The sequence below is a fragment of the Eucalyptus grandis genome, chromosome 5 (assembly GCF_016545825.1).
Source record: "Eucalyptus grandis isolate ANBG69807.140 chromosome 5, ASM1654582v1, whole genome shotgun sequence".
Taxonomy (NCBI): Eukaryota; Viridiplantae; Streptophyta; class Magnoliopsida; order Myrtales; family Myrtaceae; genus Eucalyptus; species Eucalyptus grandis.
In genome coordinates, this window is record NC_052616.1 from 51,997,704 (window position 1) to 52,069,792 (window position 72,089).

Here is a 72,089-nt window from a genome sequence, read left to right on the forward strand (position 1 = left end):
GGGAGAGTATCACGCTTTGTGGGTCGATTTGACTGTGTGTCCATGCACAATTATTTTACCGGGTGTTTTTAATATGAAGAAAATAGGCCAAGTACATTATTTAAAATTAAGGCATTTAAGTGCAAAGCACAATGTCCTTGGCCGAGATTGAATGTGCGTGAGATCGCTATTGGAAACCGTCACGATGCGTTTACGCCGGACGATGCTCCTTCGGGAATGCCCCATGTCAATGGATGACGGTCGCAGTGGAGGCTAGGCCGATGCTCCTTCGGGAATGCCGTATAGATGTAGACGTTGCCGTGCCCGACGAAGCAGGACGACGCCCGGTTATGCTGGATGACCGCCGACTGTTGAGTTGGTTGTGGCCGTTGGGTCGTAACTAACTGGAACACGCTTGGGTGATTGATATAACCGCGCCTGATTATGAGACGAAATTGTGTGACACGGAATGGGACGTGTCATAACGATTTGGCCTTATAATCGGGACCTTGTGATTGATTGATATATGAAATTGAAGTGTTCTAATTACTGAGTGCATTTACTGCCTACGTATGTTATATGAGCTGTATTGACATGCATGGAGGTGCTGAGGCGAGGTAAGTCTTATATAGTGTATGTTTAGGCTACCTCTAGGTGAATTATCGTCATTAGCGGGGTTTAGGGTGTAGACTCGCTGAAACATTATCTCACCCCGTCGTGGTTTAAAACTTTTCAGGTCCTAGATGGAGGTACGACATGTACATTATGGGGTCCCACGTAGGTGATGGACTTTCAACACTCCTATTTCCCTATTCTCGAGACTAACCTGACCCGTGAGTTGGTTGAGTCAACGGTCTGGGTCGAAGAGGGCCTACCTCAGTTGGTACCTCACCGATACAGAGCGTGGTTCATTAAGGGCCTGTTTGGTAACCATCCAAACAATGCCAAATTCTGATTCTTTGTTCCCGGAATCAGTTTCGGCCTAGAATCGCGTTTGGTAAAATTTTTGTTCCCGGAGCAGTTGGGAACGAGAATCAAGAATAAAAAAAAGTTGATTCTTGTTCCTAACGAATTTGAGAATCAAAATCAATAAATTTTCTTCTTCCCTTCGGCCATCTCACGACCGCCGTCCACCGCCGCCCGCCACCGTCCGCCATCCGCCACCGCCGTCCACCGCCGCCGCCGTCCGCCGTCCGCCGCCGGTCCGGCGAGCTCGCCCGCACCGGGCGAGGTCCGGCGAGCTCGCCGAGGCAAGCCCGGCCACCGGCGAGGCTCGGCCTCCCGATCCGGGCGAGGCCGAGCCTCGCCGGTGGGCGCGGGCCTCGCGGGCCGGGCGAGGCCTCGCCGGAGCTGAGGCGGGCCGGGCGAGCCTCGCGACGCCCAGCCCCACCGGGGCCGGGCGAGGCTCGCTCGGCCCGCCGGTGGCTTTGGCAGCCTCGCCCAACCCCGACGAGGTCGGCCCGGCCACCGGCGGGGGCTCGCCGAGCCTCGGCGGGGCTAGGGGGCGAGCCTCGCCCGTCGGCCGCGAGGGCTGCCGGCGAGGCTCGGCCGACGAGGGGGGCCTCGCCGGGCCGGCGACGCTCCGGTGAGGTCGCCGCCCTCGTCTCCCGGTCGCCGGTCCGGCGGCCGAGCCGAAGAAGAAGGAGAAGGTGAGAAAAAGAAAAGAAAAAAGGAAAAAAAAGAAAAAGAAAAGAAAAAAAAGGAAAATGAAAAGAAAAAAATGAAAAAAAGAAAAGAAAACAAAGGAAAAAAGTAAAAAAAAAATATTTAAAAATTAAAAGAAATTGATTTGGAACGTAATTAATGAATACAAGTACCAAACGCAATTCTATTCCGAATCGAAATTTTGGACAAGTTACCAAACGGCTTAAAATGCTTAGAATCGGTTCCTGAACAGAATAAAAATAATCGGTTCCCTGGAACGACAATAAAAAATAATCGGTTCGATCGGGCACGGCTCCGAGAATGAATCGTTACAAACACGCCCTAACTTTCCTCAAGGGGATCGAGAGGGTCCCATACAGGGTTTTGATGGGCCTCTCGTTAGGATCAGGGAGTGGAAAATAGGGCATCCTATGGATATTGACATCCTTGATGGTGTCGTGGTGGACCCGGAACCCATGACCGAAGAGTCCGGAGCTTAGGTGGCTCAGTACCCTTTTTGAGTTAGACTCTTACATATAGACTGGTAGGATTGACTGGTTTTGTGTATAAACTCGGCATGTTTATAAAGTATGTTCTATGTTAATTGGTTGTCCTGCTTTTCTATCCCATGTTTGTTTGTTGTCTTGAGATTATTTAATTCGCTTCCGCATGTTTATAAAATGAATGGGTCGGCGACGCGTCTTGGGAACGTCACAATTATATCGACCACCGAGGGATGTTCGCACGCTCGAGGTTCGGGGCGTGAAAATGTTGGTCAACAAGTCAAAAGGGAAAAAGCCCCCCCCCCCAAAGTTGACTCGGTCAACAAGCAGAAAACAGTGACCGTTTTGCTTTTAAAGGAACCGAGAGCTCCCTTGACCAAAAAACAGAGGAAGAAAAGAAGAGAGGAAGGGAAAAGAAGAAAAAGGGAAAACAAATTGTCACGCTCAACCGATCTAGACACCTCACCAAGCCAATTCTACTATGTAATGCACCACCTAATAAGTGCTCGCGCCCCTCGTTCATCTAATCGGAATAGATTTCGGGTTTAGAGCTCAAATTTGAAGTTTAGTGAAAATCGAGCCACGAAGTCTGATTGTTGAGTTGTGGAACTTTGGGATTTCATCAAAATGGTGTTTATTGTGTCGGGAGCCGTGGGGTTGAGCAACAGTTTGGTTGAAGCGAAATTTTTGGGTTGTGTGGGTGAGTTTTGCATTGCCTTTAGGTGTGAATAATTGTTTCAAATGATTGATTTGTTGGCACATTTGAGTTACTTTGTCAGCATTTAGATGTAGTTTAGCCATTCCATTGTTGATGTAGAGTTTTATTTGGTTTTTTAATGTCAATTCTCATTTAATTGTTAGGATTACAAGATCGTTGGCTTGTTGAGTTTCACGTTCTTTGGTTTTGGGCATTCCAAATGAGTAGTACAATCTTTCCTAGAATTTGTAATTTCATGTTTTCAAAATGATAATAATTTGATATATTGTGAGTTATGAATAAGCCTTTTGTTGTATAAAATTTGAATTGGATATTTACTACATTTTGGTATTTGTAAATGATGTGAGAACTATTTGGTGAAAATATATATTTTGTTTAATGAACAAAGTTGAGAAATATTATATATTTTGGGTTTGCGAAACCTTTTTTATGAAAAGCTCGACTTTAAGTATGGTTTATAATATGTTATATATAGATTTGTGAAATACTTTGTGTCGTGCATTTGATTTGATTTAACTTGTAAAACCGATTTATAAGACAAGTCTTGAAATGATTTTAGATATATTTTATGAAAAATATTTCTGGTGGATGAGTTCAATGGTAAAAGGTTATGTGATTGATTTATGAAATTTATTATGATATATGAGATCATTTATGGATTGACTTTATGGAGATTGGAGGATGTAGGTTTGGTGGTCAATATCACTATAAGCTCATTAAGGGGCTTGTGAGTATACATATTATTTTAAAATATCTTTTTGGGACTAGTCACCGGCTTTGTAGGTGGAGACCTTGCTAAGAGAGGAATTTTGATCTCCTTATTATCAGGCGTTGTTTTGTGACCATGATTTGATACTGAATAAAAGATTGGTCAATGAATGGACCATCAATGTGTAGTTTTATATGAGATGGAACGATGGAATAGACCATTGATGTGTAGCATGAGATTAATAGATGGAATGGACCATTGACATGTGAAATAATGAGATTAATCAATAGATTGGACTATCGATGTTTATTATGATATTATTAATTTAACAAGTGTTTTCTCATATTTATATGATTATGTTAAAGCGATATAACTCATTTATATTTTGTATGTATGTTATATACTGAAATTGAGATAAAAGAGTTATGATATTATTTTGTAAAGTGCATAGTGGGTGCTCGATCTGTTTAGAAGAGATATGCATTACTTGTTGGGTTATTATTGTTCATTACATTCATATTTCGCCTTTTTTAGATCATTAGAGTGAAAGCACTATTGATGGGGATTTCAGGAGTTAAATTTGGATGTTTAGAAGGTGCGTCCTTCGGATGGAATGATGGCCATATCATTACCCCAATCCCTATAGGATTTCGAGTGTGACATGTTATGCACTTTACAAAACAATATTCAAAACTCACTTATTTCAATTTTGGTATAATACACATACAAGATATCAATGAATTATTTTGTTGTAATGCAATCATATACATATTAGAAAACATTCGTTAAATCAATAATATCATAACAAACATCAATGGTCCACTCCATTGATCAATCTCATTAATTCGCATATCGGTAGTCTATTTAATTAATTAATTTCATCAAAATCACACGCCAATGATCCAATCCATTAGCCAATTTCATGCTTAGATCAATCATCACAATGCGTAACGTCTTGTGACAAGGTGACCAAGGTCCCTCTTTGGCATGATCTTCATTATATTGCCAGTAGCTGGGCCCTAAATTAGTATGCGCATAGCCACAAACCCTCAACCGGGTTCACAACAATATTGAGAATCAAACTCACATCCTCCAATACCCACAAGGTCAATCCACAATATATAATATGAATTGGTTTCATAAACTAAAATATATAATTTTTCGCAACTCAACTCATACACCAAAAATACTTTTCGAAAAGAATTTCTCTAATCATTTCATAACTAATTTCTTAAACAAGAATACATTTCACATACCATTTCTCAACCCATTTCATTAACCAAGTTCACAAATCAATATACTGTGTGTGTGTGTATTTAATGTTTCACAACACCTTTCCTTAAAATTTTCTCAAATTATTCACAAATATTAAAATGTAGTAAATGTTTGATCCAGATTTTTATACAACAAACATATTCTTTCATAACTTATATAATATCAAATCTCTATATTTTTCAAGACATGAGTTTAAAATTTCACAAAAGATATAGCACCACTTACTTGTGAATGCCCGTGACATAACTACAAGTGTTGACGATATTGTAATCATAGCAAATAAACAAGAATCGTCATCAAAACATGGTAAAATACTACAACAATTATTAACCTGCTCGCAACATTGAACTCATAAGCAAAACCCTAAAATTTCACCCTGACAAAATTGTTGCTCCAAATCAATTCCCGTCAAAACCCATAGCTTTACAATGCCAAAATCCACATTTCCGTGAAATTCCATAACTTAATAACTCGGAAATTGGATTTCTTGGCTAGAATTTCTTGAAACTTAGAATTTCAAGTAATAAGTCTAAATCAAGTTCCGTAAAATCTTACAACTCCACAATACCCTAAACTATCATTTCAATATATATTTGCAGCTCCACGACTCCTCAATCGAACCTCGTGATTGAAAATCCACAAAGCTCCAAATTTGTGCTCTAATACCAAGTATTACTCCGATTAAATGAATGAAAGGCGTGAGCACCTACCGGGTATTGCAATTAGCAACTAATTCAGCTTCGTGAACACGTGAAAATTTCTTTCTTTTCACCCTATTTCCTTCCCGCGGACGAGTTCCCTCTCCTCTTCTTTTTCTTATTTTTTCTACTGCCTCCCTCACGTGAATCATCTAGAGAAGAGAAGAAAGAAGATGGGCTGAGTTTGTCTATTAAAGACATGGGCCTGGGCTTGATGGGCCCCATGTATTTAGATAAAAACATATAGCCACCGTAAGATTGACTAACATCCTTGGAATAGTCATGTTCAGTTCGAGAGCATTTACGATAAACAATTGGAGGAGGAATGAACCAGCATGGAGAATTTGACGGGACAAAGAACAATAATGAGGGGAGGAAGAGTTTATTTTAGTTCCTGATGATTGACGTGATAAACTTGTTTTACATGATTGATGTGAAAAAATTGGCAGGTTTTCAAACTTTGCTATAGTTAGAAAGTTGACCTAGCAGTAGTTCCTTTGTGGCAACGCAATTCTTGTTCCCTGCACGTTCACATAAGTTGAAAAGTCAAATTCACCCAAAATATCTTAGACCATTTTCCCCCTTCCAATTTGGCTGGCGCAATTCTTGTCTAGCTTCTACAGGTCCAAATGATGAGTCCTTCACGTGTGAAAAGGGACGCTAAAACAGATTCAAAGTCTCAGAAAGTCTGTTAGGTATGTGGTAGGCTGCTAGTGGCAAATGCTCATCAACTATTGAATCATCGAATCAAAAAATCAAGAGAACTTTTCTACCTCTCTATCCTTTCAACTAACCCTGGATTTTCATGGAAATGAACTTTTATTTGCAAGCACAAAAGACCGAAATAGATAGTCCATTACACGATTTCTCTAGTAAATGGATATCTGCATTTTCCCGTTCTCTATTGCATTTCAATTTCTTTTTTTTCACTAGCAGAAGTATGCTGAGCCTATTTGCGATGGCGACACTCTAGTATCGCCAAAAGAAAATTTTCAGCTGGATTCTTCGGCACTGGAAGCTCCAGCAGTAGATACCTCGCAATATGGTACCACAAATTTCCCAGATAAGACCATTGTTTGGGTAGCAAATAGAGATAATCCTTTGAATGATCCATTGGGTGTTTTGATGATAGGAAACAAAGGGAAACTAGTCCTTGTCGACCGAGCAGAAGGAGTCTTGTGGTCGTCGAACCACATGAATACTTCTTTGCAGAGCATAGTTGCTCAGCTCCTGGATTCTGGAAACCTGGTTTTGAAAGATAGCAGCAAATATGTCTCCGGAAACTATATTTGGCAGAGTTTTGACCATCCCTCCGACACATTATTGGCAGGCATGAAATTTGGGTGGGACCTGAGAATGGGTTTGGACCGGCACATGACATCCTGGAAGAGCACAGAGGATCCATCAACCGGAGACTTCACCTATGGTGTCGATCTCAGAGGCATAATTCCCCAATTCATTGTTCATAAGGGACATGCCAAGTACTACCGAACTGGGCCTTGGAACAGAATTCAGTTCAGCGGGGTTCAGATGACTCCTAATTTGATATTCACCCCAAAATTCGTCGACAATTCTTGGGAGGTCTACTACACGTTCAAAGCTTTCAATGAATCCACCATCATGAGATTGGAATTAAACAGTTACGGGAACGTCCAAAGGTACCTGTAGAATGAGAAAATTCAGGAATGGACCCTGATCTATATGTCACCACAAGACGCCTGTGATGTCTATGCAAATTGCGGACCCAATAGCATGTGCACGATCAGCAATCCTCAAATATGCAGCTGCATGACTGGTTATCAACCGAAGTCACAGGCAAGGTGGTATACGCTTGTGTGGACTAGCGGGTATGTCAGTAAGAACCCATTTAATTGTTCTAAAGGAGAAGGGTTTAAGAGGCTCAAAGGTGTGAAAGTGCCTGATTTGTTGCAGTTCACGATGAACACTAGCACGAGCCTCAAGGAATGAGATTTAGAGTGCTTCAAGAACTGCTCATGCAGGGCCTATGCGAACATAGATGCCATGGGAGGTGGAAGTGGCTGTCTCCTGTGGTTTGTAGATCTTCTTGATGTCAGAAAACTCAGCGAATATGCGAACATTAATTGCTGTGTGTTCTGGTTCGCTTGTCAAGAGTCCCGGTCTGGATTTGAGTCTCAGTCGAGCCGGAATCTCTCGTTCCTCTAGCGTTTTGCACTTGTTCGATAGAATGCCACAACGAGCTCTAGTCTCCGTGCCTTCATCTTTGGCTGAAATCGAGTTGTCCGGGCACGTCGCGCTCTATTGTGATGTTCCGGTGGTGTTTGGTGACCTTGGGCATCAATCGTGTGGTCATTCACTATGTTCCCATCGTCACCGTTGTTTGTTCGGTGTTTGGCCAAGGAAGGTATGTTGGATGCAAAACGTGCAATCCTAAGATGTCCATAACCAGAACAAGAGCATAGATGATTGAGTAGAAAGATGAACGCATTTTGGAATCCATGGTTCTTGATGTGGAAGTGGAAAAGCGATGATCCATGCACGAGTTCTTTTCTTTATTACCCTCCGTATCACTAGCTCAATGAGACGGCCCCCTGATGCAAGCCTGGGGGAGGCTTTCTCAAACAGTAGGATCGGGAGAGTGACTTGCACACGGAAACAGGACAAACAGGAATTTCAGCACTGCACGAGCTCAGGAGAATGGTCGTATCTTTGTCGATACAAATCGGATTGACCTGATTCCAAAGCCAAATGAACAAAGACTTCTGGATCTACAATTTCTATGTTTTGGGTTTTCTGAAATAATCACTGTAAGATAGTCGAAATTGGGTTGGAAGTAACGAACAGAACAGGAAAAGACAGAGACTCCGTTGGTTGCTCTTCTAGGCCTCCAAGGAAGTTGAGGGGCACCGATTCTTCTAGATCGATGACTGCAACTCTTCAAGGATGCAGATTTCAAAGCTCCGACTCTTCAGGACGGAGTGAAAACTCTTCTAGGTTTTCAAGGTATGAACTCTACAAGGTTCATGATACTTGCTTCAAGCAAAGTTTTTTCATTTATCAAAAGTCATCTTTCTTCTACAAGAGATTGGATGGCTTATATCATCAAGAAAATAAAAACAGAGCGTTGAAACTAGGAGAAATAGTAAAGAGCATGGAAACTATAAACTAGTAAAAGCATTATGCGAGCTTCCAAGGTGTTTTATGTCGATATAGCTTCTCGGTTTCGTCGAGCTTGAATGCGGCCCGACCTTCTTGGTCGGGAAAGCTGGTCTTCAGTGCGGGCTGCATCATCCTCCCCATCTTTAAAAGAATTCGTCCTCGAATTCTCGCCATCATCATCAGAAGAATCTCCCACATAAGGTGTTAAATGTCGAACGTTGAAGACGTCGTGAGTCTTCATATGAGAAGGAAGATTTAATCGATACGCATTAGGATTAATGCACTCAAGAACTTCGAGAGGTCCAAGCTTTCGATCACTAAGCTTGTTATAAGTTCCAACGGGATGCCGTTCCGGTGGTAGATAAGCCCAAACAAAGTCTCCAGGTTCAAAGATAACTTCACACCGCTGCTTGTCGATGTCTGTTTTATAGGATTCAGTTTTGCTCTCTAGTCTTTGGCGCACATCTTCATGAATTGTCTTCATTTGAGAAACAATATCATCGACTTTGCTGCTGGACTTCTCAGCAAAAGGAATTGGTGCAAGATCAAGAGCAGTGTTTGGTTGTCGACCATATATGATCATAAATGGACTATATCCAGTGCTACGGTTCTCAGCACAATTATATGCAAATTCTCCAAGTGATAACTGTGTCTCCCAAGAACGGGGATTATTATCAATCAAAGTCCTTAATAGATTTCCCAATGTTCGATTGACGACCTCAGTTTGTCCATCCGTTTGGGGATGAAACACAGTACTATATTGCAATTTAGTACCGACATTCTTCCACAGTTGTCGCCAAAAATGACTAAGAAATTTTGTATCTCAATCCGAAGTAATGGTCTTCGGAATGCCATGCAACTTATAGACTTCTTTGAAAAATAAGTCAGCAATACGCGAAGCATCCATAGTTTTTCGACATGGAATAAAATGTGCCATTTTGGAAAATCGATCGACAACAACAAAGATCGAATCCATACCTCTGTTTGTGCGTGGTAATCCAAGGACAAAGTCCATAGAGATATCCTCCCATGGGGCATGTGGAATCGGCAAAGGCAAATAAAGGCCAGCATTAGTAGCTTGTCCCTTTCCAATTTGGCAACGTCGACACCTCATCACATGTCGATGTACATCACGTTTCAAATGAGGCCAAAAGTATTTGGCTGAGACGAGTTGTACAGTTTTGTCGCGCCCAAAATGTCCTTCATGGTGAACTTCATCGATCACCCGCCCGAAGAGAACAGTCCGGCACACATAAACGGTTTCCTTTGAAAAGAAAACCATCACATACAGTAAAATCAGCAAGCTTCTTTTCATGTGCATCGGGAATGATCTTGGAAAAGTAGGGGTCTTCTTGATATAACTCCTTAAAGGAATCAAATCCAAGAACAGTAGAATGCATTGTAGAGAGCAAACTCTTCTTTCGACTAAGGGCATCGGCAACCTGATTCTGAGCTCCAACCTTATGCTTAATAATGAAAGCAAACTCTTGGATGTATTCAGCCCATTTTGCACGCCTGGAGTTAAGTTTTTGCTGTCCGGAAATATACTTTAGAGCTTCATGATCAGTATATAAAATAAACTCTCGATGAATAAGATATGGCCGCCAATACTCAAGTGTGCGAAATAAGGCGTAGAATTCCAGATCATAGGTGCTGTAACGAAGTTTGGCACCATTCAATTTTTCACTAAAGAAGGCGATGGGTCGACCTCCTTGACTTAGAACTCCTCCTATGCCGCACGATGCATCACAATGCACTTCAAAAACAAGATCAAAATTAGGCAATGCAAGTACCGGGGCTATGCTCAATTTTTCTTTGAGCTGTTCAAAACTTTTATGAGCTGCATTCGTCCATTCGAAAAATCCCTTCTTCATGCAAGAAGTGAGTGGGGCCGCAATGGTGCTAAAATGCGCAATAAATCGTCGATAGAACGAAGCGAGGCCATGAAAACTTCGCACTTCATGCACATTTGTTGGAGTTGGCCATTCTCGAATCACCTTGATCTTAGAATCATCCACCGAAATGCCATTCTTCGAAATATGAAACCCCAAGAAAAGGATTTGTGGTACCATAAAATAGCACTTGTCGAGAGCCGCATACAATTGTTCCTGCCTCAGCACACATAATACTTCTTGAAGATGCTGCAAGTGTTCATCAGTAGACTTGCTAAAAATCAAGATATCATCAAAATAAACAACAACAAACCTTCCCAGAAAAGGCTTCAACACCTGAGTCATAAACCTCATGAATGTCGATGGTGCATTCGATAATCCGAATGGCATGACTAGCCATTCATATAGCCCATCTTTCGTTTTGAATGCTGTCTTCCATTCATCTCCGGGTTTGATTCTAATTTGATGATATCCACTCTTCAAATCCAGCTTTGAGAATATATTTGCACCAGAAAGTTGATCTAAGAGATCATCAAGGCGAGGAATAGGAAATCGATATTTGATGGTGATCTTGTTGATCGCTTTACTGTCGACACACATCCTCCAAGTACCATTTTTCTTAGGCACTAAAAGAGCTGGAACAGCACACGGACTAAGGCTCTCCCTTATAAAACCCTTATTCAATAGCTCCATAACTTGTCGATGCAATTCCTCATGTTCAGTCGGACTCATCCGGTAATGAGCGAGATTCAGCAAAGAGGCTCCGGGCAACAAGTCAATTTGATGCTGAATATCTCTCATAGGAGGGAGACCATTGGGTAAGTCCATCGGGAAGACATCCTTGAATTCTTCCAAAAGAGGTTGAACTCGATGAGGTACAACAGAGGCAACTTCATTCTTCCCACCTGTTTTATTGAGCAAAATATACAAGATACGAACTCCTTTCAAAGCATCCTTCATATCCTTCATTGTAAGCAACGTAGGGAGAAGGAATTCTCAACTACAGGAGTTTTCAAAGGTTCCCTACTAGGTGTCAACGTAATTTTCTTGCCTCCAAATTCAAAAGAATATGTATTTCGATAACCGTCATGTGTAGTCCTCCTATCGAATTGCCATGGTCGACCAAGAATAATGTGACTAGCATCCATCGGCAGAACATCACACCATATCTTGTCATTATAAACAGAGCCAATGGACAAATTAACAAGGCATCGTTTCGAAACAATTACCTCGGCGCCTTTCTTCAACCATGACATTTTATAAGGCGTAGGGTGTGTTTTTTAATTCCAACTTCAGCTTGTTTGCTGCTACTTCAGAAATTATATTCTCACAACAACCAGAGTCAATAATTAATTGACATACCTTTCCCATGATTGTGCAAGCAGAATGGAAAATATTGGTACGCAGCCACCTATCTCCAGTGTCATCTCGAGGAGTAAGAAAGATTTTCCTCACCATAAGAAGTTCGCCAGTGTCAGCATGCACTATTTGTTCATCATCTGCAGCTTCTTCATCATTATTCAACTCCTCTTCAAGTGGATCCTCAGCGTTCTCATCGGAATTATTATCCACCAAGAAGGCTTTACCGGCTGGTCGATTCTTATTGATTCGACAATTGCTAGCACGATGACCCAACTCCCCACAAGAATAGCAACGTATTTCGGATGTAGCAGGTTGCTTCAAAATATGGGGCTGAGTAGAAGACTTACTAGCAGATTGCGTTGTAGCCTCAGCAACTTTAGCAGTGCTAGTGGTGCTTTTAGTGGCTCGACTCGCCATGGTAGTTGATTGCTGTCTCCGAGAACGAGAGCGCTCCATTTTGAGTGCTCGTTGGTGTGCATCTCCTAAGTCCCAAATGTCGAGGACTTCCAAGGCGTCTTGAATGTAAAATTGAAGACCGTTCAAGTATTTGTTCACAAGCACCTCCTCCGGATCTTGGATATTGTTACGAATCACCAACTCATTGAATTCATTGGTGTATTGGTCCACCGTTCGCGTACCTTGTTTTAGATTTTGGTACCGTTGGTAGAGCTCTCTCTTATATCCTTTGGGAAGAAAATATTTTTGAATCTTGCCCTCCATCTTTCTCCACGAAGTGACTGGTGCTTTGCCAACGGCTTGGCGAGTTTGTTTTTCACGTCTCCACCAAGCAATCGCCTTGCCTCGGAATCGCATAGCAATGATCCCAACGCGACGATTCTCCGGAACATTTCGATGCTCAAACACCTCATTCACAAGTGTTAGCCAATCAACAATTTCATCAGGAGACTCATTACCTGTAAATTCTGGGACATCTTTCTTGACTTCCTTTTCCCAATCTGGCTCACGAATATGTTGTAAACGATGTCGAACATGCCTCCGACCGTGAATAGATTGAACACTCTCCGAAGAGGAAGAGTCACCATGGGAATCTTCAGTCCTGGAATGGGGTGGAGAATTATTTGCTTCAGCCCTCAAACGCTGAACTTCTTGCGTCAATTCATCAATTTGTTGTTGCATATTCTCAGCGAGTGTATGCAATTCATTGAGGGGAACGGTTCTGCCGCCACGACGCCTAGCTTGTCTTGGAGGCATTGTCCTCTCCTCCAAAGCTCCGATACCAAATGATGCAAGCCTAGGGGAGGCTTTCTCAAACAGTAGGATCGGGAGAGTGACTTGCACACGGAAACAGGACAAACAGGAATTTCAGCACTGCACGAGCTCAGGAGAATGGTCGTATCTTTGTCGATACAAATCGGATTGACCTGATTCCAAAGCCAAATGAACAAAGACTTCTGGATCTACAATTTCTCTGTTTTGGGTTTTCTGAAATAATCACTGTAGGATAGTCGAAATTGGGTTGGAAGTAACGAACAGAACAGGAAAAGACAGAGACTCCGTTGGTTGCTCTTCTAGGCCTCCAAGGAAGTTGAGGGGCACCGATTCTTCTAGATCGATGACTGCAACTCTTCAAGGATGCAGATTTCGAAAGCTCCGACTCTTCAAGGACGGAGTGAAAACTCTTCTAGGTTTTCAAGGTATGAACTCTACAAGGTTCATGATACTTGCTTCAAGCAAAGTTTTTTCATTTATCAAAAGTCATCTTTCTTCTACAAGAGATTGGATGGCTTATATCATCAAGAAAATAAAAACAGAGCATTGAAACTAGGAGAAATAAAGACAAAGCGTTGAAACTAGGAGAAATAAAAACGGAGCATTGAAAATAGGAGAAATAGTAAAGAGCATGGAAACTATAAACTAGTAAAAGCGTTATGCGAGCTTCCAAGGTGTTTTATGTCGATATAGCTTCTCGGTTTCGTCGAGCTTGAATGCGGCCCGACCTTCCTGGTCGGGAAAGCTGGTCTTCAATGCGGGCTGCATCACCCCCTCACCATTTAGCGCTAGGTAAATGCTCCTTATGTGAGGATACTTATGAGAATTAGAGTTAGAGGAAAGACTTGAGCAATATTTATAGAGTTTCCAACCAAGTCCTCTCATTACGGGCCAGGCTCAACTCGGCTCATACTAGCCAGCCCCATATTAGATTAATTAAGAAACCTTCTATCTCACCTTAGACCAACCCCGTAAAACGGTAAATTAAAATATTAATTAATGTAGTCCACATTATAAAAACTCTTACATGCTCCCACTTGGACTATATTAATTGAAATTGTACTGTATGTGCGCACATTGGTCTAAAGATAATTCTTAATAATAATCATGGTTGTAATTGCATGTATACACACAGAGCTTTCCATGGTCACGAGTGCTTTCAACTTTATTGATATGGATTCAATATGATAGTGTGGCAAATGGATAACATCTCTCATAAAGAGATCACATTTGTCAGTCACCATTCTCTTAGTTGTCACAAAAAACTTGTACCACTAGAGAATGTCTTTATGATTTCAATGAACCCACATATATGCCTTGTCTTTATGATTAACATTTCTTTATGTATAACAAGATATATGTACAATGATAAAAACCGGATACCCCTAGCTTTCACTCAAGATTTATACAATACATTGAGATTTTTATCAATATGTATTCAACATAATAACAACACATTCAAAAATATTTTATTGAATACAAAAGTTGATACATATCAAACCGTTACTAAGTGTAACGAACATAGATGTACACTCTATTAGAATAAAACTAAAATAACTCCCACTAAACAACAGCATCTCATGATGTTCTTAAGCCCATATTAATGACATGTCAGAGCGAAGTCCTTTAGTTAGTGGATCTGCAACTATATCATCTGTGGAAATATGTTATATTATAACGTCACATTTCTGTATCGTTTCTTTATGGTAAAAAAATTGACTGCCATATATTTAGACCCCTTAAGAACTCCGTTATTAACAAATAATACTACAAATTTATTATCTTAATATAACCGTATGGGTCTATCCGTAAAGTAAAAAACAATCAACTCCTTAATGAGGTTCCAGAGCCTATTAGCCCAAGTAACAGCTTAAAAGAATGTTACAAAACTCTACTTACATAGCAAAATATAACATGGAACTTTATTTACTGCACTTCCTACTAACATAAATATACAATCCGTTATTGATCTCATATCATCTTAACAGCCAGCAAAGTTTATATCTAAATACCTTACTAGCTACAAGACTTGAACATGTATGTAAATCAGCATACATTATACTTTTAAGTGCATTGACATAAAGTACACCCTTTAAACAAGATTTTCTCAATATCTAAACAAGGACAATGTAATGGATTCGGTTCATCACCCTTAATGACAAGAGCAATTCCTGACTTATAGTGATGTATATTGAATATTTTCAAAATACGATCAGCAAATTTCCTCTGAGATAAATCTGAAATATATGGCGAGAACAATCCTTACAAACCTCAGTACAAAGGACAAAAGATGCCTCGAGATCACTACTTGTAAGCAAAAAAGCGTGTACATAGAGTATGAGAAAAATAAATTTCCTCACACTGACCTTACAGTATATATCTACTGAATTACTTTGTTCCCAACTGAACGAAATGACAACATTATAAAACTTTAATAATATTATCTGGAAACTTGATTAAGACCATAAATAAGACTTTTCAGTCTGCACACAAGTTTACTTGAATCACTTGCTGCAAAATCCTCCGGTTGCACTATATAGATTTTGTTATCAACGTGTCCATTTGAAAAGATAGTATCTATTTGGCATAACTCTATATCAAAAATAAACTATTAATGCCACATTCACTCTGAAAGAATCTTTAAAAATACTAGAAAGAAATAATTATTTCTTCACTATTAACTATCCACTTCTCTTCCAGAGTGAAAACTTTAGCTACCAGTTTAGCTTTAAACTCCACAATCTTTCTTTGAAATCCTTTTAGTTTTGTACACCTATTTGTAACTAATGAGCTTGTGATATTTAGGTAAATCAGTAAGTTTCCAAACACTATAATATTTCCTAGATTGCATATAATCTTTTATGGCATCTAATCGCATACTTGATTGATGATAAGAAACAACATTTATATAAGTCGCTAAATCAACTATGCAGTAGATATTGCAATCATGCTCTCACAAATAGATTATATAATCTAATAATATAACTGACTGTTTTTCCCTAACAGATCTCCTAATACAACCACTTCAGCTAGCACTTGAGAGGTTTAAGAAATTTCATTATAAACTATATCAAGAATAGTATCTTGAACCTCAACAATAATTTATGGTATATGAGATTCCATAATTGTCTGTATAGGCAAAGACAAAAACACAGTAATCCTCATTGTATTATTATTCTTAGGCTCTGTTCGTTTCGTGGAAAATGATTTTCGAAAAATGTTTTCCGCATTTTCCAGCGTTCGTTTCACAGAAAATGAATTCCTTGAGGAAGATGTTTTCCATGAAAGGAAAAAAGTCTTCTGAATTAAGGGAAAATGTTTTCCACTTTTGGAAAGTGAAAAACATTTTCCTCATTTGATCTCTCCTATCTCACACCTCTACAAATTCTTACTTTCTCCTCCCATTTCTTTTTCTTCTTTTCTTTTTTTGCTCGAATTATTTTTAAATTTTCTTTTTCTTTTTTTATTCGAATTATTTTTAATTTCCTTTTCCTTTTCTATTTCTTTTTTTTTTCTTGTTTTTTCTTTTTCTTTTCTTTGTTTCTCATCTTCTTCTTTCTTGGCTAGTCGTCGGCCGTTGCCAGGCGAACCTCGAGCTCGTCGATCTCAAGCTCGCACCTGCACTCTTGCTTATTTTTTTCTTTATTTATTCTACCATGCAGTTTGTACATTGCTCAAGCAAAGGGCTCTACATGTTTTGCTTTTTATTTCTTTTGTTTATTAGAACACAAAAGACGCAGGGGGAGAATAGGCCACTCAACTAGAAGATTCTCATGAGGATTGTACATGCTTTGCTTCTTTTCTCTTTTGCTTCTTTTTAAAATCCATAAGAACATTTTTTTAGAATAGATGAGCGTTTGGCGACAATGAGGGAACAAAGATATGAAGTAAGTTTGTCTGGATTTAAAGGCAAGTTCATATTTGATGGATTTATAAGTTGGTAAGTGATGCATGCCTATGTGGTGAAGTCTTATAAAATATTTTCCTTACTGAACACCGGAAAATATTTTCCGAAACATTTTCAGATTTTAGCCGAACATCAGAAAATATTATCATTTTCTTGGAAAATGACTTATGGGAAAATATTTTCCGGAAATGGCCCATTTTCCGCGAAACGAACGGACCCTTAATAGTCTGAGAGTGGCTATCCTCTACAACTATGTCGAACTCTAGAAACTTTACTTTATGTGATTTCATAATTATTGTACCTTCATTTATGCTATCAAATTGATATCCCTATGAACAATCTGGGCAAGATACAAAATAATTTTAAGTGGATCTAAATTCCAACGCACTTAATATTGGATTATATGACTTCACTTCTGCATGACATCTCTAAATTTTAATATGATTTAAGTTCGATTTACATCCAATTCATAACTCAAAAGAAGTTTAGGGAACAACTTTGGTAAGAAACATGTTTTGTATGTGAAAATGTTGCTTTCAAAATATCAGCCCACAGATGACTAGATATAATAGTCTTACTCATCATACTTATCACCATGTTGATTATGGTGTAATTATGCCTTTCGGCCAAATCATTTTGTCAAGATTTTCAAGCATAGTAAATTACGTTACCACCCAAGAATTTACCTAGTATTTGACAGATAACCCTTTAAGCTATTCAGCATTACCATACTTGTCAAAATACTCACCGCCACTATTAAGCCTGACAACCTTTAAGATTAATTCTAACTATTTTATTCTTTATCTCGGTCATTTTACTTCCACAATAATCTATAGAAGTCTTTAAATAACCGTTAAGAATAGACAAAATATCAATATTGTCAACTTTTTTACTCTTTCTTTAGACATATGTGAGATTATCCCTTAGACAGAAAACTTTTGGAAACAACATTTTCAACCGTATACGAGACGTCTATATCATTATATTAAAAAGTCCTTGCAGATATGTCATAATTTCGGTATTAGACAAGATATAATTTCAAGCCACTAAGGCTTACATAATCTTTTAGGAGTGTAGTCAGTTGGTAAACCACTTTTCAAATGTTCATAAATGAAATGCTTCATGAATAACAAGCAGATCCGATTGCTCTTTTACCAAATAGAAAATCCTATTTCCACTACTTGAAATTTGAACCAATAAAAACCTCAATAATAGTGGAGTTATTAATTACAGAAAATGTAACTGGAAAACTAGTAATGTATATAATTAGCATCATGTGAGCACTGTGTAACTTGACGTACAAGTACACATCCATATAGTTACATGCAAAATCATATAATTACCTTTAGGCAGAATACATGACATACAATTGTACACTCCCCACATGATAGCGGTTATGAGAATATATTCTAACCTCCGTGAATTCAGCACCGTTAAGCATATGAACCACTAGGATCAGTCACTCCTCCATCACACCATCATGTATCCCTCCATGAACTAATACACAATCACCTCCTTTGAGAGTATGACTACGCATTAGATCATGAGACATCCTAATCATTATACGAGACTGATATTTCTCAAACCCAATCAAGTGTGCCACTTTGGCGGTCACTACTCAATTGAATCCTTGAAACTCTCTCATACCGGGGATATAAACTTTACTTCTCACATACACCATATACATGTGATTTTAACTTTAGCGATAGGGCAGTAAATCACCAAAATCGCATATCATGCTAATTACACTACTTTATTCATCCAGGAAAATCAATCATACATATATATAAAGGGCCTGAAAGATAGACTCCAATGAGATCACCGATCACAGCAACACAAGAAACTTCTCATAACATAAAAGAAAGCATCTCTTGTGCACCCAGATTACAGACTACCAGAACATCATAAAAAAAAAAATGCTGATCTAGAGGACCTCTCACAAGTTAACATCAATAGCAATACATGGTACTCCAGATTGACAAGCCTAACAGCTAATCCACTATTTCTCATGAGTTTTATAAGGGAAACTATGTCTCCAAGGTCAACGGCTAATTTATTAGCCAATTTTAAGTAACAAATTGTCATTGCATCAACCGATAGCCTATTAATTGAGTCAAACCACAGAACCAAATATCTAAACTACAACAATAGATACTATTGCTCTGCGTACATGTTGTCATACTTCTTAACCATTAAAAAAAAATGTTCAACTTGATAGACATCAACCAGTGATTAGATGAGTTTAGGTATAATATCCAATAATCTAACTAACATGCATTATCCACATTCAGCAAATGTGTTAAGTAGTACAATCAGTTTGGTTACAAGTTTTTAAGACATCCATCATTCAAAGGTTATCAAAAGAAACAAAAATACATCAAGATGCGTGTAAATGAGTATACTTGAGCAACAAAAGTTTCATAACATTTTACTATTTCCCATCACCTCAATATATAGTTCAAATTCTATCTCATAATTGTTGTATCTCATTAAGCCAACTTCAATTCACAATAAAGTTTAACTTTTACTAATGAATCACACTTTTATAATGTTTATGTGATAACATACCTACAAAACAAAAAATATAAGAAAAATACGCGAAACTATACTAAAAATACACATATTTAGGTTTTCGTATGTATTTTCACATCCATAAAATCATCAAACATGTAAAAAAAATACACCACAAGATAGAGAATGGTCTTACGAACCATCACCCGCCAGCCACGCGCCGATCGGAGCCTCCACGCACTCACACGCGCAACCTGAGTGCGCGGCGTGTGGATCTCACGTGCGGGCGTAGAATCAAGTCAAAATCGGTCCGACTAGTTCTCGGCTCGACCGTCTGGTCCAACCAACCGGTTCGGGTCGGGTCAACGGGTCAGGTCGAGTCAATGGGTCACGGGTTAGGTTGGGTCCCGTTGTTGACGTCATCGTGACGTCAACCTTAGCGCGTGCATCGCACGCGCAAGCGGCGCCCTACAGGTGGGAGCACGTGAGGGTGCGTGACCGCGCGTGCTGAACGCCCGGCGGCGCGTGGCCGCGCATGGGGGCGCATGGGGCCTCCCTCGGCGACGCGCTGCCCATGAATTTGCTCGTCTTGACGAGCCCAGTTCGAATTTGTAATTTAATTTTATTTTAATTGAACAAAAGGTCACGAAATCACCAAAATAGGGCAAAAATTCTATGCATTCGAGTTTTAGGTTATAGTTGCTCTAATACCACATGTTGGATGCAAAACGTGCAATCCGAAGATCTCCATAACTAGAACAAGAGCATAGATGATTGAGTAGAAAGATGAATGCACCTATTTTGGAATCCATCGTTCTTGATGCGGAAGCGGAAAAGCAATGATCCACACGCAAGTCATTCTCCTCTATTGCCCTCCGTATCACTAACTCAATGAGACGGGTTCCTCACCCTTTAGCGCTAGATAAACACTCCTTATGTGAGGATACTTGTAAGAATTAGGGTTAGAGGAGAGACTTGAGCACTATTGATAGAGTTTCCAACTAGATTCTCTCATTATGGGCTAGACTCAACTCAGCCCACACTAGCTAGCCTTATATTAAACAAATTAAGAAACATTCTATCTCACCTTAAACCAACCCCGTAAAACGGTAAATTACAATATCAATCAATGTAGTCCACATTAGGAAAACTCTTACAGGATATGCTCGGTTGACGGTAGGGAGGTTGGCCAACGAGTGGCGGTCGGAGTGGACGGCCGATGAAGGGTGGTGGTTTGGCGGCGGCTTGAGCTTTGACCTAGGCTTGTCAAGAAAAAAAAAAACGAAGGAGCTTTGGGGCGATGAACGGCGCTCCAGAAGAGGAGGGACGTCGTGAAGAAGACTAAGGAAGAAGAAGGTGCAGGGAATAGGACAAAATAAGAAAAAGACGAGAGAAAAAAAAATGGAAAAATAGAAAAATCATTAAAAAAATAAAAAATGAAAAATTTCTTTTCTTTTCTAATCCGAATGGGTCGGGTCAATGGGCCGGATTGGGTTTACCTAGCCTGAACCCATTTTCCCGAATATAATAACATTAAACATTAAAAATTTCAACATTTCAAAAATTTTCAAAAAAAGTTCAAAAATTAGACAAATAATAAAAATTCAAAAAATTTCCGAAAATTAAAAAAAAAAAAATAGAAAATATTTAAAAAATTCGATTTTTAAAAATTTTCAAAAATTATTAAATAATTTTCAGAAAATTCCAAAATTCAGAAAATGTTTAAAAAATTCCAGTAATAATTAGAAAATAATAAAATATAAAAATATAAAAAATATTTTAAAAATCCAGAATTTTTCTAAAATTCAAAAATTCAATTTTCCCAAAATATCCAAAAAAAAAATCTCTAAAAATTTTAAAATTAAAAACCCTAAAAACGTTCAAATTGATCTTTTGGGTTAGTTTCTCTTGAAAAGTAGAAGTCTTTCAATTTATGATTATGCTTAAGGTTGACCAAGTCCTTAAGACTCTACCTTAGGATTTCTATTATCCATAGAAATGAATATCCTTCATTGTGCACTTTCTTTATGTTGATGGTTTCCCTTTGGATTGTTTAGCAATGGCATGCTCCTTATTTGATAATGCTAGATTCTTACTCTTCCGATGCAATTTACCTAATGTGACTCTAGTCGCCCATTGTTTTATTACTAATTACACACCCATATGTCATTACACATGTTAGTGGATTGGTCTAAAATTAATCCAAATTGCATATCAAAAATCTTTTTAAAAATGAATAAGATTAGATACTGAAATGACACTAATTGGTTAAATAGTGTAATCAAGTTCTCGACTTTAGATTCTTTGGCTGTGTAGGAAGTGAGGTACAAACTTATGCTTCACTTGGTTTTTAGCCGACCCTAATAGGTTAGTGGCAATTTCGTATCACAAAATTCTTATGAACACCTCAAAGTTACGCAAGATATGGGCTTGAAAGGGCACGTGCTTAATCATGGGCCATAGACCCATCTTTTAGGCAATATCCCTAAACCTATGCCCTTTCGAGAGAGGTAGGTCACAACACAAACATGCTCTTTTATGACTCATATAATATCAAATATTTATAGCTTTCGAGATATGAGTTTAAAAAATTATAAAAAAGATAACATCCCTTATCTGGGAATACCCACAATGTGACTATATACGTTGATGATATTGTAATCCTAACAATTAAATGAGAATTGGTGTCAAAAGTTAGTAAAATACTATAGCAATAATTAACCGGCTAAAATACATGTAAATAGTAACAAAACAACTCCTACATGACAACAAATCGCTCACTGAAAGCGAAAGCGATTATTCAAACCTAAACGCAACGTGAAACTCATAAGCAAAATCTAAAATTTCACTCCGACAAAACTGTTGCTCCAAATCAACTCCCATTAAAACTTACAGCTCTACAATGTCATAATCCACCATTTCCACGAAATTTTAAAACTCAATTACCTAGAAATTGGATTTCATGACTCAAATTTCACAAAACTTCGAAGTTGAGCTCTAACCCAAAAATTATTTCGGTTAGAAGAATGAAGGGCGCAAGCACTTATCGAGTATTGCGATACGTAATTGATCTGACTTGACAAAACCTCTATGGCTTATGCTCAAAACCTGTCTTTCCTTCTCTTCTTCTTTTTTTCCTTTTTCCCCTTTTCTGTTTCTCGTGCATCCCTTATAAACAAGCGCCCACTGTTCTGCTTTTTTTTTTTTTTTTGACTTTTCAACTTTCTTCTCTTTTTTTCCCCTTGACTTTTTGACTTTTTGAAAAAACTTCTGTCAGAATCGAACTTCCTTGTGCTTGTACCCCTTCAATAGCCAATTCCTGCACATGTTATCAACACGAATACGGTCGCCTTCCAGTAGGCCAAACTGCTGTTGCCCGAGACTGAATACTTAGGCTATCATCCATTGATCAGTTTTTTATTAGACATCACAGGAGCATAATTGGTATTCCGCACTGTCAAGCACTATAAACCTTCCACAATGTGTCGACAACAATGCCATCCTCAGTTACATCGGACTATGCGTGCAGCACATCCGTTTTGCAATGGACTACCGTGTTCTTCTTCTGGTTACAACGGAGAAAAGTTATGGACTATTGAGACTTAGTTGGGAGAGGAGAGAAAAGCCCAGATAATATAAGTCGAAGGAAGAGAAGAGAAAGAGAGAGAGATGATGAAGAAACTAGGCTGATTTCATTGATAAAAAATTCAACAATCTCATCACCAATTTAAGGGTCATGTGTTCTTCTCCAATATAATATCTGTTGGCGTGTAGTTTATACTCTCCATCAACACGAAGGCATGGGGGTTGCGGGGGTTGCAGGGGTAGTGCCTCGGGCTGCTAAAAGACTTTTACAGTTTGGGCTTATAATTTATTAGTAGTTTGGGATTGGACTCATGAATAGCTACTGAGTGGGCCTAGAGCTTTCTTGGCCCTAAGGTTTTTTTATGCTCATTATATGTAATTTTTCTCTCTTGTAATTAAGAGTAGTACCAAAGAGACTGAAGGTGCTAATTATAATAAAATGATCTGCTGAATATAGCCCTAATTTAAAGGTGAACCGAGATATATCTTGTGTTCCGATTTCTCTTTTTCGCTTTTACTCTATTTCATTGAGTTTGTGAGCATAATCATTCTAGAATATGACCAAGAAGAGGCCAAGAGCGTCTGATGCATAAGATAGAGTGACACAACACGCTATTAGTAAAGTCTCAATCTTCAATGCTGACCCAATATCTGTGTTCGTCGTGAAGCTAACTCAATGGACACTTCAAGAACGCGAAGTCTGCGGTCAATTCACTCTTGTGAGGTCGTATGAATAATGGCGAGTCAATTACGACACCCATAATCGCCCAGGATAGGACGACGGACCAATCGGCAATGGTCAATCCACATGAATCGGTTCTGTTTTGAAATTTGCGAGCCCATGAATCGCCGTGCAAAATTTCTTGGGGGCACCGGTGAAAAATTATGATGCGGAGGATACAGAAAAATATTGATGTGAATAATTTGCCAGGCTTTAACACTTTGATAGACCCGAGTGTAGTTGGCTTTCAAAGGTCATTTGTGGAAAAGTCCAATTACATTAAATGTCTTGGACCGCTTCCTCCCTCCCCATTGGCTAAGGCAATTCCTGAGTCACTTGAGAAAAGTGACTCAGAAACGGACAATCCTCGAAGAGCCAGAAGTCTGTTAGGCTTGTGGTTTGTGGCTACCAGCAAATCTTCATCAACTATGGGGTCATGGAACCAACACATCATGAGGAATTCCCGCTTTCTTCATTTCAACAAACACCGGATTTCCAACGAGCTCGATTTTCTCCTCCTGCTAGTTCTATTTGCAAGCGTGAAAGCCTAATAGATGGATATTCCTTGTTTTTCCATACTGTATTTCATTTCAATTTGTATGTTTGCACTAGAAGTATGCAAGTCAGTCGATGTGTTGAGCTCATCTGAGCCAATTCGTGATGGTGATACTCTAGTGTCGGTAGGAGAAAAGTTTCAGCTAGGTTTCTTCAGCCCTGGAAACTCCAGCTACAGATTCCTCGCAATATGGTACCACAACATCCCAGAAAAGACCATTGTTTGGGTGGCAAATGGAGATAATCCGGTGAATGATTCGTCAGGGGTTCTGAAGATAGGTAGTGAAGGTAAACTAGTCCTTGTTGACCAAGCAGAAAGAGTCTCGTGGTCATCGAATAACAAGAATACTACTTCGCAAAGCGTAGTTGCTCAGCTCCTGGATTCTGGAAATCTAGTTTTGAAAGAGTTTAGTGAAAACGTCTCCGGAAACTATCTTTGGCAGAGTTTTGATCATCCCTCCAACACATTATTGGCGGGCACGAAGCTCGGGTGGGACCTGAGGATGGGTTTGGACCGGCACATGACATCCTGGAAGAGCGCAGAGGATCCCTCAACTGGAGACTTCACCTATGGTGTCGATCTCGGAGGAATAATTCCCCAACTAGTCATACGTAACGGACGTGTCAAATACTTTCGAACTGGGCCCTGGAATGGAATACAGTTCAGCGGGCTTCGGTTCTCTCCTAATTTGATATTCATCCCCAAGTTCGTCAACAATTCTCAAGAGGTCTACTACACGTTCGACAATTTCAATGAGTCCACCATCACTAGGTCGGTATTAAACGCTTCAGGGAATCACCAACGGTACCTGTGGAATGAGGAAACGCGGGAGTGGACCATGATTTATATGTTGCCGCATGATGAATGTGATGTCTACGGGAATTGCGGGCCCAATAGCATGTGCACGATCAGCAATCCTCAAATATGTAGCTGCATGATTGGTTATCAACCGAAGTCACAGGCAGAGTAGGATACATTTGTGAGGAGTAGCGGTGTGTCAGTAAGAACCCATTTAATTGTTCTAAAGGAGAAGGGTTTAAGAGGCTCAAAGGTGTGAAATGCCTGATTTGTTGCACTTCACGATGAACACTGGCATGAGCCTAAGCAATGTGAATTAGAGTGCTTCAAGAACTGCTCATGCAGGGCCTAAGCAAACATAGATGCCACAGGAGGTGGAAGTGGCTGTCTCCTATGGTTTGGAGATCTTCTTGATGTCAGAAAACTCAGTGAATATGCGAATCAAGATCTTTACATTCGTGTTTCAGCCTCAGACCTCGGTAGTACATATACTTTTTTTTTTTTTTTTTTTTTTTAATATTCCTGGACACGCAATAATCGTATTCATCGTTGATTTTGATCACCTTTAACCTCTCTCAATGTTCTCAGATTCAGCAAATTTCAAGTGGAAAGAATGGGTGGCAGTGGCGATTTCCATGGCATTTGTCGTGCTTTTGGTGGTGCTTTATTTCTGCATTTTTAGGAAGATGAAAAAACATGCTCAAGGTACTCCATTTCCTAAAGTTGAGTTGAGCTCTTGCTTTATAGCAATTGTGGCTCTGACTAGAATTTGTTTTCAGAACCTCAACTACAATTCTCAGTTCTCTCTTTTCATATCTTGGCGTCAAGTCATAGCATTGCTACTTTTGTTACTATTCAGTTTTCCTTACTTCTGGGTTAACAATCAATAATGAAAGTTGGTAGCATACGGAAAAGAATCTTATATTTTCTCATCAAGACAAATGAATTTTAGATCTATTGATACTTGGAAAGTTCATTGCTGTGGCCTCATTGCTAACACTTGTTTCTCAGTTGATACATGCAACAACTGTTCATTGCCTGCATATGGTTCATTTATTCTGGGGAAAAAAGGACATATGTTCTGATGAAAGTTCCCTGGTCAACAGGGATCGCATTCGACCTTCAAGCTAAAGATGAGAATAGCTTACAGCTTCCGATCTTTGATATGGTCACCATTTTACGAGCAACTAACAACTTTTGTGATTCAAATAAGATAGGAGAAGGAGGTTTTGGCCCAGTATACAAGGTAGAATTTAGTCTACAATTTCATGCGTCGTACAAAAGAGCACTACTCTTCATTCATGCATTTCGTTTGAATTTTCCCATGTCACTTGGGAAAAAATATGCAATTCACTTGTCAGGGTCAGCTGCCAAATGGGCAAGAAATAGCAGTCAAGAGATTGTCAGAAGACTCTCGGCAAGGTCTCAATGAATTCAAGAATGAAGTCATGTTGATCGCGAAGCTTCAGCACCGAAATCTTGTGAGGCTTCTGGGGTGTTGCACTGAAGAAGAGAGGATGCTAATCTACGAGTACATGCCTAATGGAAGCCTAGACTCTTTCATATTTGGTTTGATTTGATCGATACCTTCTTTGTTTGATTTTGATTTTAATACAGTCTTTTGGAAACGTTTTCTCATCTAGATTACTGATTAGAAAAAGGTTTGTTTCAGGTAAAACAAGGGAAAATTCTCTGGTATGTAGAATGCGATTCGACATAATAGTAGGAATTGGGAGGGGCCTCCTTTATCTCCATCGAGATTCGAGATTGAGAATCATACATAGGGATCTCAAAGCAAGCAATGTACAATGAGATGAACCCTAAAATATCAGATTTTGGCATGGCTAGAGTCTTTGGCGGAGATCTATCTCTAGTGAAAACTAAGAGGATAGTCAGCACTTAGTAAGTAGTGAGTCAGATTTTCATGGCTTACACATCCCTTTTCTTGTTATGCATATTATTTTTCCTACAGTGGTTACATGGTGCCAGAATACGCAATAGATGGGCTTTTCTTGACAAAATCAGACATTTTTAGCTTTGGAGTATTGTTGCTGGAGATAATAAGCGGAAAGAGGAATAGAGAGTTCAATCATCCAGACCATTGCTTCAATCTTCTTGGACACGTGAGACAACCGTATAAGAAGTCAAATTCTTATAATAAAGCAATACTTTTGCTGGATATGGCCTAAAAATTCACTTTTTTTTTGGTCAGGCCTGGATGTTGTGGCTTGAAAGGAAGGCGAGCGACTTCGTAGATCCACAACTTTCGAATTCTTTCGATCTGTCAGAAGTCGTAAATGCATACATGTCGGGCTATTATGCGTGCAACGGCGCCATGACGATAGACCAAATATGTCGACTGTGCTTCTGATGTTGGACAGTGAAAGCGCTTCGCTGCCACAGCCAAAGCAGCCCGGTTTCTACATTGAGAGGAGCTCTGAAAACACAAATGTTGAAATGAGTCGAAGAGATTGTAACTCAAATGAGATTACCATAACATTGTTAGAAGGTAGATAGATTGTCAAGCATGTGTAGTCCCTCACTTCTGCTAGGTATTTCCACTATGAGATACGCTCAAAGTTCACTGAAAGCGATGTACCTAGTCATTGAAGAAATCAAAAAGGTGATGTTTAACGCTGGTCCTCTTCCTCCACCTACCGAAGTGGTTTGGTAAGAAAGACATTTTTTAGCCAGGAAAGCGGGAAACAGCCTCCCCAGCCCAAACTCCGAGCATATACTGTTGAGTTACTTTGTCATTGTTTATGTGTAGTTTAGCCATTCTGTTGTTGATGTAGAGTTTTGTTGGTAATTTGTTTATAAAACAAATGAAGATGTGCCTTGTCCCACATCGAAAAGATGTGAGTGTGCACATGGACGAGATTTGGCACTAACCAACGATCATTAATTTTATTTATTGAAAATTCAGACTTTTTTTATAAAAAAAATTAACTATAAAGTCTTGTTGAAACAGTGTAACTGTTCACAAAAATTACGGTTATTTTTTATTTATTATTCATTTGATTCCGAATTTTTTTATGTCTTTTCAATGTAACATTTGAGACGTACTTCTTCATGAAAAGTTGTCTTTGTTCTTTTGCAACCTTTTGAAATGTTGCATCTATTCAAAAAACAAAGATAAGTACGTTTGTTTTTAGATCAAAAAAACATATCTTCTTCCATTTTTTTGTTTTCTTTCAAGAGAAATTACGGCTATTGTTTGTAATTGTTTCTCATGAGAGACCTTAGAGAAATATTAGAATTGCTATCTAGTAATCTCATTTGAAACTTTGTCGTATCCTAGAGAAAATTTGCCGGTGACCATTAGTAACTTTGTGGGGAAAATAAATCATTAAAAAAAGTGATATCACGCCTCAAAATCCGACTTGATTACTCTCAAAATCCGACTTTATTATTCTACTCAATTCAAAGCCACATTTTACCAACAAGTTTTATTTGGTTTTAATGTCAATTCTCATTTAATTGTTAGGATTATGAGATCGTTGGCTCGTTTAGCTTCGCATTCTTTGGTGTTGGGCATTCCAAATGAGTAGTGCAATCTTTCCTAGAATTTGCAATTTCATCTTTTTAAAATGATAATAATTTGATATATTGTGAGTTATGAATAAGTATTTTGTTGTATAAAATTTGAATTGGATATTTACTATATTTTGATATTTGTAAATAGTGTGAGAATTGTTTGGTGAAAATATATATTTTGTTTGATGAACAAAGTTGAGAAATATTATATATTTTAGATTTGCGAAACCTTTTTTATGAAAAGCTCGACTTTAAGTATGGTTTATGGAATGTTATATATATACACACACACATATATATGTATGTATGTATGTATGTATGTATAGATTTGTGAAATACTTTGTGACGTGCATTTGATTTGATTTGGTTTGTAAAACCGATTTATGAGACGAGTCTTGAAATGATTTTAGATATATTTTACGAAAAATATTTTTGGTGGATGAATCAGTGGTCAAAGGTTATGTGATTGATTTAAGAAATCTAGTATGATATATGAGATCATTTATGGATTGACTTTGTGGATATTGGAGGATGTAGGTTTGGTGGTCGATGTCATTATAAGCTCATTAAAGGGCTTGTAAGTACGCATACTGATTTAAAATATCCTTTTGGGCCGAGTCACCAGCTTTGTAGGTGGAGACCTTGTTAAGAGATGAATTTTAATCTCCTTGTTACCAGGCATTGTTTTGTGACCATGATTTGATATTGAGCAAAAGAGTGATCAATGTATGGACCATCGATGTGTGGTTCTATATGAGATGAACCAATGGAATAGACCATTGATGTGTAGCATGAAATTAACAGATGAAATGGACCATTACCGTGTGAATTAACGAGATTAATTAATAGATTGGACCATTAATGTTTTTTTATGATATTATTAATTTAACAAGTGTTTTCTCATATGTATATGATTATGTTAAAGCAATATAACTCATTTATATTTTGTATGTATATTATATATTGAAATGGAGATAAAAGAGTTATGATATTATTTTGTAAGGTGCATAGTGGGTGGTCGATCTGCTTAGGAGAGATATGCACTACTTTTTGGGTTATGATTGTTCATTCCATTCATATTTTGCCTTTTTCAAATCATTAAAGTGAAAGCACTATGATGGGGAGTTGAGGAGTTGGATTTGGATGGTTAGAAACTGCGTCCTTTGGATGGAAGGATGGCCATATTATTACCCCTATCCCTATAGGATTTTAAGTGTGACACATTATGCACTTTACAAAACAATTTTCAAAACTCATTTATTTCAATTCTATTATAATACACATACAAAATAACAATGAATTATTTTGCTATAATGCAATCATATACATATCAGAAAACATTCGTTAAATCAATAATATCATAACAAATATCACTGGTCCACTCCATTGATCAATCTCATTCATTTGCATATCAATAGTCTATTCAATTAATTAATTTCATCAAAATCACATGCCAATGATCCAATCCATTGGCCAATCTCATGCTTAGATATCAATCGTCACAATGCATAACGTCTCGTGACAAGGTGACCAAGCTCTCTCTTTGGCAAGATCTTCATTATATTGTTCGGTAGTTTGCCCCTGAATTAGTATGCACATAGCCACAAAACCTCAACTGGGTTCACAACAATATTGAGCATCAAACTCACATCCTCCAGTACCCACAAGTTCAATCCACAATATATAACATGAATCAATATCATAAACTAAAATATATAATTTTTCACAAGTCAACTCATACACCAAAAATAACTTTGCAAAACATTTCTCAAATCATTTCATAACTCATTTCTTAAACAAGAATACATTTCATGTACCATTTCTCAACCCATTTCATTAACCAAATTCACGAATCAATATACACAAGTCAATGTGTGTGTGTGTGCGCGCGCGCACGTGCGCGTGTCTATATATATTTAATGTTTCACAACACCTTTCCTTAAAAATTTCTCAAATTATTCACAAATGTTAAAACGTAGTAAATGCTAGATCTAAATTTTTATACAACAAACATACTCTTTCATAACTTATATAATATCAAATCTCTATATTTTTCAAGACATGAGTTTAAAATTTCACATAAGATATAGCACCATTTACTTGGGAATGCCCACAAAACATAACTATACGCATTGACGATATTGTAATCATAGCAAATAAACGAGAATTGGCATCATCTTACCAAAAAAATAAAAAAGAGAATCAACATCAAAACATAGTAAAATACTACAACAATTATTAAGTTGCTAGCAACATTGAACTCATAAGCAAAATCCTAAAATTTCTCCCTGACAAAATTGTTGCTCCAAATCAATATTTGTCAAAACCCATAGCTTTACAATGCCAAAATCCACATTTCCGTGAAATTCCAAAACTTAATAACCCGGAAATTGAATTTCTTGGCTAGAATTTCTTGAAACTTAGAATTTCAAGTAATAAGTCTAAATCAAGTTCCGTAAAATCTTACGGCTCCACAATGCCCTAAACTATCATTTCAATATATAGTTGCAGCTCCACGACTCCTCAATCGAACTTCATAATTGAAAATCCACAAAGCTCCAAATTTGTGCTCTAATACCAAGTATTACTCCGTTTAAATGAATGAAAGGCATAAGCACCTACAGGGTATTGCAATTAGCAATTGATTTGGCTTAGTGAACACGCGAACCTATTTCCTTCCCGCGGACAAGTTCCCTCTCCTCTTCTTTTTCTTATTTTTTCTACTGCCTCCCTCACTTGAATAATCTAGAGAAGAGAAGAAAGAAGATGGGCTGAGTTTGTCTATTAAAGACATGGGCCTGGGCTTAATGGGCCCATGTATTTCAGATAAAAACGTATAACCACTGTAAGAATGACTACCGTCCTTGGAATAGTCATGTTCAGTTCGAGAGCATTTAGGATAAACGATTGGAGGAGGAATGAACTAGCTAGGAGAATTTGATGGGACAAAGAACAATAATGAGGGGAGGAAGTGTTTATTTTGGTTCCTGATGATTGACGTGATAAACTTGTTTTACATGATTGATGTGAAAAAAATTGGCAGGCTTTCAAACTTTGCTATAGTTAGAAAGTTGACCTAACGGTAGTTCCTTCGTGACCGTGGCAACGCAATTCTTGTTTCCTGCACGTTCACGTAAGTTGAAAAGTCAAATTTACCCAAAATATTTTAGACCATTTTCCTCCTTCCAATTTGGCTGGCGCAATTCTTGTCTAGCTTCTACAGGTCCAAATGATGAGTCCTTCACGTGTGAAAAGGGACGCTAAAACAGATTCAAAGTCTCGAAAAGTCTATAAGGTATGTGGTAGGCTGCTAATGGCAAATGCTCATCAACTATTGGATCATCGAATCATAAAATCAAGAAAACTATTCTACCTCTCTATCATTCCAACTAACCCCGGATTTTCGTGGAAATCAACCATCAACTATGGGGTCATGGAACCAACACATCATGAGGAATTCCCGCTTTCTTCATTTCACCAATCACCGAATTTCCAATGAACTCGATTTTCTCCTCCTGCTAGTTCTATTTGCAAGCGTGAAAGGCTAATAGATGGAAATTCCCTGTTTTTCCATACTGTATTTCATTTCAATTTGTATGTTTGCACTAGAAGTATGCAAGTCAGTTGATGTGTTGAGCTCATCTGAGCCAATTCGTGATGGTGATACTCTAGTGTCGGCAGGAGAAAAGTTTCAGCTAGGTTTCTTCAGCCCTGGAAACTCCAGCAACAGATTCCTCGCAATATGGTACCACAACATCCCAGAAAAGACCATTGTTTGGGTGGCAAATGGAGATAATCCGGTGAATGATTCATCAGGGGTTCTGAGGATAAGTAATGAAGGTAAACTAGTCCTTGTCGACCAAGCAGAAAGAGTCTTGTGGTCGTCGAATAACATGAATACTACTTCGCAAAGCGTAGTTGCTCAGCTTCTGGATTCTGGAAATCTAGTTTTGAAAGATGACAGTGAAAATATCTCCGGAAACTATCTTTGGCAGAGTTTTGATCATCCCTCCAACACATTATTGGCGGGCATGAAGCTCGGGTGGGACCTGAGGATGGGTTTGGACCGGCACATGACATCCTGGAAGAGCGCAGAGGATCCCTCAACTGGAGACTTCACCTATGGTGTCGATCTTGGAGAAATAATTCCCGAACTAGTCATACGTAAGGGACGTGTCAAATACTTCCGAAGTGGGCCTTGGAATGGAATACAGTTCAGTAGGATGCCGATGGTTCCTAATTTGTTATACTTCCCCAAGTTCGTCAACAATTCTCAAGAGGTCTACTACACGTTCAACCAATTCAATGAATCCCCCATCACGAGTTTGGTGTTAAACGCTTCAGGGAACTTACAACGGTACCTGTGGGGCGAGAAAACGCAGGAGTGGACCATGATTTATATGTTGCCATATGATACCTGTGATGTCTATGGGAATTGCGGACCCAATAGCATGTGCACGATCAGCAATTCTCCAATATGTAGCTGCATGATTGGTTATCAACCGAAGTCACAGGCAGAGTGGGATACATTTGTGTGGAGTAGTGGGTGTGTCAGTAAGAACCCATTTAATTGTTCTAAAGGAGAAGGGTTTAAGAGGCTCAAAGGTGTGAAAATGCCTGATTTGTTGCAGTTCACGATGAACACGAGCATGAGCCTTAAGGAATGTGAATTAGAGTGCTTCAAGAACTGTTCATGCAGGGCCTACGCGAACATAGATGCCACTGGAGGTGGAAGTGGCTGTCTCCTATGGTTTGGAGATCTTCTTGACGTCAGAAAACTCAGCGTATATGCAAATCAAGATCTTTACATTCGCGTTTCAGCCTCAGACCTTGGTAGGACATATACCTTAGTTTTACTTTTTATTCATGGACTCATGATAATCCTATTCATCATTGCCTTTGATCACCTTTAACCTCTCTCAATGTTCTCAGATTCAGTGAACTCCAAGTGGAAAGAATGGGTGGCAGTGGCAACTTCCGTGGCATTTCTCGTGCTTTTGGTGGTGCTTTATTTCTGCATTATTTGGAAGAGGAAAAAACATGCTCAAGGTACTCCATTTCCATTAGTTGAGTTGAGCTCTTGCTCTATAGCAATTGTGGCTCTGAATAGAATTTGCTTTCAGAACCAATATATTTAAGGATTATGAGTCATCTCACAAAAGACAGTGTGATAAAGCATCAATACTGACCTCAACTACAATTCTTGGTTCTCTTCTTTCATATCTTGGCGTCAAGTCATAGCATTGCTACTTTTGTTACTATCAGTTTTCTTTACATCTGGGTTAACAATCAATAATGAAAGTTGATAGCATACAGAAGAATCTTATATTTTCTCATCAAGTCAAATGAATTTTAGATCAATTGATACTTGGAAAGTTCATCGCTGGGGCCTCATTGCTAACGCCTGTGTCTCAGTTGGTACATCAACAACTGTTCATTTTCTGCATATAGTTCATTTATTCTGGGGAAAAAAAGGACATGTTCTGATGAAAGTTCAATGGTCGACAGGGATAACATTCGACCTTCCAGCTGAAGATGAGAATAGCTTACAGCTTCTGATCTTTGATAGGGTCACCATTTTACGGGCAACTGACAGCTTTTGTGATTCAAATAAGTTAGGAGAAGGTGGTTTTGGCCCCGTATACAAGGTAGAGTTTAGTCTACAATTTCATACGTCGTACAAAAGAACACTACTCTTCATTCATGCATTTCGTTTCTATTGTCCCATGTCACTTGGGGAAAAAAATATGCAATTCACTTCTCAGGGTCAGCTGCCAAATGGGCAAGAAATAGCAATCAAGAGATTGTCAGAAGACTCTCGGCAGGGTCTCAATGAATTCAAGAATGAGGTCATGTTGATCGCGAAGCTTCAGCACCGAAATCTTGTGAAGCTTATGGGGTGTTGCATCGAAGAAGAGAGGATGCTAATCTACGAGTACATGCCTAATGGAAGCCTAGACTCTTTCATATTTGGTTTGATTTGATCGATACCTTCTTTGTTTGATTTTGATTTAATACTCTCTGTTAGAAATGTTTTCTCATCTAGATTACTGATTAGAAAAAGGTTTGTTTCAGGTAAAACAAGAGAAAATTCTCTAGTATGGAGAACGAGATTCGACATAATCGTAGGAATTGCGAGGGGCCTTCTTTATCTCCATCAAGATTCGAGATTGAGAATCATACATAGGGATCTCAAAGCAAGCAATGTGTTACTCAACAATGAGATGAACCCTAAAATTTCAGATTTTGGCATGGCTAGAGTCTTTGGTGGAGATCTATCTCTAGTGAAAACTAAGAGGATAGTCGGCACTTAGTAAGTAGTGAGACAGATTTTCATGGCTTACACATTCCTTTTCTTGTTATGCATATCTTTTTTCCTGCAGTGGTTACATGGCGCCAGAATACGCAATAGATGGGCTTTTCTCAACAAGATCAGACATTTTTAGCTTTGGAGTAGTGTTGCTGGAGATAATAAGTGGAAAGAGGAATAGAGAGTTCAATCATCCAGACCATTGCTTCAATCTTCTTGGACATGTGCGACAACCATATAAGAAGTCAAATTCTTAATAAAGCAATACTATTGCTGGATATGTCCTAAAAATTCACTTTTTTTTTTGTCAGGCTTGGATGTTGTGGCTTGAAAGGAAGGCGAGCGACTTCATAGATCCACAACTTCCGAATTCTTTCGATCTGTCAGAAGTCGTAAAATGCATACACGTCGGGCTATTATGCGTGCAACGGCATCCTGACGATAGACCAAATATGTCGACTGTGCTTCTGATGTTGGATAGTGAGAGCGCTTCGCTACCACAGCCCAAGCAGCCCGGTTTCTACATTGAGAGGAGCTCTGAAAACACAAAAGTTGAAATGAGTGGAAGAGATTGTAACTCAAATGAGATTACCATAACATTATTAGAAGGTAGATAGATTGCCAAGCATATGTAGTCCCTCACTTCTGCTGAGTATTTCCATTGTGAGATACGCTCAAAGTTCACTGAAAGCGATGTACCTAGTCATGGAAGAAATAAAAAAAGGTGAAGTTTAACGTTGGTCCTGTTCCCCCACTTGCCAAAGCAGTTTGGTAAGAAAGACATTCCGTGGGCAGGAAAGCGGGAAACAGCTGCTCCCCCACACCCGCGCCCCCCCAGACTCTGAGCATGTACTGTGTTGGCAACATCAATTTCAATACCATGTTTTGATTATAGCAGTGATAGGAAAAGAATCTTAATAAATAAATGAAATACTCGATAATTTTCATACCAAATAATGTTACAATCACATATAAGAATATGACTTGTGTCACTTTCTTAGCAAGAAACTTCTTGCACTCTCGACAAAAAGATGGAAATACTCTATCGCCCTATCTATTGCATGCTTATATTTATTGACCTGATCACTAGGCTAGGCATTTCCAATGATACGTGAAGTTCCACATGCTTCAACCTCAAATGAAGCATCGGGTTGAAGAACCGGGTAAAAGATGTCATATCTCGAATCCTACCAGAAGGGGGAGCGACATGTCCATCCTTTCGTCTAAAAGGACGTACCTCAAATCATACCAAAAAACCAACTCCCAAAATTCCCCATTAATAGCACTCTCATAGTAATGACTCCCAATGAAGGCACTTGTAAAGATTGAGAAGGAAATGGGTGAGCAATCAAACTCAGTAAATAGTACATACCTCTTTTAAGCAATCAAGCATCCATTATTTAATATTGTTGATCAACAAGTCAAAAGGAACCCTCCCCGAAAAAAAAGAAAAGAAAAGAAATTTTAGATTGAGTCAAGCATAAAACAGTGGACGTTCTGCTTTACAAAGAATTGAGAACTCCCTTGACCAAAAAAAAAAAAAAATAGAGGAAGAAAAAAAGAAAAATGGGCAAAAAATTATCACGCTTAGTCGATTTGGACACCTCATGTGACATCTTGATTTTCGAGTCTAATTTCGATGAGATGAAATGGGTTTTTCATCGACGTGCCCATAGCATTTTTCTCGAGTGGCCACTCACAAGTTAACTAGTCTATCGGTGTGAAGCCGTTAATCAAATGCAATAATCTTGAGAATTCGACTAAGAATCGATTGCTCAACCGTGTTAATCTGCAAAGGTCATTACGGCACCGTCAAAATCGATCAAAGACTGGAGATAGGTTAATTCGATCGAGATATGTGATTAGTGTATGGATGATTCCACCTAATTGCAAAATTTCTATCGAACGGTACTAGACCGATTTTTCTATCATTTTCATACCTTATGTCCGTATTTGAAATCTCGAGGTTTTCACGACAATCGAGAGTTGCCAATGTGTCGAAGATGTATGTTATAGCTCGAAAATAATTAACCACGAGGCAATTGCATTAAAATTTCCTAAAAGCTACCCGGTAGATTGGGACATGCTAAAATCACATTGGATTGAAATTAACTGCGAAATTGAATTTGATTTCAAAAATGGAAAGTTTTGCCGTGTCATGACTCATTTTAGGAATGCCGACTCATCATTCAAAAATTTTTCAGAGATTTCGAGATTTTTATAGAAAATCAATTGGACGATTCAGAAAACGAGCAGAAATTCGGTTTAGCTCATTTGAAGGGAATTTCGAATTTTAAGCAGAGCTACGGGGTGATGGAAATTTGTGGAAATGTGTGGGATTTTTCTTCGACGAAATTGGATTTCAATTTGAGAAATTGAGGATGAAATTGAAGTCTAAACTAAGTGAAATTCGGAACTAAGGTTGAGGGGTTATATTTTGGCATCAAAATGGTTAATTTTGAGTTTAATTTGTTGGAAATAATTAGGGGGGTGGATAAACTCTTGACTTTTGGCCCCCTAGGCCGTGACTTCCCAGCACGTTTGACCGCCGCCTCTCCCTCCTTTGCTGTCTCCTCTCTCTCGACGCATCTGCTTCTCACTTCCTTTTTCATTTGACGAACTCAGCCTCTCTGCCAGCTGTTCTCCTTCAATCCTTGCCGTCTGCTCCATCTTCGGACTCTTTTGCCATCCACCGAGCTCTCTTTCTCTTCCCACTAAAGCTGCCCATCATCACGCCCACTTCCACCCCCTCTGAACTCTCCTCTATCGGCCACCGAGTCAACCAGCTATTGAGTTTCCCCAGCAAAGTTGACTCCTCGGCCAGCTGCACAGAAGACCAGCATCCCTACCTCGTGTCTTCTGTTCCGTCGAAGCCAACCAGCAAGGGTCGATCGAACCCAATTTCCCCACGCGTCCGTGAACTTCATTTCCACCGAAGACCGAAGTAGCTTCATTTCTTCATTCGACTTCTTTTCGCTGGCCCTCTTCCGCTCGGCCCACAGCCCACCAAAGACCGAATGGTGCTCCACCGTTCATCTCTCTTCTTGAGTCAACCAGTGAAGCCAGCAAATTGACCCGCCAGCTACCCGTTCCCCTCCACCAGCAACGAAGACCACAGCTCCTTCTCGGTATCCATTTTCAGCCGCGAGCCCAGCCCATCCGAAGCAACACGTCCTCGAGCCAGCAAGTTTTTAGCTCGAGCAGCGAGCTTGTGGCCGATTTCAACCGGTCCAAGCTTCCCTCGGCTGCCGTTGCGCCGCCATCGCCGTGAGCCGATTTTCATGCTAACCGGTGAGTTGTGTTCTAATCCTTAATTAGTGGGCTAATGACACTTAGAGGTGTGTTAGTTGGCTAATTGGTGGATTAATTAGGCTAATTAGGCTTAGGATAGCTTAGTTAGATTAAGTATATAGCTAGTATTAATTTAGTTTAATTAGTTTACTTAGGTGGATTAGTTAGGAATTAGTTAGTTTATTTAGTTAGTGTACTTAGATTAAATTAAATAGGATGGTTAGATTTAATTGTTTGTTAGATTATTTAGTTTAGCTAGTTTAGGTTAATTCAATTAAATGCTTTAAATTTATTTATTTTGTAATTTATTTAATTTCCTGTAATTTATTTAATTATTAATTATTTTATGGAAATTAGATCGGGATAGCCAGTGACTGGAATTGCGTGCTAATTACAGTGGTGTGATTAATTTCTACAATTGGATGTTAAATTGTGCCAATTGAGTCCTGATTGGAAATTTGAGTATTCCAAAATTTATGAATTTCAATAATTATTCAGAAAATCCCGGGTGTTGGATTTTAACACCGAAAATGGTTTTATATACTATATAAAATAGTGAGATTTTAAATTGGAGATTATGAATTTTCTAGGTCCAATTTGACTGTGTACTCACACACAACTATTTTACCATGTATTTTTAATACGAAGAAAATAGACCAGGATCACTATTTTAATTGAGGCATTTGAGTGCAATGCACGATATCCTGAGCCGAAATTGACTGGTCATGTGTTGATTAAGAGAATCCATCTCGAGCAATTAAGCCGGACGTTACTAAATCTCTTTTTGGGTTACCCGTGCATTAGGGTATCGGGTCACAATAGATTTTGGACTTATGCTCTTTCAGGAAAGCCTTCAATGAGACGTAGCCGTGCTCAATGGGGAAGAGACAATGCCTAGCTACACTAGTAGATAGCCGAACATGGGAGTCGGCTGTGCCTTGAGTGGCTTAATTAATAATTGGAATGCACGATTGTTTGAGGTTGATGTGCCTGATTATGAGACAAAACTGTATGGCATGGTATGAGACGTATCATAATAATTTGGCCATATAATCAGAATCTTTGTGATTAATTGAGTTGATGAGATGTTTCAATTGTTATATGCATTAATTATATGCATTGTGATATGAACTATGTTGACGCGCAGGATGGAACTGAGGCGAGGTAAGTCCTCTATGCTAATTGTGTGATAATGTGGTTAAGACACTTCTTCCCTTCTAATCGGGGCTTAGAGCGTGAACTCGCTGAGATTTATATCTCACCCCATTGCAGGCTTAAATTTTTCAGGACCGTAGAATGGAGAGTCTGGAGCCGAGCTGAGGTGACCTGAAGAGTAAGTCAGATAGGATAGCCTCTTTTTGAGAACTAGCCTTTTGGTTATAGACTTATGTACATGACTCAATGTGTTATAAAAGCATGTTTGTTTTATGAATGTGTTATCCTACTTTTCTATCTTGAGATGGTTACTATTAGGGAATTTGTTATTCGTTTTTGTATGTGCAATAAAATGAAAGGGTTGGCGACTCATCCTAGGAAGTCGCAAATTTTTATCGACCACAGAGGGATGGGTACGCTCTCGAGGATCGAGGCGTGACACCTCACCAGGCCAATTCAACTCCTTAACGCATCGCCTAGTAAGTCGTTTTTGAGCAATGATTTGGTTGGAGCAAAATTTTAAGATTTCACAGGTGAATTTTGCATTCTGTTTAGATGTGAATAATTGCTTCAAGTGATTGATTCGTTAGTGCGTTTGACTCATTTTATCAGCGTTTAGGCATAGTTTAGTCATTCCATTGTTGAGGTAGAGTTTTATTTGGTTTTAATGTCGATTCTTGTTTAATTGTTAGGATTTCAAGATCATTGGCTCATTTAGCTTTGCATTCTTTGGTTTTGGGCATTCCAAATGAGTATTGCAATATTTTCTAAGAATTTGTAATTTCATACCTTCAAAATAATAATAATTCGATATATTATGAGTTATGAATAAAGTATGTTTACTGTATAAAATTCGGATCGAGCATTTACTACGTTTTGATATTTGCAAATGGTGTGAGAACTATTTAGTGAAAATGTATATTCTGTTTAATAAACGAAATTGAGAAATATTATATATTTTGGGTTTGTGTAATATTTTTTAAGAAAAGATTGACTTTAAGTATGGTTTATAGAATGTTTGAGATATATATATATATATATATATATATATTGATTTGTGAAATAAGTTATGACATGCATTTAATTTAATTTGGCCTATTAAACCAGTTTAGAAGATGACTTGTAAAATGATTTGAGTAATGTTTTATGAAAAATATTTCTTGTGAATGAGTTCAGTTGTGAAAGGTTATGTGACTAATTTATGAAATGTATTATGATATATGAGATTATTTAAGAATTTACTTTGTGGATATTGGAGGATGAAGGTTTGATGCTCAATATTACTACAAACCCATTAAGGGGCTTATGGGTATGCATACCGATTTAAAATATCCTTTTGGGCCAAGCCACCGGCTTTATAAATGGAGACCTTACTAAAGGGCGAATCTTATTCACCTTGTTACCAAGCGCCATGTCGTGAGCATGGTTTGATACTAAGCAAAAGATTGGTCAATGGATGGACCATCAACGTGCGATTTATATGAGATGGATAAGCGAAATGGACCATTGATGTGTGACATAAGATTAACCAATGAAATGGAGAATTGACATGTGAATTAATGAGATTGATCAATGGATTTAACCATTAATGTTTGTTATTATATTATTAATTGAACAAGTGTTTTCTCATACGTATATGATTATGTTAAAGCGATATAACTCATTTATATTTTGTATGCATATTATACATTGAAATAGAGATAAAAGAGTTATAATGTTGTTTTGTTAAGTGCATAGTAAGTGCTCCATCTGCTTAGAAGAGATAGGCACTACTTACTGGGTTATGATTGCTCATTTCATTCATATTTCATGTATTCCATGTCGTTAGAGTGATAGCACTATCGATGGTGATTTCAAGTGTTGGATTTGGATGGTTAGAGGCTATGTCCTTCGAGTGAAAAGCCAGTCGTATCATTACCCCTATCCCTATAGAATTTAGGGTGTGACACATTATACACTGTACAAAACAATATTCAAAATTCACTTACTTCAATTCTAGTATAAGACACGTGCAAGATAACAATGAATTATATTACTTTAACATAGTCATATACATATAGGAAAACATTTGATAAATCAATAATATCATAACAAATATCAATGGTTCACTCCATTGATCAATTTCATTAATTCGCATATCAATAATCTATTCAATTGATTAATCTCATCAAAATCACACGACAATGATCAAATCCATTGGCCAATCTCATGTTCATTTATCAATCATCATAATGCATAATACCTTGTGATAAGGCAACCAAGTTCCCTCCTTGGCAAGATGTCTACTTATATTGCCGGTAGCTAGCCCCTAAACTAGGATGCGCATAGCCATAAACCCTCAATTGGGTTTATAGTGATATTGAGCATCAAATATGCATCTTCCAATACCCACAAGGTCAATCCATAATATATAACACGAATTGGTTTCATAAACTAAAATATATAATTTTTTGCAACTCAACTAATACACCAAAATACTTTTCGCAAAGCATTTTTCAAATAATTTGATAACTCATTTCTTAAATAATAATACATTTCACATACCATTTCTCAACCCATTTCATTAACCAGGTTCACAAATCAATATACACAAATCAATGTGTGTGTGTGTGTAATGTTTTACAACACCTTTCCTTAAAAAAATTTCAAACTATTCACAAACACCAAAACACCAAAAGATAGTAAATCTTGATCTAGATTTTTAGACAATAAACATACTCTTCCATAACATATATAGTATCAAATCTCAATAGCTTTCAAGACATGAGTCTAATATTTCATAAAAGATATAGTACCCCTTACTTGGAAATGCCCACAACATAACTATACGCATCGACAATGCCATACTCCTAACAAACAAATGAGAATCAATATCAAAACCTGGTAAAATACAATAACAATTATTAATTGGCTCACTCAAAGCAATTATTCAAATGTAAACGCAACGTTGAATTAATTAGCAAAACCCTAAAATTTCACCTTGACTAAATTGTTGCTCCAAATCAACTCCTATCAAAACCCACAGCTCTACAATGCCAAAATCCACATTTCCGTGAAATTCCAAAACTCAATAACTCGGAAATTGGATTTCCTGGCTCGAATTTCCTGAAACCTAGAATTTGAAGTAAACAATAAGTACAAGTCAAGTTTTGTAAGATCTTACGGCTCCACGGTACCCCCAAACTATAATTTCTATACATATTTACAGCTCTACGACTCCTTAATTGAACATTATAGTTCAAAATCCACAAAACTCTAAATTTGTGCTCTAATCCCAAGTATTACTCCGATTAAATGAACAAAAAGGCATGAACACTTACCGGGTATTACAATTAGCAACTGATTTGGCTTCGTAAACGTGCAAAAATTTCTTCCTTTTCACCCTATTTCCTTCCCGTGGACGAGTTCCCTATCCTCTTATTTTCCTTATTATGTCTGCTGCCTCCCTCACGTGAATAATCTTGACAAGAGAAGAAAGAAGATGGGCTGAGTTTGTCCATTAAATACATGGGCCTGGGCTTGATGGGCCCATGTGTTACAGATAAAAAAACGTATAGCCACTGTAAGAATGACTAAACGTCCTTGGAATAGTCAGTTTGAGAGCATTTAAGATAAACGATTGGAGGAGGAATGAACCAGCTAGGAGAATTTGATGGGACCAAGAACAATAATGAGGGGAGGCAGAGGCCTTTCGGTTCCTGATGATTGACGTGATAAACATATTTTTCATGATTGATGTGAACGAATTGGTAGGCTTTCAAACTTTCCTATGGTTAGAAAGTTAACCTAACGGTAATTCCTCCATGGCAACGCAATTCTTGTTTAATGCACGTTCACATAAGTTGAAAAGTCAAATTCACCCAAAATATCTTAGACCATTTTCCCCCTTCCAATTTGGCTGGCGCAATTCTTGTCTAGCTGCTACAAGTCCAAATGATGGGTCCTTCACTTGTGAAATGGGACTCAAAAACATATTCAAAGTCTCAGAAAATCTGTTAGGTATGTGGTAGGCTACTAATGGCAAATGCTCATCAACTATTGAATCATCGAATCAAAAAATCAAGAGAACTTTTCTACCTCTCTATCATTTCAACTAACCCCAGATTTTCATGGAAATCAACTTTTATTTGCAAGCACAAAAGACTAAAATAGATAGTCCATTACACGATTTCTCTAGTAGATGTATATTCTGCATTTTCCCGTTCTCTATTGCATTTCAATTTCTTTGTTTTCACTAGCAGAAGTATGCTGAGCCTATTTGCTATGGAGACACTCTAGTGTCGCCAGAATAAAAGTTTCAGCTGGATTCTTCGGCCCTGGAAGCTCCAGCAATAGATACCTCGCAATATGTTACCACAATATCCCAAATAAGACCATTGTTTGGGTAGCAAATAGAGATAATCCTTTGAATGATCCATTAGGTGTTTTGATGATAGGAAACAAAGGGAAACTAGTCCTTGTCGAGCGAGCAGAAATAGTCTTGTGTTTGTCGAACCACATGAATACTTCTTTGCAGAGCAGAGTTGCTCAGCTCCTAGATTCTGGAAACCTGGTTTTGAAAGATAGTAGCAAATATATCTCCGGAAACTATATTTGGCAGAGTTTTGACCATCTCTCCGACACATTATTGGCAGGCATGAAATTCGGGTGGGACCTGAGAATGGGTTTGGACCGGCACATGACATCTAGGAAGAGCACAAAGGATCCATCAACCAAAGACTTCACCTATGGTGTCAATCTCAGAGGCATAATTCCCCAATTCATTGTTCATAAGGGACATGCCAAGTACTACCGAACTGGGCCTTGGAACAGAATTCAGTTCAGCGGGGTTCAGATGACTCCTAATTTGATATTCACCCCAAAATTCGTCAACAATTCTCAGTTGGTCTACTACACGTTCAAAGCTTTCAATGAATCCACCATCACGAGATTGGAATTAAACAGTTACGGGAACATCCAAAGGTACCTGTGGAATGAGAAAATTCAGTAATGGAACCTGATCTATATGTTGCCACATGACGCCTGTGATGTCTATGCGAATTGCGGACCTAATAGCATGTGCACGATTAGCAATCCTCAAATATGCAGCTGCATGACTGGTTATCAACCGAAGTCACAGACAGGGTGGTATACGCTTGTGTGTTTGATGTTTGGCTGAGGAGGGTATGTTGAATGCAAAACAAGTAATCCTAAGATCTCTATAACCAGAACAAGAACATAGATAATTGAGTAGAAAGATGAACGCCTTTTGAAATCCATTGTTCTTGATGTGGAAGTGGAAAAGCAATGATCCATGCGTAAGTCATTCTCTTCTATTACTCTTCATATTACTAGCTCAATGAGACGGCCTCCTCACCCTTTAGCACTAGGTAACGCTCCTTATGTTAGGATACTTGTGAGAATTAGGTTTAGAGGAAAGACTTGAGTACTATTTATAGAGTTTCCAATCAAGCCCTATCATTATGGGCCAAGCTCATCTCGACCTACACTGATCAGCCCCATATTAGACTAACTATGAAACATTCTATTTCACCTTAGGCCAATCCCGTAAAATGGTAAATTACAATATCAATTAATATAGTCCACATTAGGAAAACTCTTATATTCTCCCACTTGGACTATATTAATTGAAATTGTACTGTATGTGCGCACCTTGGTCTAGAGATAATTTTTAATAGTCAATCTCATTCCATAAAGTCTCAAACACCGAATCATGTCGGTAACTGCATGTATACACGCAGAGCTTTCCATGGTCACAAGTGCTTTCAACTCTATTGATATGCATTCAATATGGTAGTGTGGCAAATGGATAACATCTCTCATAAAAAAAATCTCATTTGTCAGTCACCATTCTCTTAAGTGTTACAAAAAACTTGTGCCACTAAAGAATGTTTTTATAGTTCCAGTGAACCCATATATGCATTGTCTTTATAGTTAACATTTATTTGTGTATAACAAGATATATGCACAATTCTAAAAACTAGATGCCCCTAACCTTCACTCAAGATTTATATAATACATTAATACTTTTATCAATATGTATTCAACATAATGAAAACACATTCAAAAATATTTTATTAAATGCAAACGTTGATACATATCAAACCATTACTAAGTGTAACGAACACATATATAAACTTTATTAGAGTAAAACCGAAATAACTCCCACTAAACAACAGTATCTCATGATGTTCTTAAGCCCATATTAATGATATGTCGCTCAAGAACAGAATAGCAAAGTCCTTTAGTTAGTGGATCTGCAACTATATCATCTATGGAAATATGTTATATTATAACGTCACATTTTTGTATCGTTTCTTTATGATAAAAAATTTGATTATCATATATTTAGACTCATTGAGACCTCTGTTATTAACAAATAATACTACAAATTTATTGTCTCAATACAACCGTATTGGTCTATCCATAAAATTAAAAACTCATTAATGGTCAACTCAAACTCTGCTTATTAATGAGGTTCTTAGACTTGAGAACTCGATCGGGGAATCGACTTCGACCGTGTCCATCTTTAGCTTATTAGCCCAACCTAAAAGAATATTACAAACTCTGCTTATATAGCAAAAGATAAAATAGAACTTTATTTACTGCACTTCCTACTAATATCAATATGCAATACATTATTGATCTCATATCATCTTAATAGTTAACAAAGTTTACATATAAATACCTTACTAGTTGCAAGACTTGAACATGTATGTAAATCAGCATACATTATACTTTTAGGTGCATTGACACAAAGTACATTCTTTAACAAGATTTTCCCAATATTTAAATAAGGACAATGTAATGGATTCGGTCCATCACCCTTAATGACTAGAATATTTCCAAAATATGATTAGCAAATTTCCTCTGAGATAAATCGGACATATATGGCGAAACAATTCTTACAAACCTCAGTGCAAAGGACAAAAGATGCCTCAATATCACTACTTGTAAGCAAAAAATCATGTACATAGAGTATGAGAAAAATAAATTTCCTCACACTGACCTTACAGTATATATCTACTGAATTACTTTATTCCCAACTAAACGAAATGACAACACTATAAAAACTTTGATAATATTATCTAGAAACTTGCTTAAGACCATTAATAAGACTTTTCAATCTACACACAAGTTTACTTGAATCATCTGCTGCAAAATCCTCCGGTTGCACTATATAGATTTTGTTATCAACGTGTCCATTTGGAAAGATAGTATTTATTTGGCATAACTCCATATCAAAAATAAACTATTAATGCAACATTCATTATGAAAAAATCTTTAAAAATACTAGAAAGAAATAATTATTTCTTCACTATTAACTATCCACCCCCCATTCAGAGTGAAAAATTTAGCTACCAGTTTAGTTTTAAACTTCACAATCTTTCTTTGAAATCCTTTTAGTTTTGTACACCTATTTGCAACTAATGAGCTTGTGATCTTTAGACAAATCAGTAAGTTTCCAAACACTATAATATTTCATAGATTACATATCATCTTTTATGGCACCTAAGCACATACTTGATTGATGATAAGAAACAACATTTATATAAGTCTCTAATTCAACCATATAGTAGATATTGCAATCGTGCTCTCACAAATAGACTATATAGTCTAATGATATAACTGACCATTTTTCCCTAACAGATTTCCTGATACAACCACTTCAGCTAGCACTTGAGAGGTTTAAGAAATTCCATCACAAACTTCATTAAGAATATTACATTGAACCTCAACAATAATCTATGGTATATGAGATTTCATAATTATCTGTATAGGCAAAGAAAAAGACACAGTAATCCCCATCGCATTATTATTCTTAATAATCTGAGAGTGGCTATCTTTTACAACTACATCGAACTCTAGAAACTTTACTGTCTGTAATTTCATAATTCTTGTACCTTCATTAAGGTTATAAAATCAATATCTTTATGAACAATCTGGGTAAGATGCAAAATAATTCTAAGTGGATCTAAATTCTAACGCACTTAATATTGGATTATATGACCTCTTTTCTACATAACACCTCTAAATTTTAATATGATTCAAGTTAAATTTACATCCAATTCATAACTCAAAAAAAGTTTGGGGAACAACTTTGGTAAGAAACACATTTTGTATATGAAAATGCTGCTTTCAAAATATCAACCCACATAAGACCAGATATATTAGTCTTACTCATCATACTCATCATCATGTTGATTATGGTGCAATTATGCCTTTCGGCCAAATCATTTTGTCAGGATTTTTAAGTATAGTAAATTATGTTACCACCCCAGAATTTACCTAGTATTTGACAAATGACCCTTTACGCTATTCAGCATTACCATACTTGCCAAATTACTCATCGCCACGGTTAGGCTTAACAACCTTTAAGACTAATTCTAACTATTTTATTCTTTATCTCGATCATTTTGCTTCCACAATAATCTATAGAAGTCTTTAAATAACCGTTAAGAGTAGACAGAATATCAACATTGTCAATTTTTCTATTCTTTCTTTAGACATATGTGAGATTATCCCTTAGATAGAAAACTTTTGGAAACAACATTTTCAACCATATACGAGACATATAATGATAGTCCTTGTAGATATATCCTAATTTCGATATTAGACAATATATAATTTCAAGCCACTAAGGCTTCCATCATCTTTTAGGAGTGTAGTCAGTTGGTAAATCACTTTTCAAAAGTTCCTAAATGAAATGCTTCATGAATAACAAGCAGATCCGATTGCTCTTTTACCAAATAGAAAATCTTATTTCCACTACTTAAAATTTGAACCAATAAAAATCTCAATAATAGTGGAGTTATTAATTACAGAAAAGGTGACTAGAAAACAAAGTAATGTATATAATTAGCATCATGTGAGCATTGTATAACTTAATGTATAAGTACACATCAAGATAGTTACATGCAAAATCATATAATCACATTTGGGCAGAATATATGACATGCAGTTGTACACTTTCCACATGATAGCGATTATGAGAATATATTCTAACCTTAATGAATTTATCACTTTTAAGCATATAAACCACTAAGATCAGTCACTCCTCCACCATACCATCATGTATCCCTCCATGAACTAATACACAATCACCTCCTTTGGGAGTATGACTATGCATTAGATTATGAGACATCCTAATCATTATACGAGATTGATATTTCTCAAACCCAATCAAGTGTGCCACTTTGGCAGTTACTACTCAATTGAATCCTTGAAACTTTCTCATACCAGGGATATAAACTTCACTTCTCACATACACCATATATATGTGATTTTAACTTTAGTGATAGGGGTAGTAAATCACCAAAATGATATATCATGCTAATTACACTGCTTTATTCATCCAGGAAAATCAATCATACATATATATATAAAGGACCTAAAAGACAGACTTCAATGAAATCACCAATCATAGCAATACAAGAAACTTCTCAAACATAGAAGAAAGCATCTCTTGTGCACCCATATTGCAAACTACCAGAAAATCATTAAAAAAAAAAAAATGCTAATCCAGAGGACCTCTCACAAGTTAACGTCAATAGCAATACATGGTACTCTAGATTAACAAGCCTGATAGCTGATCCACTATTGCTCATGAGTTTCATAAGGTAAACTATGCTTCCAAGGTTAATAGCTGATTTATTAGCCAATTTTAAGTAACAAATTGTCATTGCATCAACCGATAGCCTATTAATTGAGTCAAATCACAGAACCAAATATCTAAACTATAACAATAGATACTATTGCTCTGCGTAAATATTGTCATACTTCTTAATCATCAACAAACGTTCAAATTGATCTTTTAGGTTATTTTCTCTAGAAAAATGGAAATCTTTCAATTTATAATTATGCTTAAAGTTAACCAAGCCCTTAGGACTTTATCTTAGGGTTTTTATTGTCCTTAGAAATGAATACCCTTAATTGCGCACTTTATGTATGTTAATATTTTCCTTTTGGCTTGGTTAGCAATAGCATGTTCCTTATTTGAAAATGCTAGATTCTTACTCTTCCGATGCAATTTCCCTAATGTGACTCTAGTTGCCCATTGTTTTATTACTAATTACACACCCATATAGTCATTACACATGTTAGTGGATTGGTTTAAAATTAATCCAAATTGCATATCAAAAATCTTTTTTTAAAAAGAATAAGATTATATACTAAAATGGCGCTAATTGGTTAAATAGTATAATCAAGTTCTCGACCTTAGATTCTTTGGCTGTGTAGGAAGTGAGTACAAACTTATGCTTCACTTGGTTTTTAGCTGACCCAAATAGATTAGTGGCAATTTCTTATCACAAAATTCTTATGAACACCTCAAAGTTACGCAAGGTATGGGCTTGAAAGGGTCCGTGCTTAATCATGGGTCATAGACCCATCTTTTAGGCAATACCCCTAAATCTATGCCCTCAGATAGGTCGCAACACAAACATACTCTTTTATGACTCATATAATATCAAATCTTTATAGCTTTCGAGATATGAGTTTAAAAAATTATAAAAAAAAAAGATAGCATCCCTTATCTGGGAATACCCACAATGTGACTATACACGTCGATGATATTGTAATCCTAACAATTAAACGAGAATTGGTGTCAAAAGTTAGTAAAATACTATAGCAATTATGAACCGGCTAAACTACATGTAAATAGTAACAAAACAACTCCTACATGACAACAAATCGCTCACTCAAAGCAAAAGCGATTATTTAAACCTAAACGCAACGTGAAACTCATAAGCAAAATATAAAATTTGGCTCCGACAAAACTGTTGCTCCAAATCAACTCCCGTTAAAACTTACAGCTTTACAATGTCATAATCCACCATTTCCATGAAATTTCAAAACTCAATTACCTAGAAATTGGATTTCATGACTCAAATTTCCCAAAACTTTGAAGTTGAGCTCTAACCCAAAAATTATTTTGGTTAGAAGAATGAAGGGCGCGAGCACTTATCGAGTATTGCAATACATAATTGATCTGACTTGACGAAACCTCCGTGGCTTATGCGCAAAACCCGTCTTTCCTTTTCTTCTTCTTTTTTCTTTTTTCCCATTTTCTGTTTCTCGTGCATCTCTTATAAACAAGCGCCCACTGTTCTGCTTTTTTTTTTTTTTTTTTTTTGACGTTTCAACCTTATTTTCTCTTTTTTTTCCCCCTTGACTTTTTGACTTTTTGAAAAAACTTCTGTCAGAATCGAACTTCCTTGTGCTTGTACCCCTTCAATAGCCAATTCCTGCACATGTTATCAACAAGAATACGGTCGCCTTCCAGTAGGCCAAACTGCTGTTGCCCGAGGTTGAATACTTAGGCTATCATCCATTGATCGGTTTTTTACTAGACATCACAGGAGCATAATTGGTATTCCGCACTGTCAAGCACTATAAACCTTCCACAATGTGTCGACAACAATGCCACCCTCAGTTATCGGACTATGCGGGCAGCACATCCGTTTTGCAATGGACTACCGTGTTCTTCTGCTGGTTACAATGGAGAAAAGTTATGGACTATTGAGACTTAGTTGGGAGAGGAGAGAAAAGCCCAGATAATATAAGTTGAAGGACGAGAAGAGAAAGAGAGAGAGATGATGAAGAAACTAGGCTGATTTCATTAACCAAAAATTCAACAATCTCATCACTAATTTAAGGGCCATGTGTTCTTCTCCAATATAATATCTGTTGGTGTGTAGTTCATAATCTCCATCAACATTAAGTTATAGGGGTTGCGGGGGTTGCAGGGGTAGTGCCTTAGGCTGCCAAAAGACTTTTACAGTTTGGGCTTATAATTTATTAGTAGTCTGGGATTGGACTCATGAATAGCTACTGAGTGGGCTTAGAGCTTTCTTGGCCCTAAGGTCTTTTTATGCCCGTCATATGTAATTTTTCTCTCTTGTAATTAAGAGTAGTACGAAAGAGACTGAAGGTGCTAATTATAATAAAATGATCTGCTGAATATAGCCCTAATTTAAAGGTGAACCAAGATATATCTTGTGTTCTGATTTCTCTTTTCGCTTTTACTCTATTTCGTTGAGTTTGTGAGCATAATCTTTTAAGAATGGGAGAATATGACCAAGAAGAGGCCAAGAGCGTCTGATGCATAAGATAGAGTGACACAACACGCTATTAGTAAAGTCTCAATCTTCAACACTGACCCAATATCTGTATTCGTCATGAAGCTAACTCAATGGACACTTCAAGAAGGCGAAGTCTGCAGTCAATTCACTCTTGTGAGGTCGTATGAATAATGGCGAGTCAAGTACAACACCCATAATCGCTCAGGATAGGACCACGGACCAATCGGCAATGGTCAATCCACATGACGGTTCGGTTTTGAAATTTGCGAGCCCATGAATCACCGTGCAAAATTTCTTAGGGGTACCGGTGAAAATTATGATGCGGAGGATACAGAAAAATATTGACGTGAATAATTTGCCAGGCTTTAAAACTTTGATAGACCCGAGTGTAGTTGGCTTTCAAAGGTCATTTGTGGAAAAGTCCAATTACATTAAATGTCTTGACCGCTTCCTCCCTCCCCATTGGCTAAGGCAATTCCTGAGTCACTTCCAGAAGTCTGTTAGGCTTGTGGTTTGTGGCTACCAGCAAATCTTCATTAACTATGGGGTCATGGAACCAACACATCATAGGACCACGGACCAATCGGCAATGGTCAATCCACATGAATCGGTTCTGTTCCCTACATATTGGTAGGATGGGGTCATACTTCAAATAAAAAGTATTCCTTTTCCTTTCTTTTTATTTCTATCTAATCTATTTTTTTTCTGGCTCGGCTAAGAAATTTGCGAGCCCATGAATAAATGTGCAAAATTTCTTTGGGGCACCGGTGAAAGATTATGATGCGGAGGATACAGAAAAATATTGATGTGAAAAATTTGCCAGGCTTTAAAACTTTGATAGACCCGAGTGTAGTTGGCTTTCAAAGGTCATTTGTGGAAAAGTCCAATTACATTAAATGTCTTGGACCGCTTCCTCCCTCCCCATTGGCTAAGGCAATTCCTGAGTCACTTGAGAAAAGTGACTCAGAAACGGACAATCCTCGAAGATCCAGAAGTCTGTTAGGCTTGTGGTTTGTGGTTACCAGCAAATCTTCATTAACTATGGGGTCATGGAACCAACACATCATGAGGAATTTGTCCCGCTTTCTTCATTTCAACAAACACCGGATTTCCAGCGAACTCAATTTTCTCCTCCTGCTAGTTCTATTTGCAAGCGTGAAAGGCTAATAATAGATGGAAATTCCTTGTTTTTCCATACTGTATTTCATTTCAATTTGTATGTTTGCACTAGAAGTATGCAAGTCAGTCGATGTGTTGAGATCATCTGAGCCAATTCGTGATAGTGATACTCTAGTGTCGCCAGGAGAAAAGTTTCAGCTAGGTTTCTTCAGCCCTGGAAACTCCAGCAACAAATACCTCGCAATACGGTACCACAACATCCCAGAAAAGACCATTGTTTGGGTGGCAAATGGAGATAATCCGGTGAATGACTCGTCAGGGGTTCTGAGGATAGGTAATGAAGGTAAACTAGTCCTTGTCGACCAAGCAGAAAGAGTCTTGTGGTCGTCGAATAACATGAATGCTTCTTCACAAAGCGTAGTTGCTCAGCTCCTGGATTCTGGAAATCTAGTTTTGAAAGATGACAGTGAAAATGTCTCCGGAAACTATCTTTGGCAGAGTTTCGATCATCCCTCCAACACATTAGTGGCGGGCATGAAGGTCGGGTGGGACCTGAGGATGCGTTTGGACTGGCACATGACATCCTGGAAGAGCGCAGAGGATCCCTCAACTGGAGACTTCACCTGCGGTGTCGATCTTGGAGGAATAATTCCCCAACTAGTCATACGTAAGGGACGTGTCAAACACTTCCGAAGTGGGCCTTGGAATGGAATACAGCTCAGTGGGGTTCCACCCACTCATAATTTGGTATTCATCCCCAAGTTCGTCAACAATTCTCAAGAGGTCTACTACACGTTCAATAATTTCAATGAGTCCACCATCACGAGGTCGGTATTAAACGCTTCAGGGAACCACCAACGGTACCTGTGGAGCGAGAAAACGCAGGAGTGGACCATGATTTATATGTGGCCGCATGATGAATGTGATGTCTACGGGAATTGCGGGCCCAATACCATGTGCACGATCAGTAATCCTCAAATGTGTAGCTGCATGATTGGTTATCAACCGAAGTCACAGGCAGAGTGGGATACACTTGTGTGGAGTAGCGGGTGTGTCAGTAAGAACCCATTTAATTGTTCTAAAGGAGAAGGGTTTAAGAGGCTCAAAGGTGTGAAAATGCCTGATTTGTTGCAGTTCACGATGAACACTGGCATGAGCCTTAAGGAATGTGAATTAGAGTGCTTCAAAAACTGCTCATGCAGGGCCTACGCAAACATAGATGCCACTGGAGGTGGAAGTGGCTGTCTCCTATGGTTCGGAGATCTTCTTGACGTCAGAAAACTCAGCGTATATGCGAATCAAGATCTTTACATTCGCGTTTCAGCCTCAGACCTTGGTAGTACATATACCTTCGTTTTATTTTTTAGTCATGGACTCATGATAATCCTATTCATCATTGCCTTTGATCACCTTTAACCTCTCTCAATGTTCTCAGATTCATTGAACTCCAAGTGGAAAGAATGGGTGGCAGTGGCGATTTCCATGGCATTTGTCGTGCTTTCGGTGGTGCTTTATTTCTGCATTATTTGGAAGAGGAAAAAACATGCTCAAGGTACTTCATTTCCATTAGTTGAGTTGAGCTCTTGCTCTATAGCAATTGTGGCTCTGAATAGAATTTGCTTTCAGAACCAATATATTTTAAGGATTATGAGTCATCTCATACAAGACAGTGTAATAAAGCATCAATACTGACCTCAACTACAATTCTTGGTTATCTCTTCTCGTATCTTGGTGTCAAGACATAGCATTGCTACTTCTGTTACTATCAGTTTTCTTTACATCTGGGTTAACAATCAATAATGAAAGTTGATAGCATACAGAAAAGAATCTTATATTTTCTCATCAAGTCAAATGAATTTTAGATCAATTGATACTTGGAAAGTTCATCGCTGGGGCCTCATTGCTAGCACCTGTGTCTCATTGGGTACATCAACAACTGTTCATTTCCTGCATATAGTTCATTTATTCTGGGGAAGAAAAGGACATATGTTCTGATGAAAGTTCAATGGTCGACAGGGATAACATTCGACCTTCCAGCTGAAGATGAGAATAGCTTACAGCTTCTGATCTTTGATAGGGTCACCATTTTACGGGCAACTAACAACTTTTGTGATTCAAATAAGTTAGGAGAAGGTGGTTTTGGCCCCGTATACAAGGTAGAGTTTAGTCTACAATTTCATACGTCGTACAAAAGAACACTACTCTTCATTCATGCATTTCGTTTCTATTGTCCCATGTCACTTGTCAGGGTCAGCTGCCAAATGGGCAAGAAATAGCAGTCAAGAGATTGTCAGAAGACTCTCGGCAAGGTCTCAATGAATTCAAGAATGAGGTCATGTTGATCGCGAAGCTTCAGCACCGAAATCTTGTGAAGCTTCAGGGTGTTGCATCGAAGAAGAGAGGATGCTAATCTACGAGTACATGCCTAATGGAAGCCTAGACTCTTTCATATTTGGTTTGATTTGATCGATAACTTCTTTGTTTGATTTTGATTTAATACACAGTCTGTTGGAAACGTTTTTTCATCTAGATTACTGATTAGAAAAAGGTTTGTTTCAGGTAAAACAAGGGAAGATTCTCTAGTATGGAGAATGCGATTCAACATAATAGTAGGAATTGCGAGGGGCCTCCTTTATCTCCATCGAGATTCGAGATTGAGAATCATACATAGGGATCTTAAAGCAAGCAATGTGTTACTCGACAATGAGATGAACCCTAAAATATCAGATTTTGGCATGGCTAGAGTCTTCGGCGGAGATCTATCTCTAGTGAAAACTAAGAGGATAGTTGGCACTTAGTAAGTTGTGAGTCAGATTTTCATGGCTTACACATTCCTTTTCTTGTTATGCATATTATTTTTCCTGCAGTGGTTACATGGCACCAGAATACGCAATAGATGGGCTTTTCTCGACAAAATCAGACATTTTTAGCTTTGGAGTATTGTTGCTGGAGATAATAAGCGGAAAGAGGAATAGAGAGTTTAATCATCCAGACCATTGCTTCAATCTTCTTGGACACGTGCGAAAACCTTCTAAGAAGTCAAATTCTTATAATAAAGCAATACTATTGTTGGATATGGCCTAAAAATTCACTTCTTCTTTTTTTTGTCAGGCCTGGATGTTGTGGCTTGAAAGGAAGGCGAGCGACTTCATAGATCCACAACTTCCGAATTCTTTCGATCTGTCGGAAGTTGTAAAATGCATACATGTTGGACTATTATGCGTTCAACGGTGTCTTGATGATAGACCAAATATGTCGACTGTGCTTATGATGTTGGACAATGAGAGCGCTTCGCTGCCTATGCCCAAGCAGCCCGGTTTCTACATTGAGAGGAGCTCTGAAAACACATATGTTGAAATGAGTCGAAGAGATTGTAACTCAAATGAGATTACCATAACATTATTAGAAGGTAGATAGATTGCCAAGCATGTGTAGTCCCTCACTTCTGCTGGGTATTTCCACTATGAGATACACTCAAAGTTCACTGAAAGCGATGTACCTAGTCATAGAAGAAATAAAAAAGGTGAAGTTTAACACTAGTCCTGTTCCTCCACCTGCCGAAGCGGTTCGGTAAGAAAGACATTTTTTAAAAAGGAAAGCGGGAAACAGCCTCTCGAGCCCAAACTCTGAGCCTATACTGTGTTGGCAAGATCAATTTCAATACCATGTTTTGAGTATAGCAGCGATAAGAAAAGAATTTTAATAAATGAAATACTTGATAATTTTCGTACCAAATAATGTTACAATCACATAAAAGAATATGACTTGTCGCACTTTCTTAGCAAGAAACTTCTTGCACTCTAAAAAAGATGGAAATACTCGATTATCCCATCTGTTGCATACTTATATTTATTGATCTGATCACCAGGCTAGGCATTTCCATTGATACATGAAGTTCCACATGCTTCAACCTCGAATGAAGCATCAGGTTGAAGAATCAGGTAAAAGATGTCACACCCTAAATCCTACCAAAATTGGGGAGTGACACGGCTGTCCTTCCTTCCAAAAGGATGCAGCCTCAAACCATACCAAAAAACCAACTCCCGAAAATACCCATTGATAGTGCTCTCATACTAATGGCTCCTAATGGAGGCACCTGAAAATATTATGAAAGAAATGAGTGAGCAACCATAATTCAGTGAGTAATGCATATCTCTTCTAAGTAGCTGAGCATCCATTATGTAATAGTGTTGGTCAACAAGTCAAAAGGGCAAAAAGCCCCCAAAGTTGACTCGGTCAACAAGCAGAAAACAGTGGCCATTTTGCTTTAAAAGGAACCGAGAGCTCCCTTGACCAAAAAACAGAGGAAGAAAAGAAGAGAGGAAGGAAAAAGAAGGAAAAGGGAAAATAAATTGTCATGCTCAACCAATCTAGACACCTCGCCAAGCCGATTCTACTCCGTCACGCATCACCTAATAAGTGCTCACGTCCCTCGTTCATCCAATTGGAGTAGATTTCGGGTTTACAGCTCAAATTTGAAGTTTAGTGAATGCCACGGAGTCTAATTGTTGAGTTGTGGAACTTTGGGATTTCATCAAAATGGTGTTTATGGCATCGTGGAGCCGTGGGGTTGAGCAACGATTTGATCGGAGCAAAATTTTTGGGTTGTGTAGGTGAGTTACGCATAGCGTTTAGGTGTGAATAATTGTTTCAGATGAGTGATTTGTTGGCACGTTTTGAGTTGCTTTGTTAGTATTTAGGTGTAGTTTAGCCATTCTATTGTTGATGTAGATTTTTATTTGGTTTTAATGTCAATTCTCATTTAATTGTTAGCATTACAAGATTGTTGGCTCATTTAGCTTCACGTTCTTTGGTTTTGGGCATTCCAAATGAGTAGTGCAATCTTTCCTAGAATTTGTAATTTCATGTTTTCAAAATGATAATAATTTGATATATTGTGAGTTATGAATAAATATTTTGTTCTTTAAAATTTGAATCAAATATTTACTACATTTTGGTATTTGTAAATGATGTGAGAACTGTTGGGTGAAAATATATATTTTGTTTAATGAACGAAGTTGAGAAATATTATATATTTTGGGTTTGCGAAACCTTTTTTATGAAAAGCTCGACTTTAAGTATGGTTTATGGAATGTTATATATATATTTGATTTGTGAAATACTTTGTGATGTGTATTTGATTTTATTTGACTTGTAAAACAGATTTATGAGACAATTCTTGAAATGATTTTAGATATATTTTATGAAAAATATTTCTGGTGGATGAGTTCAATGGTAAAAGGTTATGTGATTGATTTATGAAATTTATTATGATATATGAGATCATTTATGGATTGACTTTGTGGAGATTAGAGGATGTAGGTTTGGTGGTCAATATCACTATAAGCTCATTAAGGGGCTTGTGAGTATACATATTGATTTAAAATATCCTTTTGGGTTGAGTTACCAGCTTTATAAGTGGAGACCTTGCTAAGAGAGAAATTTTGACCTCCTTGTTATCAAGCGTTGTTTTGTAAACATGATTTGATACTAAGCAAAAGATTGGTCAATGGATGGACCATCAATGTGTGGTTTTATATGAGATGGAATAATGTAATAAACCATTAATGTGCAGCGTGAGATTAACGAATGGAATGGACCATTGGCATGTGAATTAATGAGATTAATCAATAGATTTGACCATTGATGTTTGTTATGATATTATTAATTTAACAAGGGGTTTCTCATATATATATGATTATGTTAAAGCAATATAACTCATTTATATTTTGTATGTATACTATATATTGAAATGGAGATAAAAGAATTATGATATTATTTTGTAAAATGTATAGTGGGTGCTTGATCTGTTTAGAAGAGATGTGCTTTACTTATTGGGTTATGATTGTTCATTACATTCATATTTGTCGCGACCTCTTTTTTTAACCAAACTTTTATACAAACCACAAACCGCACCCGCATTCTAAACTCGGAGATATGAGCGCCATCTAGGCCGAGGCTAATGGCTCGGCTGAATTTATTAGAGCCCGGACTCTCCCAAGTCCACCAATTCACGACTTAATGGTCTAAGTTTTTAACCCACTCACGGTCATTCCCATTCAATCAATTCACAACATCAAATCAAAACAATGATCAATCGTAAATCAATTTTTAAATTGAGTCGCCACTAATCGATTTGGGATGGGTTGATTAGAAACCCAAGTGAAGTATCGGGAGAAATACTCACTCAAATAAATAAACGCGCAACCGAGATTTAGGTGAGAAATTAGGATCGGGGATGCTTCCACTTGATTACACTTGTTCCCAGTTAATCACTAATGCCCTTTTGCGGGGAGGTCGGTACCGGAGGTGGCCGGGGAATCTTGTTTAAACCGGCGGGCGCACGGCGCGGCGCGGCGGTGCGGCGGCGGGACGAGGTTTTTTGGATGTTCGAGAGATTTTCCATGCATTTTCGGGAGGAAAAACATTTTCTGAGTCTTTTTTTAATTTTTTGGACACAAAAGGGATTTTTTAGGTTTTTTGGTATTTTTGGAAAAATACAAGTCTTTTTTGGCTTTTTTGAATTTTTGGCCTTTTTTGGATTTTTGGCATTTTTTGGAATTTTTTGATTTTTTTGATTTTTTGGAAAATAAAATATTTTTGGATATTTTTGATATTTTTTTTGGAAAATAAAACATTTTTTAACATTTTAAAACATTTTTCGGTTTTCTGGAAATTAAAATATTTTTTAATATTTTTTGAAAATAAATTATTTTTTTAATTTTCTTTTTTTTATTAAAATATTACATAAAATAATAAGCCGACCCGGCCGGATCCGTGGGTTGGGTCCGACCCGGCTAGCCCCAAAATGCAGACGGGCCCGACTTTTCTTTTTTTCTTTTAAATACGATGCCGTAGCCGGCCGTTTGGGGATGCCCGGCCCGGCCCGACGACCCGGGTTCCCAGCGGAACCCTACCCGGGTCCGACTCGACTCCCAACCCGACTTGCAGCCGCCTCTCGAAACCCTACCCGGTTCACAGTCCGGGTCTGATCCGATGACCCGAGGCCACGACCCGAAAAATTGCGAACCCTAGGGTTCGCGATTCGCGGCGCCGAAGAGGGGAAGGCTAAGGCGCTGCGGCGGCGACGGTGGCGACGGCGACGGCGACGAGGGCAGCGACGAAGACGGCAACGACGATTGGACTACAGGAGGGGTGATGGCGACGGTGACGGCGACGGCGCGACGAGGGCGAAGACCGCGACGGCGAGACCCACGCAAATCCCTTCCCCTCCTGCGTTTCTCTCTCCCTCTCTATCTCTCTCTCTACTCTCCCCTTCGGCGAGGCTCAGATCTGAGGCCGCGAGCCCTCGGCCCCCCTGAAGTCTCTCAGGGGGTGTCCAAGGGCTGCAACTCGATCCGCTCCGTCTCTCTCTCTCGGGATCTCGTGCTCGGCCTCCACCCACTCGGATCTCTCCCCCTCGTCTCCGGGCGCGAGTTCTCGGATCTCGGCCTGCTCGTCCTCGGCCACCCTTCCCCGAAGTCTCTCGGGGGAGGTTTCGAGGATCTGCAGCCTTTCGATCCTTCTCGGTGTGCTCCTCAACGACAGAAACGGGGGCCTATTTATAGGCGAGGGGGCAGCCGGTCGACGGAGCTTCGACCACTGGTCCTCGTGCGCCAAGCGGCCTCCGCCGGCCGAACCGGCGTCCCCATCCGCCACCCGTCCGCCAGCCCCCCCACGCGCGTCGCCGTCCGTCCGCTCATCCGGCGCCGCGCCCTCGCACGTGCGCTGCAGAGGCGACGGAGGAAGAAGATGACCCTGGATGGGCCGGGCCGAGGAAGAAATGGGCCTCTCGAGCCCATGTGAGGGGTGCTTCGCTTCTTTTTCTTTTTGTTTCTTTTCCGTTTTTTTCTTTGTTTATTTATCATCCGAATAAAATAAAAACAAAAACAAAAGTAAAACCTAATTAATTAAAATGAAATTTTAGGCGTCAACAGCTGCCCCTCTTTGAAGGTGAGCTCGCAGAGGTTGCATTCAAAGACAAACTGATGCCTAAATTTTGTCCATATATGCGTAGCAGATTATATTTTATTTGAGACTTATTATCCTATGTAAAAAGAGCAATATAACACTACATATATTAAGATAGATAAGAAGATACCTGTAGTTACTTACCGGGAGTGAGTGAGATAGGGTGTGAACCCCGAGTTTGGCAAATATCAAGGCATCATCTTACCTGGTGATATGAAGAGGTTGTTTTTCCAGGGCTCGAACCATTCTTCGGTCGCCTATTAAAACAATCAATGATTTTTCTAGGACCCGAACCTTTCTTCGGTCGCCTATTGGAGCAATCGGTGGTTTGTCTTGGACCCGAACCATTCTTCGGTTGCCGTTTGCTTCTTGGACCCGAACCATTCTTCGGTCGCCTGTTAAAACAATCAATGATTTGTCTAGGACCCGAACCTTTCTTCGGTCGCCTTGACGAGAAATTGCTCCTTTAGGACCCGAACCTTTCTTCGGTCGCCTATTGGAGCAATCGCTGGTTTGTCTCGGACCCGAACCATTCTTCGGTCGCCGTGACGGGAAATTGCTTCTCCAGACCCGAACCATTCTTCGATCGCCCGTTAAAACAATCAATGATTTGTCTAAGACCCGAACCTTTCTTCGGTCGCCTTGACGGAAATTGCTCCTCCAGACCCGAACCATTCTTCGGTCGCCTGTTGGAGCAATAAGTTGGTTTGTCTAGGACCCGAACCTTTCTTCGGTCACCTTGACGGGGAATTGCTTTTCCAGGACCCAAACTTTCTTCGGTCGCCCGTTAGAGCAATAAGTTGGTTTGTCTAGGACCCGAACCTTTCTTCGGTCGCTTTGACGGGGAATTGCTTTTCCATGACCCGAACCTTTCTCTGGTCGCCTGTTAGAGCAATACGTTGTTTGTCTAGGACCCGAACCTTTCTTCGGTCGCCTTGACGGGAGATGCGCCGACCTTTCTCAGGGCATCTGTTTGTTGGGAGATAGTACTTGGACGATCACAAGTACAAACTCTTGGAGGATACCTGGATGATCACAAGTATCGAATGGGGTACCTGGACGATCACAGGTACAAACTCTTTGGGGATACCGGATGATCACAAGTATCGAAGGGGGTACTGGATGATCACAGTACAAACTCTTGGGGGATACCTGGATGATCACAAGTATCGAAGGGGTACCTAGATGATCACAGGTACAAACTCTTTGGGGATACCTGAATGATCACAAGTATCGAGGGGGTACCTGGATGATCACATGTACAAACTCTTGGGGATACTTGGATGATCACAAGTATCGAAGGGATACCTGGATGATCACAAGTACAAACTCTTTGGGGATACCTGGATATTTGTGAAGGTGTCCCACCTCTTGGTAGTTGGGAAATATCGAGGGTGTACTTGGGATATTCATGAAGGTCTCTCACCTCCTGGTAAAGGGGAATATCGAGGACGTACCTGGGATATTTGTGAAGGTCTCTCACCTCCTGGTAGTTGAAATATCGAGGACGTACCTTGGATATTAATGAAGGTCTCTCACCTCCTCGTAATTGGGAATATTGAGGACGTGCCTCGCATTTTTATGAAGGTCTCTCACCTCCTGGTAAATGGGAATATCGAGGGCGTACCTAAGATATTCGTGAAGGTCTCTCACCTCCTGGTAATTGGGAATATCGATGGCGTACCTGAGATATTCGTGAAGGTCTCTCACCTCCTGGTAATTGGGAATATTGAGGACGTACCTTGGATATTCATGAAGGTCTCTCACCTCCTGGTAAATGGGAATATCGAGGACATACCTGAGATATTCGTGAAGGTCTCTCACCTCCTGGTAATTGGGAATATTGAGGACATGCCTCGCATATTCATGAAGGTCTCTCACCTCCTGGTAAATGAGAATATCGAGGGCGTACCTGAGATGTTCGTGAAGGTCTCTCACCTCCTGGTAATTGGAATATCGAGGACGTACCTTGGATATTCATGAAGGTTTCTCACCTCCTGGTAACATAAACTTGAATGTAGCACGAGACTTACCTAGATGGCCGTAGGCACTCAAAAGGGGTGGAACACCTGGATAGCCACAGGTGTACAAAGTACTAGGATACTTGGATGAACACAAGTATTTAATGATACAACCTGGGACCACTCAGTTGGTCCAAGTGTAAGAAAGCATACCTGGGTAGGCGCAGGCACACAAAGCAGTGGAATGCTTGAACATCTGCTATTATTTAGGGACAACTCGGGCAAGTTGAGTGTCATGAAAAGGAAGTACCTAGACAAGGGTGGGTACTTGATGATATGGGGATACCTAGATAGCAAGAGGGTATTCCAAGAGATACTTGGTCAGTCACAAGTATCAATACTCTGGGGACAACTCGAACAGGTCGAGTGTCAGGAAAAGGGAGTATCCGAACGGTGGCCGGTACTAAAAAACAATGGGATGCTAAGACAGCAGTAAGCATCGAAACTCAAGGGACAACTCGAACAGGTCGAGTGTCAAGAAGAGAGTACCTAGAAAATGATAGGTACTTTAAGACAAATGGGGATAGGGATATGCTTACCTAGGCAATATCTCTGATCTCTGAGAGCGTGTCTGCTATTTGCACAATATGCACACATGATTGTATATGCAGTAAATTCAGGAGTTCAAATGAGATTAATGCATGATAATTTTGTCAGTTCTGCATCTTTTGATTTCCACTGGGAAAGATTTTGAAAGACAACCTTCATTTAGAATGTAGATGCTTCGAGCATGCCAAATGAGGGACTTTCAGTCTGAAAGGACTTTTCACTCACTCTCATGGAGAAGGCTATCCTGACCATTGATGCAGGATTTATAAGGACCACACTATCTCACTGTCATCATGTCAACAAGGGTCTGAGTATTCTCGCAAGTGGTACGACTTTACCAATGTGAGAGGTCTTTGTTGAAATTGTGATGAAGACTTGGTCAACGGCTCATCAAATGGGACCGTTGAGGTTAAGGCTTATGAACAAAGTGCCGCACGATCATCTCCGGGTTTGCAAGTCACGAATCCTGCGAAAAGAGATAGAGTAATCTTGCTCGTACTTCTTCGAGCGATGCTTATAGACATATGAAATCTTACGTTAATTGAAGTGCCCCTAGTTTGAAGAGACTTTTACAACGGGATGCAACGTAGGCTTGATTCATGTGTAAAAAGGTAGAGCTGGTGATTGCCTTGGCATTTGTCACCAGTCTTTCTTCTCACTGTCAAATGGAGGTTCTATGGACCACAACATCAACATTTTCTTGGCTGCATTTTTGACTGGGGGGCATTGGCCTTGCTTTTACTAGGCACACTGCTTTTTTCATGCCCCTATTTTTTATTCCAGTTCTTCTTTTATGGGCATTGACCTTGCTTTTACCAGGTACACACGCTTTTTATGCCTCTCGCTTTTCTTGTTGCTTGAGAGCCGATCTTGGCAAGCTTAATTGAAGCACCGTTATTAGACTCTTGAGTCTTCATCTTCAACTGGCGCTCAGGCTATAATAACTTCTGCTTTGTCTTGATGTGAGGGTAAAATTACAAACTCACTTGGGTTGTATAATGAATACAAGTGCGTAAAGAAATAATTGCTCTTCATGACTCTAGGGCACTTAAATTAACGTGAGCGTTCATATGCAATAAGGACACCTGAAGATTGATGCAAGTGCGAGCAAGAAAATTTCTATCTCTCTTCTCACCTTATGATGTTGCTTTGTCTCCGATCTGCCCCAGTGTGGGGTGGTTCTTGATGGGGGTATGAGAGAAGCTTCACCAATGTATGGGGCTCAATGGGGTGAGCGATGGAATGCCTCTCACTGTTTTGGTTATCGTACCATTCGCGAGAGAACTCTTTATCCCGCAAATCATGGAATCTTCTGCACTCATCTCACAAGTGTATAGATAGGGGACTGTGTATAGGATATGGCTTGCCTTTCATCGTTCTGACGCGCGTCATCCAGCATGCTCAATTAATCTTGTATTCTTCACTTAGCTGTCTATTCTAATAATTCTCAATGGAATCAGTGATTTAGACAGAAAAAATCATCATGTAGAATTCATCTGGAAATGACATGCAACATTTCGAATATGATGGAGTTTGAACTCTTCAAAACAAGTTAATGGTTTTGACTCGAAAAGACCTTGTTGACAGCTTTAGGAGTTAACATAATGGTGTTTCCAAATATGTTAAATTTTGAACATCAAAAGGGTTATTCGCAAATGGACATCAATGGTTGTCCCTATTAAGTAGGGACATGACATAATAAGGATCAGCTAGGGTTGGGGATCCGATCATGGATTTGCCGAGCCTTTCGCTTTTGCCCCGCGTTAAGAAAAGATGTACAAGTAGATCAATTAGTCCGGCCGAAATCAAATGTGAGTTGAGGCCTCGAAGGATCTCTGTCATTTGCTCGCAATTACTCAGATACCATTTCGTTTAGGAGAGTTTGTCATGCCTCTCATTGATTTGTGATCATTGTTTTTGACAGTCAAGTAATCCTACAACAAGACATGCTTCTCATTGATTTGTTATCCTTGCTTTTGACAGTCAGGTGATCCCTTCACTGGTTTGCAGATGATTGGGTGAACTCGAAGTGAGATGGGGACACGAAGTCCTATGTCCCTTGCTTTGTTAAGTCAATTATTCTCTAAATTGGCGTATGGATGACACGTCCTTTTACATGAAGTCGTGAATTCGATGCGAGTCTTTTTCATGTACCAACTTGGCCAATATTGATTTGCCAAACCTAACCATCAAGTTTGGTTCTTGAATCCCAATGCTTCCTGTCAATAGGGAAAATATGTCAAAAGTGAGTTCAGATACTGGGAGGAGTATTGGAAACGATACCAAATTACTCTTCTCCAAAGTCTGGATATTTGAATGTCGATGACAGCCTTTTCGTCTTGGCATAGTTTGACATTTCTTTCGATTGGCCTTCCTCACTTGTGACCATGTATGCGTGATTGCTAGTCGTTGATTCATCTTCAACGCCTTCCTTCTGTGGAATTTCTCTTTCTATCTTTAACTATAGCATCATTGGGCAAAAGTCATGTACCTCAAGCTTCTATGGAATCTGAGATCAAAAGTCTCAAGCTTATTGATGGTAATTACTCCTCGGAAGAATACGCGTCTAGAGTGAAGTTTTTAGATTCCAACATCATTGTCCAGGGTGTGGGGCTATAGATCGCTTTGACTGTCTAGATTTTCTCCCCGTTGACAAAAGAATCACTTTAAAGGAAGAGAAGCAAATCCTTCTTTGTGCTTCTTGGCTCGTTGAAGCTGGAAGTCCCGTCAATGAACTCGGGACATCCTGCCTTGAGCTATCATGCTATGCATGCTTCAAGTTTGATAATATGCCTGTGCCTATTACATCCCATCCTTCGTTTCCTGTAGATGGAAGAGAGAGGATGTCATTTTCGACATTATGTTCAGGGAATAGGACTTACCATTTTGAAACGTGATGATCATTTCGTTTGCCCCGCTTTCTTGGGAGGGTGTCATTGAATTCAGTGAGTTCACATAATGTGCTTGCTTCAAATACCCCCGTCACACTAAGTCGAGGGGACGGGAATGATCTTCTGAGACATGAAGTGAGTGAGTCAGAAAGACAAACATGATTAAATTTATCATCTTTTTTGAAAGATTTTGGTGATGAAGTGTTTTTTGTTTTCAAAATATGTATTCGGGGGAGAAAAAGCATGAGGAAGCCCAACCCTCAGTATTCTCCTTGGATGATATATTTTTTTTCATGAGTGGATAGCATCACCGGGCTAGTTTGGGATACCACCTCATGCTTTCAAAATATTTTCAACTTTATTTAATAGGTGGATTTACATCTTGGAAAAGTGCTTTCAAAAGTTAGTTCCTCAAGCGGAACTGATGTTGAAAAATAAAAACAAGCCAGACTTAAGAAAGATGTACAAGTTCCCACATAGGGGAATATGAAAGGAAATTAAAAAAGGTTCTACTCGAGTGGGCCCACACCCATTTCCCTTTACGATCCTTCATTGATGGTGTCCATGAAAAGGTCTCCAAACATGGTGGTCATGTCATCTCGGCCCTTCTTTCTTTGTTGCTAAGGGTGGCACTTCATTGCTCGAATAATACCCGGCCTTCACCAGCCCTTGATGAATGTCAGCAGTATGTGCTTTGACATTTATGCTCTGACTGTCTTCAGAAATGAATACCGCATTTACTTTGTCGGTGTCATCAGGGAGCGAATTGCTCTGAAATGAGAAAGCTTTAGTGTCTAACAGGTTCTGGATTCGACTCTTGAGGGCGAAACACTCATCAGTTGAATGCCCCACTTCTTCCATGTGATAGTCGCATATCTTTGACGAGTCATAGTTGGAAAAACTTTCAGCGTTGGGTCGCTTTGGCTCAATTGAAAGGAGGTTCTTCTTCCGGAGGATTGCTAGTACCTGTGACGGAGATCCAGGAAGAGGAGTAAATTGTCTCTTGTTACTGTAATGCTAGGATGGTTGACGGCCGGTGGTCTCGTTGCTATCTTGCACTTGTCTCGAATTGTTGGAGAATGATTGTAGGTCGCATTGACATCTACCAGGGGTTCTTTATCTTTCTTCATGCTGAACCTGCCCGTGGATGCAGGTTCAGTGAACCAACCATCCCTCAACCCTATCTCGATTTGCTCCCCTACTGGAATGAGTTGATTAAATGATTCGGCGATCGTGGTTACCATTTGATTGCGGTACTCGTAAGGGAGGGTTTTGATAAACATCTTTCTCAGCTCAAAATCGGTTGGTTCAGGACTGATTTGGGCGGCCAGATTCCTCCATCGGATAGTATATTCTTTGAACGATTCATGCTTTTTCTTTTCGGTTCGCTCAAGGTCCTCACGAGAAGGGGTAATGTCCATTATGAACTTATATTGCTTGAGGAATGCCTCACTCACCTCGCTCCATGTTTCGAGGAGATTCATGTTCTTTGTAATGTATCACCTCGTAAGGGCCTATTAGACTTGATTGGAACAACTGGGATCATTAATGGTGCATTATTAACGTATTGGGTCATTCGAACCAAGTACATTTGCAAATGAGCCCTAGGGCAAGTCGTGCCATCGTACTTCTCAAACTCAGGCATTTTGAATTTTTCCGGCATTTTGACATTGGAATAAATGGAGAGGTCCGTCAAAGTAGGATCTTGGAGGCCTTGCAGTTGTTTCAACCTCTCCTCAAGCTTTTCGAGGCGTTTGTCATGCTCGCTTTAGCCAAACCGTCCGGCCTAGCTTTCGATCATGGTTGGGTGCGGATCATCCTCCACCTTCGGGCATGTTATCGTTGGTATCTCCACCTTGATCACCCCTAGTAGATGATTGTGGCAACAATACCTCGATTGAGGCCGGGGGCGGGAGTGAGTTTGCCATGGATGGAGTCTATCTGCTTTGAAAGTTGTTGAAGCACATTGAAGACTTGCTTCATTTCACTTTCCATGACCGCAATACGGCTTGGTACATTTTCTTCGGCCATTCTTGCTCTTGCTTTTGAACGAGTTTGGATCGGCGAACGTTGACGTTCCGTGATTACCTAGTCATGAGTAAACAAATGTGTGTGAATACAAGGCGTAAATAGGTAGTCAGTCCATGATGACAACCCAATCCTACTATTTTTGTTTATTCATGAAAAGGTAGAGGATTTCCTAAACATGGATTGAAAAAGGGCACGTGACATGTTAACATGAGCTAAAAAGATATTCAATTTGAAAGGCGAAGAAAACATGAGTTGCAACAAATTTTGAAAAAGGTTTCTATCCCCTTTTTGAGGCAAATGAAAATTCTTGCGGAAAAGAATTTTGTAACATGCTTGAGAATAAAAAAATCAACTGAAAGTAATTTTTTTGCAAAAGTTTTTTTTTTAACTTTATAACAATTACTTTCAAATTTAAATGACCGTGGTATTAAATCCTAGACTAATCATGGACCACTCAATATATACAGGAAGGTAAGTAAATTACACGAAATAAAAACTTACTTCACATGAGAAAATTGATGGCAATCACATAGACATGCGCATGATATGTGCGGCTCGATTTCTAATTGAGAAGGTTTGTTGAGATTAAAAGGATATCCGCCCGTCGCAGTCTCGCGTTAGCAGAATACCCTCCTAACCTCGGCTAAGAAATTCGGGGAAAAGAAAGGCAACCTCTACATCGCAGTCTCGCGTTCGAGGTCGTATCTTTCTTAACACCATCCTAGGAATCCTATGGCGGCCCAGGTCCGGCGGCCGGGATGTGTGTGCCATGTGTAGTGCTAAAACATTTAAGGATGCACAGCACTTTATAATCACAAAACAATTTTATTTTAACAGAATAAAAAAACTCTAAGCTACTACCCTGCACAAAAGAAAAAAAACCCAAGTCAGCAAAGTATTTAAACAAAGATAAAATGGCCTAAGTCCTCAATGTCCCCATCGGAGTCGCCAAGCTGTCGCGACCTCTTTTTTTTTCTCGGCGCCCGCAATCGGGTATGAGCGCCTAAGGAGGCTAATGGCTCGGCTGAATTTATTAAGCCCGGACTCTCCCAAGTCCACCAATTCACGACTTAATGGTCTGAGTTTTTAACCCGTAAATCAATTTTTAAATTGGAGTCGCCACTAATCGATTTGGGGTGGGTTGATTAGAAACCCAAGTGAAGAATCGGGAAAAATACTCACTCCGCGCAACCGAGAAATTAGGATCGGGGACTTGATTACACTAGTTAATCACTAATGCCCTTTCGATACCTAATCTTGTTTAAACCCTAAGGTTTTTTGAATGTTCGAGAGATTTTCCATGCATTTTCGGGAGGAAAAACATTTTCTGAGTCTTTTTCTAATTTTTTGGACACAAAAGGGATTTTTTTAGGTTTTTTGGTATTTTTGGAAAAAGACAAGTCTTTTTGGCTTTTTCTGAAATTTTGGCCTTTTTTGGAATTTTTTGATTTTTTTGATTTTTTTTTTTATTTTTTGGAAAATAAAATATTTTTTGGATATTTTTGATATTTTTTTTGGAAAATAAAACATTTTTTAACATTTTAAAACATTTTTCGGTTTTCTGAAATTAAAATATTTTTAAATATTTTTTGAAAATAAATTATTTTTTTTATTTTTCTTTTTTTATTAAAATATTACATAAAATAATAAGCCGACCCGGTTGGATCCGTGGGTTGGGTCCGACCCGGCTAGCCCCAAAACGCAGACGGGCCCGCTACGCGGGCCCGATTTTTTTTTTTTTTTTTTAAATACGACGCCGTAGCCGGCGTTTGGGACGCCCGCCCGGCCCGATGACCCGGGTTCCCAGCGGAACCCTACCCGGTCCGACCCGACTCCCAACCCGACTCGCAGCCGCCTCGAAACCCTACCCGGTTCACAACCGGGTCCGATCCGATGACCCGAGGCCACGACCCGAAAAATTGCGAACCCTAGGGTTCGCGATTCGCGCGCCGAAGAGGGGAAGGCTGAGGCACTGCGGTGGCGACGGTGACAGCGACGAGGGCAGCGACGAAGACGGCAACGACGATTGGACTACAGGAGGGGTGATGGCGACGGTGACGGCGCGATACCTGCTCGGCGACGGTGACGGTGTGATACCTGCTCGGCGACGGCGCGACGAGGGCAAAGAACGCGACGGCGAGACCCACGCGAATCCCTTCCCCTCCTGCGTTTCTCTCTCCCTCTCTATCTCTCTCTCTACTCTCCCCTTTGGCGAGGCTCAGATCTCGAGGCCGCGAGCCCTCGACCCCCGGTCTCTCGGGGGTGTCCAAGGGCTGCGACTCGATCCGGCTCCGTCTCTCTCTCTCCGGGATCTCCGTGCTCAGCCTCCACCCACTCGGATCTCTCCCCCTCGTCTTCGGGTGCAAGTTCTCAGATCTCGGCCTGCTCATCCTCGGCCCCCCTTCTGAAGTCTCTCAGTGGGATGTTTGAGGATTTGCAGCCTTCGATCCTTCTCGGCGTGCTCCTCAATGACGGAAACGGGGGCCTATTTATAGGCGAGGGGCAGCCGGTCGACGGAGCTTCGACCGCCAATTCCCGTGCGCCAAGCGGCCTCCGCCGGCCGAACCGGCGTCCCATCCGCCACATGTCCGCCAGCTGCCCCCCCACGCGCGTCGCCGTCCGTCCGCTCATCCGGCGCGCGCCTGCGCTCGTGCGCTGCGAGAGGCGACGGAGGAAGAAGATGACCCGGATGGGCCGGGCTGAGGCGTAATGGGCCTCTCGCCCATGTGAGGGCTGCTTTTGCTTCTTTTTCTCTTTGTTTCTTTTCCATTTTTTTCTTTGTTTATTTATCATCCGAAAAAAGATAAAATAAAAACAAAAACAAAATTAAAACCTAATTAATTAAAATGAAATTTTAGGCGTCAACAATATTTCGCCTTTTTTAGATCATTAGAGTGAAAGCACTATTGATGGGGATTTCAAGAGTTGGATTTGGATGTTTAGAAGCTGCGTCCTTCGGATGGAAGGATGGCCATATCATTTTCCCTATCCCTATAGGATTTTGAGTGTGACACGTTATGCACTTTACAAAACAATATTCAAAACTCTCTTATTTCAATTATAGTATAATACATATACAAGATAACAATGAATTATTTTGCTGTAATGCAATCATATACATATCAAAAAAACATTAGTTAAATCAATAATATCATAACAAACATCAATGGTCCACTCCATTGATCAATCTCATTAATTCGCATATCAATAGTCTATTTAATTAATTAATTTTATCAAAATCACTCGCCAATGATCCAATCCATTGGCCAATCTCATGCTTAAATATCAATCATCACAATGCATAATGTCTCGTGACAAGGCGACCAAGCTCCCCTTTGGCACGATCTTCAATATATTGTCGATAGCTGGCTCCTAAATTAGTATGCACATAGCCACAAACCCTCAACCAAGTTCACAACAATATTGAGCATCAAACTCACATCCTCCAATACCCACAAGGTCAATCCACAATATATAACATGCATCGGTTTCATAAACTAAATTATATAATTTTTCGCAACTCAACTCTTACACCAAAAACACTTTTTGCAAAGCATTTCTCAAATCATTTCATAGCTCATTTCTTAAACAAGAATACATTTCACATACCATTTCTCAACTCATTTCATTAACCAAGTTCACGAATCAATATACACAAATTAGTGTGTGTGTGTGTGTGTGTGTGTGTGTGTGTGTGTGTTTATTTATGTTTCACAACACCTTTCCTTAAAATTTTCTTAAATTATTCAAAAATATTAAAACGTAGTAAATGCTTGATCCAGATTTTTATACAACAAACATACTCTTTCATAACTTATATAATGTCAAATCTCTATATTTTTCAAGACATGAGTTTAAAATTTCACAGAAGATATAGCACCACTTACTAGTGAATGCCCACAACA

At 39.0% G+C, this 72,089-nt stretch overlaps 6 protein-coding genes across 6 annotated transcripts; all 6 read left to right on the plus strand.

Annotated features, from left to right (window-relative positions):
* Positions 1-6,720: 6,720 nt before the first annotated feature.
* On the plus strand, positions 6,721-7,710 carry LOC108959637 (S-locus-specific glycoprotein S6-like). The gene is made up of 2 exons (XM_018873518.1): positions 6,721-7,184; positions 7,527-7,710. Exons 1-2 carry the CDS (start codon positions 6,721-6,723, stop codon positions 7,708-7,710), a joined length of 648 nt encoding a protein of 215 aa, XP_018729063.1.
* Positions 7,711-24,374: 16,664 nt separating this feature from the next.
* LOC120285973 (S-locus-specific glycoprotein S13-like) lies at positions 24,375-25,414 on the plus strand. Its single transcript, XM_039312632.1, has one exon. It carries the CDS (start codon positions 24,427-24,429, stop codon positions 25,396-25,398), a length of 972 nt encoding a protein of 323 aa, XP_039168566.1. The 5' UTR covers positions 24,375-24,426; the 3' UTR covers positions 25,399-25,414.
* A 19-nt stretch (positions 25,415-25,433) lies between these two features.
* Positions 25,434-27,336, plus strand: LOC108959635 (G-type lectin S-receptor-like serine/threonine-protein kinase SD1-1). Its single transcript, XM_039312633.1, has 4 exons — positions 25,434-25,705; positions 25,815-25,931; positions 26,333-26,472; positions 26,588-27,336. Exons 2-4 carry the CDS (start codon positions 25,862-25,864, stop codon positions 26,804-26,806), a joined length of 429 nt encoding a protein of 142 aa, XP_039168567.1. The 5' UTR covers positions 25,434-25,705; positions 25,815-25,861; the 3' UTR covers positions 26,807-27,336.
* Positions 27,337-32,121: 4,785 nt separating this feature from the next.
* On the plus strand, positions 32,122-35,808 carry LOC104447405 (G-type lectin S-receptor-like serine/threonine-protein kinase At4g27290). The gene is made up of 7 exons (XM_018874822.2): positions 32,122-33,596; positions 33,696-33,812; positions 34,272-34,411; positions 34,529-34,736; positions 34,839-35,076; positions 35,147-35,297; positions 35,385-35,808. Exons 1-7 carry the CDS (start codon positions 32,315-32,317, stop codon positions 35,688-35,690), a joined length of 2,442 nt encoding a protein of 813 aa, XP_018730367.1. The 5' UTR covers positions 32,122-32,314; the 3' UTR covers positions 35,691-35,808.
* A 3,476-nt stretch (positions 35,809-39,284) lies between these two features.
* LOC108959634 (S-locus-specific glycoprotein S6-like) lies at positions 39,285-44,509 on the plus strand. The gene is made up of 3 exons (XM_018873517.2): positions 39,285-39,383; positions 39,512-39,528; positions 43,798-44,509. Exons 1-3 carry the CDS (start codon positions 39,285-39,287, stop codon positions 44,507-44,509), a joined length of 828 nt encoding a protein of 275 aa, XP_018729062.2.
* Positions 44,510-52,595: 8,086 nt separating this feature from the next.
* Positions 52,596-56,257, plus strand: LOC104445883 (G-type lectin S-receptor-like serine/threonine-protein kinase At4g27290). The gene is given in 8 exon segments (XM_018874820.2): positions 52,596-54,057; positions 54,157-54,273; positions 54,738-54,877; positions 54,970-55,096; positions 55,099-55,176; positions 55,281-55,518; positions 55,589-55,739; positions 55,833-56,257. Coding segments are annotated over 8 exon segments (2,439 nt in total). The 5' UTR covers positions 52,596-52,775; the 3' UTR covers positions 56,139-56,257.
* Positions 56,258-72,089: the final 15,832 nt, after the last annotated feature.

What these genes read in the sequence shown, in the direction of transcription:
- LOC108959637 (XM_018873518.1), top strand. Translation starts at nt 6,721, where the DNA reads ATGAATACTTCTTTGCAGAGCATAGTTGCTCAGCTCCTGGATTCTGGA. An exon ending in AGTTACGGGAACGTCCAAAG is followed by an intron (nt 7,185 to 7,526) that starts GTACCTGTAGAA and finishes CTGCTCATGCAG; the next exon opens with GGCCTATGCGAACATAGATG.
- LOC120285973 (XM_039312632.1), top strand. Translation starts at nt 24,427, where the DNA reads ATGGATATTCCTTGTTTTTCCATACTGTATTTCATTTCAATTTGTATG.
- LOC108959635 (XM_039312633.1), top strand. Translation starts at nt 25,862, where the DNA reads ATGGCATTTGTCGTGCTTTTGGTGGTGCTTTATTTCTGCATTTTTAGG. An exon ending in GATGAAAAAACATGCTCAAG is followed by an intron (nt 25,932 to 26,332) that starts GTACTCCATTTC and finishes CCTGGTCAACAG; the next exon opens with GGATCGCATTCGACCTTCAA. An exon ending in GTTTTGGCCCAGTATACAAG is followed by an intron (nt 26,473 to 26,587) that starts GTAGAATTTAGT and finishes TTCACTTGTCAG; the next exon opens with GGTCAGCTGCCAAATGGGCA.
- LOC104447405 (XM_018874822.2), top strand. Translation starts at nt 32,315, where the DNA reads ATGGAAATTCCCTGTTTTTCCATACTGTATTTCATTTCAATTTGTATG. An exon ending in CGTTTCAGCCTCAGACCTTG is followed by an intron (nt 33,597 to 33,695) that starts GTAGGACATATA and finishes CAATGTTCTCAG; the next exon opens with ATTCAGTGAACTCCAAGTGG. An exon ending in AAGAGGATAGTCGGCACTTA is followed by an intron (nt 35,077 to 35,146) that starts GTAAGTAGTGAG and finishes TTTTTCCTGCAG; the next exon opens with TGGTTACATGGCGCCAGAAT.
- LOC108959634 (XM_018873517.2), top strand. Translation starts at nt 39,285, where the DNA reads ATGGGAGTCGGCTGTGCCTTGAGTGGCTTAATTAATAATTGGAATGCA.